The sequence below is a fragment of the Tachypleus tridentatus genome, chromosome 2 (assembly GCF_004210375.1).
Source record: "Tachypleus tridentatus isolate NWPU-2018 chromosome 2, ASM421037v1, whole genome shotgun sequence".
Taxonomy (NCBI): Eukaryota; Metazoa; Arthropoda; class Merostomata; order Xiphosura; family Limulidae; genus Tachypleus; species Tachypleus tridentatus.
Genome location: NC_134826.1, coordinates 15682493 through 15754581, shown reverse-complemented (window position 1 = coordinate 15754581; position 72089 = coordinate 15682493). Strand labels below are relative to the sequence as shown.

General features: G+C 34.7%; 1 protein-coding gene across 4 annotated transcripts; it reads left to right on the top strand.

The window, feature by feature from the left end:
- The first annotated feature begins 21076 nt into the window (after positions 1 to 21076).
- Positions 21077 to 56712, top strand: LOC143238534 (uncharacterized). Of its 4 annotated transcripts, none has more exons than XM_076478861.1 (5): positions 21077 to 23492; positions 27047 to 27147; positions 36172 to 37174; positions 53610 to 53695; positions 54798 to 56712. In XM_076478861.1, exons 3-5 carry the CDS (start codon positions 36573 to 36575, stop codon positions 55037 to 55039), a joined length of 930 nt encoding a protein of 309 aa, XP_076334976.1. In that variant the 5' UTR covers positions 21077 to 23492; positions 27047 to 27147; positions 36172 to 36572; the 3' UTR covers positions 55040 to 56712. The 4 variants fall into 4 exon arrangements, with proteins under 4 accessions (XP_076334976.1, XP_076334954.1, XP_076334943.1 ...); XM_076478828.1 differs by lacking the exon at positions 21077 to 23492 and adding an exon at positions 25613 to 25909 and having other exon boundaries at positions 54798 to 56054; XM_076478839.1 differs by lacking the exon at positions 27047 to 27147 and having other exon boundaries at positions 21078 to 23492; positions 54798 to 56054.
- The last annotated feature ends 15377 nt before the right edge of the window (positions 56713 to 72089 follow it).

Here is a 72089-nt window from a genome sequence, read left to right as displayed (position 1 = left end):
ATTGAAGAGTTTGTTTTGTTTTGTGACAGACATGAAGTGTACCACTACTTACCTCCTGATTGAAGAGTTTGTTTTGTTTTGTGACAGGACATGAAGTGTACCACTACTTACCTCCTGATTGAAGAGTTTGTTTTGTTTTGTGACCAGGACATGAAGTGTACCACTACTTATCTCCTGATTGAAGAGTTTGTTTTGTTTTGTGACAGGACATGAAGTGTACCACTACTTATCTCCTGATTGAAGAGTTTGTTTTGTTTTGTGACAGACATGAAGTGTACCACTACTTATCTCCTGATTGAAGAGTTTGTTTTGTTTTGTGACAGGACATGAAGTGTACCACTACTTATCTCCTGATTGAAGAGTTTGTTTTGTTTTGTGACAGGACATGAAGTGTACCACTACTTATCTCCTGATTGAAGAGTTTGTTTTGTTTTGTGACAGGACATGAAGTGTACCACTACTTATCTCCTGATTGAAGAGTTTGTTTTGTTTTGTGACCAGACATGAAGTGTACCACTACTTACCTCCTGATTGAAGAGTTTGTTTTGTTTTGTGACAGGACATGAAGTGTACCACTACTTATCTCCTGATTGAAGAGTTTGTTTTGTTTTGTGACCAGACATGAAGTGTACCACTACTTATCTCCTGATTGAAGAGTTTGTTTTGTGACAGGACATGAAGTGTACCACTACTTATCCCTTGATTGAAGAGTTTGTTTTGTTTTGTGACAGGACATGAAGTGTACCACTACTTATCTCCTGATTGAAGAGTTTGTTTTGTTTTGTGACAGGACATGAAGTGTACCACTACTTACCTCCTGATTGAAGAGTTTGTTTTGTTTTGTGACGAGACATCAAGTGTACCACTACTTATCTCCTGATTGAAGAGTTTGTTTTGTTTTGTGACAGACATGAAGTGTACCACTACTTATCTCCTGATTGAAGAGTTTGTTTTGTTTTGTGACAGACATGAAGTGTACCACTACTTATCTCCTGATTGAAGAGTTTGTTTTGTGACAGGACATGAAGTGTACCACTACTTATCTCCTGATTGAAGAGTTTGTTTTGTTTTGTGACAGGACATGAAGTGTACCACTACTTACCTCCTGATTGAAGAGTTTGTTTTGTTTTGTGACCAGACATGAAGTGTACCACTACTTACCTCCTGATTGAAGAGTTTGTTTTGTTTTGTGACAGACATGAAGTGTACCACTACTTACCTCCTGATTGAAGAGTTTGTTTTGTTTTGTGACAGACATGAAGTGTACCACTACTTATCTCCTGATTGAAGAGTTTGTTTTGTTTTGTGACCAGACATGAAGTGTACCACTACTTATCTCCTGATTGAAGAGTTTGTTTTGTTTTGTGACAGGACATGAAGTGTACCACTACTTACCTCCTGATTGAAGAGTTTGTTTTGTTTTGTGACAGGACATGAAGTGTACCACTACTTATCTCCTGATTGAAGAGTTTGTTTTGTTTTGTGACAGGACATGAAGTGTACCACTACTTATCTCCTGATTGAAGAGTTTGTTTTGTTTTGTGACAGGACATGAAGTGTACCACTACTTATCTCCTGATTGAAGAGTTTGTTTTGTTTTGTGACAGGACATGAAGTGTACCACTACTTATCCCTGATTGAAGAGTTTGTTTTGTTTTGTGACAGGACATGAAGTGTACCACTACTTATCTCCTGATTGAAGAGTTTGTTTTGTTTTGTGACAGGACATGAAGTGTACCACTACTTATCTCCTGATTGAAGAGTTTGTTTTGTTTTGTGACCAGACATGAAGTGTACCACTACTTACCTCCTGATTGAAGAGTTTGTTTTGTTTTGTGACAGACATGAAGTGTACCACTACTTATCTCCTGATTGAAGAGTTTGTTTTGTTTTGTGACAGGACATGAAGTGTACCACTACTTATCTCCTGATTGAAGAGTTTGTTTTGTTTTGTGACCAGACATGAAGTGTACCACTACTTACCTCCTGATTGAAGAGTTTGTTTTGTTTTGTGACAGACATGAAGTGTACCACTACTTATCTCCTGATTGAAGAGTTTGTTTTGTTTTGTGACCAGACATGAAGTGTACCACTACTTACCTCCTGATTGAAGAGTTTGTTTTGTTTTGTGACAGGACATGAAGTGTACCACTACTTATCTCCTGATTGAAGAGTTTGTTTTGTTTTGTGACAGGACATGAAGTGTACCACTACTTATCTCCTGATTGAAGAGTTTGTTTTGTTTTGTGACCAGACATGAAGTGTACCACTACTTATCTCCTGATTGAAGAGTTTGTTTTGTTTTGTGACAGGACATGAAGTGTACCACTACTTATCTCCTGATTGAAGAGTTTGTTTTGTTTTGTGACAGACATGAAGTGTACCACTACTTATCTCCTGATTGAAGAGTTTGTTTTGTTTTGTGACAGGACATGAAGTGTACCACTACTTATCTCCTGATTGAAGAGTTTGTTTTGTTTTGTGACCAGACATGAAGTGTACCACTACTTATCTCCTGATTGAAGAGTTTGTTTTGTTTTGTGACAGGACATGAAGTGTACCACTACTTATCTCCTGATTGAAGAGTTTGTTTTGTTTTGTGACAGGACATGAAGTGTACCACTACTTATCTCCTGATTGAAGAGTTTGTTTTGTTTTGTGACAGACATGAAGTGTACCACTACTTATCTCCTGATTGAAGAGTTTGTTTTGTTTTGTGACAGGACATGAAGTGTACCACTACTTATCTCCTGATTGAAGAGTTTGTTTTGTTTTGTGACAGACATGAAGTGTACCACTACTTACCTCCTGATTGAAGAGTTTGTTTTGTTTTGTGACAGGACATGAAGTGTACCACTACTTATCTCCTGATTGAAGAGTTTGTTTTGTTTTGTGACAGGACATGAAGTGTACCACTACTTATCTCCTGATTGAAGAGTTTGTTTTGTTTTGTGACAGGACATGAAGTGTACCACTACTTACCTCCTGATTGAAGAGTTTGTTTTGTTTTGTGACAGGACATGAAGTGTACCACTACTTACCTCCTGATTGAAGAGTTTGTTTTGTTTTGTGACAGACATGAAGTGTACCACTACTTACCTCCTGATTGAAGAGTTTGTTTTGTTTTGTGACAGACATGAAGTGTACCACTACTTACCTCCTGATTGAAGAGTTTGTTTTGTTTTGTGACAGGACATGAAGTGTACCACTACTTATCTCCTGATTGAAGAGTTTGTTTTGTTTTGTGACAGGACATGAAGTGTACCACTACTTATCTCCTGATTGAAGAGTTTGTTTTGTTTTGTGACAGGACATGAAGTGTACCACTACTTATCTCCTGATTGAAGAGTTTGTTTTGTTTTGTGACAGGACATGAAGTGTACCACTACTTATCTCCTGATTGAAGAGTTTGTTTTGTTTTGTGACAGGACATGAAGTGTACCACTACTTACCTCCTGATTGAAGAGTTTGTTTTGTTTTGTGACAGGACATGAAGTGTACCACTACTTATCTCCTGATTGAAGAGTTTGTTTTGTTTTGTGACAGGACATGAAGTGTACCACTACTTACCTCCTGATTGAAGAGTTTGTTTTGTTTTGTGACAGGACATGAAGTGTACCACTACTTATCTCCTGATTGAAGAGTTTGTTTTGTTTTGTGACAGGACATGAAGTGTACCACTACTTATCTCCTGATTGAAGAGTTTGTTTTGTTTTGTGACAGGACATGAAGTGTACCACTACTTATCTCCTGATTGAAGAGTTTGTTTTGTTTTGTGACCAGACATGAAGTGTACCACTACTTATCTCCTGATTGAAGAGTTTGTTTTGTTTTGTGACAGACATGAAGTGTACCACTACTTATCTCCTGATTGAAGAGTTTGTTTTGTTTTGTGACAGGACATGAAGTGTACCACTACTTATCTCCTGATTGAAGAGTTTGTTTTGTTTTGTGACAGACATGAAGTGTACCACTACTTATCTCCTGATTGAAGAGTTTGTTTTGTTTTGTGACAGGACATGAAGTGTACCACTACTTATCTCCTGATTGAAGAGTTTGTTTTGTTTTGTGACCAGACATGAAGTGTACCACTACTTATCTCCTGATTGAAGAGTTTGTTTTGTTTTGTGACAGACATGAAGTGTACCACTACTTATCTCCTGATTGAAGAGTTTGTTTTGTTTTGTGACAGGACATGAAGTGTACCACTACTTACCTCCTGATTGAAGAGTTTGTTTTGTTTTGTGACAGGACATGAAGTGTACCACTACTTATCTCCTGATTGAAGAGTTTGTTTTGTTTTGTGACAGACATGAAGTGTACCACTACTTATCTCCTGATTGAAGAGTTTGTTTTGTTTTGTGACAGACATGAAGTGTACCACTACTTATCTCCTGATTGAAGAGTTTGTTTTGTTTTGTGACAGGACATGAAGTGTACCACTACTTATCTCCTGATTGAAGAGTTTGTTTTGTTTTGTGACAGACATGAAGTGTACCACTACTTATCTCCTGATTGAAGAGTTTGTTTTGTTTTGTGACAGACATGAAGTGTACCACTACTTATCTCCTGATTGAAGAGTTTGTTTTGTTTTGTGACAGGACATGAAGTGTACCACTACTTATCTCCTGATTGAAGAGTTTGTTTTGTTTTGTGACCAGACATGAAGTGTACCACTACTTATCTCCTGATTGAAGAGTTTGTTTTGTTTTGTGACAGACATGAAGTGTACCACTACTTATCTCCTGATTGAAGAGTTTGTTTTGTTTTGTGACAGGACATGAAGTGTACCACTACTTATCTCCTGATTGAAGAGTTTGTTTTGTTTTGTGACAGGACATGAAGTGTACCACTACTTATCTCCTGATTGAAGAGTTTGTTTTGTTTTGTGACAGGACATGAAGTGTACCACTACTTACCTCCTGATTGAAGAGTTTGTTTTGTTTTGTGACAGACATGAAGTGTACCACTACTTATCTCCTGATTGAAGAGTTTGTTTTGTTTTGTGACAGGACATGAAGTGTACCACTACTTATCTCCTGATTGAAGAGTTTGTTTTGTTTTGTGACCAGACATGAAGTGTACCACTACTTATCTCCTGATTGAAGAGTTTGTTTTGTTTTGTGACAGGACATGAAGTGTACCACTACTTATCTCCTGATTGAAGAGTTTGTTTTGTTTTGTGACAGGACATGAAGTGTACCACTACTTATCTCCTGATTGAAGAGTTTGTTTTGTTTTGTGACCAGACATGAAGTGTACCACTACTTATCTCCTGATTGAAGAGTTTGTTTTGTTTTGTGACAGGACATGAAGTGTACCACTACTTATCTCCTGATTGAAGAGTTTGTTTTGTTTTGTGACAGACATGAAGTGTACCACTACTTATCTCCTGATTGAAGAGTTTGTTTTGTTTTGTGACCAGACATGAAGTGTACCACTACTTATCTCCTGATTGAAGAGTTTGTTTTGTTTTGTGACAGGACATGAAGTGTACCACTACTTATCTCCTGATTGAAGAGTTTGTTTTGTTTTGTGACCAGACATGAAGTGTACCACTACTTATCTCCTGATTGAAGAGTTTGTTTTGTTTTGTGACAGGACATGAAGTGTACCACTACTTACCTCCTGATTGAAGAGTTTGTTTTGTTTTGTGACAGGACATGAAGTGTACCACTACTTACCTCCTGATTGAAGAGTTTGTTTTGTTTTGTGACAGGACATGAAGTGTACCACTACTTACCTCCTGATTGAAGAGTTTGTTTTGTTTTGTGACAGGACATGAAGTGTACCACTACTTATCTCCTGATTGAAGAGTTTGTTTTGTTTTGTGACAGGACATGAAGTGTACCACTACTTATCTCCTGATTGAAGAGTTTGTTTTGTTTTGTGACCAGACATGAAGTGTACCACTACTTACCTCCTGATTGAAGAGTTTGTTTTGTTTTGTGACAGGACATGAAGTGTACCACTACTTATCTCCTGATTGAAGAGTTTGTTTTGTTTTGTGACCAGACATGAAGTGTACCACTACTTATCTCCTGATTGAAGAGTTTGTTTTGTTTTGTGACAGGACATGAAGTGTACCACTACTTATCTCCTGATTGAAGAGTTTGTTTTGTTTTGTGACAGGACATGAAGTGTACCACTACTTATCTCCTGATTGAAGAGTTTGTTTTGTTTTGTGACAGGACATGAAGTGTACCACTACTTATCTCCTGATTGAAGAGTTTGTTTTGTTTTGTGACAGACATGAAGTGTACCACTACTTATCTCCTGATTGAAGAGTTTGTTTTGTTTTGTGACAGGACATGAAGTGTACCACTACTTATCTCCTGATTGAAGAGTTTGTTTTGTTTTGTGACAGGACATGAAGTGTACCACTACTTATCTCCTGATTGAAGAGTTTGTTTTGTTTTGTGACAGACATGAAGTGTACCACTACTTACCTCCTGATTGAAGAGTTTGTTTTGTTTTGTGACAGGACATGAAGTGTACCACTACTTATCTCCTGATTGAAGAGTTTGTTTTGTTTTGTGACAGGACATGAAGTGTACCACTACTTACCTCCTGATTGAAGAGTTTGTTTTGTTTTGTGACAGACATGAAGTGTACCACTACTTATCTCCTGATTGAAGAGTTTGTTTTGTTTTGTGACAGACATGAAGTGTACCACTACTTATCTCCTGATTGAAGAGTTTGTTTTGTTTTGTGACAGACATGAAGTGTACCACTACTTATCTCCTGATTGAAGAGTTTGTTTTGTTTTGTGACCAGACATGAAGTGTACCACTACTTATCTCCTGATTGAAGAGTTTGTTTTGTTTTGTGACAGGACATGAAGTGTACCACTACTTATCTCCTGATTGAAGAGTTTGTTTTGTTTTGTGACCAGACATGAAGTGTACCACTACTTATCTCCTGATTGAAGAGTTTGTTTTGTTTTGTGACAGGACATGAAGTGTACCACTACTTACCTCCTGATTGAAGAGTTTGTTTTGTTTTGTGACAGGACATGAAGTGTACCACTACTTATCTCCTGATTGAAGAGTTTGTTTTGTTTTGTGACAGGACATGAAGTGTACCACTACTTATCTCCTGATTGAAGAGTTTGTTTTGTTTTGTGACAAGACATGAAGTGTACCACTACTTACCTCCTGATTGAAGAGTTTGTTTTGTTTTGTGACCAGACATGAAGTGTACCACTACTTACCTCCTGATTGAAGAGTTTGTTTTGTTTTGTGACAGGACATGAAGTGTACCACTACTTACCTCCTGATTGAAGAGTTTGTTTTGTTTTGTGACAGACATGAAGTGTACCACTACTTACCTCCTGATTGAAGAGTTTGTTTTGTTTTGTGACAGGACATGAAGTGTACCACTACTTATCTCCTGATTGAAGAGTTTGTTTTGTTTTGTGACAGGACATGAAGTGTACCACTACTTATCTCCTGATTGAAGAGTTTGTTTTGTTTTGTGACAGGACATGAAGTGTACCACTACTTATCTCCTGATTGAAGAGTTTGTTTTGTTTTGTGACAGGACATGAAGTGTACCACTACTTATCTCCTGATTGAAGAGTTTGTTTTGTTTTGTGACCAGACATGAAGTGTACCACTACTTATCTCCTGATTGAAGAGTTTGTTTTGTTTTGTGACAGGACATGAAGTGTACCACTACTTATCTCCTGATTGAAGAGTTTGTTTTGTTTTGTGACCAGACATGAAGTGTACCACTACTTACCTCCTGATTGAAGAGTTTGTTTTGTTTTGTGACAGGACATGAAGTGTACCACTACTTACCTCCTGATTGAAGAGTTTGTTTTGTTTTGTGACAGACATGAAGTGTACCACTACTTATCTCCTGATTGAAGAGTTTGTTTTGTTTTGTGACCAGACATGAAGTGTACCACTACTTATCTCCTGATTGAAGAGTTTGTTTTGTTTTGTGACAGGACATGAAGTGTACCACTACTTATCTCCTGATTGAAGAGTTTGTTTTGTTTTGTGACCAGACATGAAGTGTACCACTACTTACCTCCTGATTGAAGAGTTTGTTTTGTTTTGTGACAGGACATGAAGTGTACCACTACTTATCTCCTGATTGAAGAGTTTGTTTTGTGACAGGACATGAAGTGTACCACTACTTATCTCCTGATTGAAGAGTTTGTTTTGTTTTGTGACCAGACATGAAGTGTACCACTACTTATCTCCTGATTGAAGAGTTTGTTTTGTTTTGTGACCAGACATGAAGTGTACCACTACTTATCTCCTGATTGAAGAGTTTGTTTTGTTTTGTGACCAGACATGAAGTGTACCACTACTTACCTCCTGATTGAAGAGTTTGTTTTGTTTTGTGACAGGACATGAAGTGTACCACTACTTACCTCCTGATTGAAGAGTTTGTTTTGTTTTGTGACAGGACATGAAGTGTACCACTACTTATCTCCTGATTGAAGAGTTTGTTTTGTTTTGTGACAGACATGAAGTGTACCACTACTTATCTCCTGATTGAAGAGTTTGTTTTGTTTTGTGACAGACATGAAGTGTACCACTACTTATCTCCTGATTGAAGAGTTTGTTTTGTTTTGTGACCAGACATGAAGTGTACCACTACTTATCTCCTGATTGAAGAGTTTGTTTTGTTTTGTGACAGGACATGAAGTGTACCACTACTTATCTCCTGATTGAAGAGTTTGTTTTGTTTTGTGACAGGACATGAAGTGTACCACTACTTACCTCCTGATTGAAGAGTTTGTTTTGTTTTGTGACAGGACATGAAGTGTACCACTACTTATCTCCTGATTGAAGAGTTTGTTTTGTTTTGTGACAGACATGAAGTGTACCACTACTTATCTCCTGATTGAAGAGTTTGTTTTGTTTTGTGACAGACATGAAGTGTACCACTACTTATCTCCTGATTGAAGAGTTTGTTTTGTTTTGTGACAGACATGAAGTGTACCACTACTTATCTCCTGATTGAAGAGTTTGTTTTGTTTTGTGACCAGACATGAAGTGTACCACTACTTATCTCCTGATTGAAGAGTTTGTTTTGTTTTGTGACAGGACATGAAGTGTACCACTACTTATCTCCTGATTGAAGAGTTTGTTTTGTTTTGTGACCAGACATGAAGTGTACCACTACTTACCTCCTGATTGAAGAGTTTGTTTTGTTTTGTGACAGGACATGAAGTGTACCACTACTTACCTCCTGATTGAAGAGTTTGTTTTGTTTTGTGACAGGACATGAAGTGTACCACTACTTATCTCCTGATTGAAGAGTTTGTTTTGTTTTGTGACAGGACATGAAGTGTACCACTACTTATCTCCTGATTGAAGAGTTTGTTTTGTTTTGTGACAGGACATGAAGTGTACCACTACTTACCTCCTGATTGAAGAGTTTGTTTTGTTTTGTGACCAGACATGAAGTGTACCACTACTTACCTCCTGATTGAAGAGTTTGTTTTGTTTTGTGACAGACATGAAGTGTACCACTACTTATCTCCTGATTGAAGAGTTTGTTTTGTTTTGTGACAGACATGAAGTGTACCACTACTTATCTCCTGATTGAAGAGTTTGTTTTGTTTTGTGACCAGACATGAAGTGTACCACTACTTATCTCCTGATTGAAGAGTTTGTTTTGTTTTGTGACAGGACATGAAGTGTACCACTACTTATCTCCTGATTGAAGAGTTTGTTTTGTTTTGTGACAAGACATGAAGTGTACCACTACTTATCTCCTGATTGAAGAGTTTGTTTTGTTTTGTGACAGGACATGAAGTGTACCACTACTTACCTCCTGATTGAAGAGTTTGTTTTGTTTTGTGACAGGACATGAAGTGTACCACTACTTATCTCCTGATTGAAGAGTTTGTTTTGTTTTGTGACCAGACATGAAGTGTACCACTACTTACCTCCTGATTGAAGAGTTTGTTTTGTTTTGTGACCAGACATGAAGTGTACCACTACTTATCTCCTGATTGAAGAGTTTGTTTTGTTTTGTGACCAGACATGAAGTGTACCACTACTTATCTCCTGATTGAAGAGTTTGTTTTGTTTTGTGACCAGACATGAAGTGTACCACTACTTATCTCCTGATTGAAGAGTTTGTTTTGTTTTGTGACAGGACATGAAGTGTACCACTACTTATCTCCTGATTGAAGAGTTTGTTTTGTTTTGTGACAGACATGAAGTGTACCACTACTTATCTCCTGATTGAAGAGTTTGTTTTGTTTTGTGACCAGACATGAAGTGTACCACTACTTATCTCCTGATTGAAGAGTTTGTTTTGTTTTGTGACAGGACATGAAGTGTACCACTACTTACCTCCTGATTGAAGAGTTTGTTTTGTTTTGTGACAGGACATGAAGTGTACCACTACTTACATCCTGATTGAAGAGTTTGTTTTGTTTTGTGACAGGACATGAAGTGTACCACTACTTATCTCCTGATTGAAGAGTTTGTTTTGTTTTGTGACCAGACATGAAGTGTACCACTACTTACCTCCTGATTGAAGAGTTTGTTTTGTTTTGTGACCAGACATGAAGTGTACCACTACTTATCTCCTGATTGAAGAGTTTGTTTTGTTTTGTGACAGGACATGAAGTGTACCACTACTTACCTCCTGATTGAAGAGTTTGTTTTGTTTTGTGACAGACATGAAGTGTACCACTACTTACCTCCTGATTGAAGAGTTTGTTTTGTTTTGTGACAGGACATGAAGTGTACCACTACTTATCTCCTGATTGAAGAGTTTGTTTTGTTTTGTGACAGGACATGAAGTGTACCACTACTTATCTCCTGATTGAAGAGTTTGTTTTGTTTTGTGACAGGACATGAAGTGTACCACTACTTATCTCCTGATTGAAGAGTTTGTTTTGTTTTGTGAACAGACATGAAATGTACCACTACTTATCTCCTGATTGAAGAGTTTCTTTTGTTTTGTGACCAGACATGAAGTGTACCACTACTTACATCCTGATTGAAGAGTTTGTTTTGTTTTGTGACAGGACATGAAGTGTACCACTACTTATCTCCTGATTGAAGAGTTTGTTTTGTTTTGTGACCAGACATGAAGTGTACCACTACTTACCTCCTGATTGAAGAGTTTGTTTTGTTTTGTGACCAGACATGAAGTGTACCACTACTTACCTCCTGATTGAAGAGTTTGTTTTGTTTTGTGACCAGACATGAAGTGTACCACTACTTATCTCCTGATTGAAGAGTTTGTTTTGTTTTGTGACCAGACATGAAGTGTACCACTACTTATCTCCTGATTGAAGAGTTTGTTTTTTTTGTGACAGGACATGAAGTGTACCACTACTTATCTCCTGATTGAAGAGTTTGTTTTGTTTTGTGACCAGACATGAAGTGTACCACTACTTACCTCCTGATTGAAGAGTTTGTTTTGTTTTGTGACCAGACATGAAGTGTACCACTACTTATCTCCTGATTGAAGAGTTTGTTTTGTTTTGTGACAGGACATGAAGTGTACCACTACTTATCTCCTGATTGAAGAGTTTGTTTTGTTTTGTGACAGACATGAAGTGTACCACTACTTATCTCCTGATTGAAGAGTTTGTTTTGTTTTGTGACCAGACATGAAGTGTACCACTACTTATCTCCTGATTGAAGAGTTTGTTTTGTTTTGTGACCAGACATGAAGTGTACCACTACTTATCTCCTGATTGAAGAGTTTGTTTTGTTTTGTGACCAGACATGAAGTGTACCACTACTTATCTCCTGATTGAAGAGTTTGTTTTGTTTTGTGAACAGACATGAAGTGTACCACTACTTATCTCCTGATTGAAGAGTTTGTTTTGTTTTGTGACCAGACATGAAGTGTACCACTACTTACCTCCTGATTGAAGAGTTTGTTTTGTTTTGTGACAGGACATGAAGTGTACCACTACTTATCTCCTGATTGAAGAGTTTGTTTTGTTTTGTGACAGGACATGAAGTGTACCACTACTTATCTCCTGATTGAAGAGTTTGTTTTGTTTTGTGACAGGACATGAAGTGTACCACTACTTATCTCCTGATTGAAGAGTTTGTTTTGTTTTGTGACCAGACATGAAGTGTACCACTACTTATCTCCTGATTGAAGAGTTTGTTTTGTTTTGTGACCAGACATGAAGTGTACCACTACTTACCTCCTGATTGAAGAGTTTGTTTTGTTTTGTGAACAGACATGAAGTGTACCACTACTTATCTCCTGATTGAAGAGTTTGTTTTGTTTTGTGACCAGACATGAAGTGTACCACTACTTATCTCCTGATTGAAGAGTTTGTTTTGTTTTGTGACCAGACATGAAGTGTACCACTACTTATCTCCTGATTGAAGAGTTTGTTTTGTTTTGTGACAGGACATGAAGTGTACCACTACTTATCTCCTGATTGAAGAGTTTGTTTTGTTTTGTGACAGGACATGAAGTGTACCACTACTTACCTCCTGATTGAAGAGTTTGTTTTGTTTTGTGACAGGACATGAAGTGTACCACTACTTATCTCCTGATTGAAGAGTTTGTTTTGTTTTGTGACAGGACATGAAGTGTACCACTACTTATCTCCTGATTGAAGAGTTTGTTTTGTTTTGTGACCAGACATGAAGTGTACCACTACTTACCTCCTGATTGAAGAGTTTGTTTTGTTTTGTGACAGGACATGAAGTGTACCACTACTTATCTCCTGATTGAAGAGTTTGTTTTGTTTTGTGACAGGACATGAAGTGTACCACTACTTATCTCCTGATTGAAGAGTTTGTTTTGTTTTGTGACCAGACATGAAGTGTACCACTACTTATCTCCTGATTGAAGAGTTTGTTTTGTTTTGTGACCAGACATGAAGTGTACCACTACTTACCTCCTGATTGAAGAGTTTGTTTTGTTTTGTGACCAGACATGAAGTGTACCACTACTTATCTCCTGATTGAAGAGTTTGTTTTGTTTTGTGACAGGACATGAAGTGTACCACTACTTATCTCCTGATTGAAGAGTTTGTTTTGTTTTGTGACCAGACATGAAGTGTACCACTACTTATCTCCTGATTGAAGAGTTTGTTTTGTTTTGTGACAGGACATGAAGTGTACCACTACTTATCTCCTGATTGAAGAGTTTGTTTTGTTTTGTGACAGACATGAAGTGTACCACTACTTATCTCCTGATTGAAGAGTTTGTTTTGTTTTGTGACCAGACATGAAGTGTACCACTACTTATCTCCTGATTGAAGAGTTTGTTTTGTTTTGTGACCAGACATGAAGTGTACCACTACTTATCTCCTGATTGAAGAGTTTGTTTTGTTTTGTGACCAGACATGAAGTGTACCACTACTTATCTCCTGATTGAAGAGTTTGTTTTGTTTTGTGAACAGACATGAAGTGTACCACTACTTATCTCCTGATTGAAGAGTTTGTTTTGTTTTGTGACCAGACATGAAGTGTACCACTACTTACCTCCTGATTGAAGAGTTTGTTTTGTTTTGTGACAGGACATGAAGTGTACCACTACTTATCTCCTGATTGAAGAGTTTGTTTTGTTTTGTGACAGGACATGAAGTGTACCACTACTTATCTCCTGATTGAAGAGTTTGTTTTGTTTTGTGACAGGACATGAAGTGTACCACTACTTACCTCCTGATTGAAGAGTTTGTTTTGTTTTGTGACCAGACATGAAGTGTACCACTACTTATCTCCTGATTGAAGAGTTTGTTTTGTTTTGTGACCAGACATGAAGTGTACCACTACTTATCTCCTGATTGAAGAGTTTGTTTTGTGACAGGACATGAAGTGTACCACTACTTATCTCCTGATTGAAGAGTTTGTTTTGTTTTGTGACAGACATGAAGTGTACCACTACTTATCTCCTGATTGAAGAGTTTGTTTTGTTTTGTGACCAGACATGAAGTGTACCACTACTTATCTCCTGATTGAAGAGTTTGTTTTGTTTTGTGACAGGACATGAAGTGTACCACTACTTATCTCCTGATTGAAGAGTTTGTTTTGTTTTGTGACAGACATGAAGTGTACCACTACTTATCTCCTGATTGAAGAGTTTGTTTTGTTTTGTGACAGGACATGAAGTGTACCACTACTTATCTCCTGATTGAAGAGTTTGTTTTGTTTTGTGACAGGACATGAAGTGTACCACTACTTACCTCCTGATTGAAGAGTTTGTTTTGTTTTGTGACAGGACATGAAGTGTACCACTACTTACCTCCTGATTGAAGAGTTTGTTTTGTTTTGTGACAGGACATGAAGTGTACCACTACTTATCTCCTGATTGAAGAGTTTGTTTTGTTTTGTGACAGGACATGAAGTGTACCACTACTTATCTCCTGATTGAAGAGTTTGTTTTGTTTTGTGACAGGACATGAAGTGTACCACTACTTACCTCCTGATTGAAGAGTTTGTTTTGTTTTGTGACCAGACATGAAGTGTACCACTACTTATCTCCTGATTGAAGAGTTTGTTTTGTTTTGTGACAGGACATGAAGTGTACCACTACTTATCTCCTGATTGAAGAGTTTGTTTTGTTTTGTGACAGGACATGAAGTGTACCACTACTTATCTCCTGATTGAAGAGTTTGTTTTGTTTTGTGGTATGACAGGACATGAAGTGTACCACTACTTATCTCCTGATTGAAGAGTTTCTTTTGTTTTGTGACCAGACATGAAGTGTACCACTACTTACATCCTGATTGAAGAGTTTGTTTTGTTTTGTGACAGACATGAAGTGTACCACTACTTATCTCCTGATTGAAGAGTTTGTTTTGTTTTGTGACCAGACATGAAGTGTACCACTACTTACCTCCTGATTGAAGAGTTTGTTTTGTTTTGTGACCAGACATGAAGTGTACCACTACTTATCTCCTGATTGAAGAGTTTGTTTTGTTTTGTGACAGGACATGAAGTGTACCACTACTTACCTCCTGATTGAAGAGTTTGTTTTGTTTTGTGACCAGACATGAAGTGTACCACTACTTATCTCCTGATTGAAGAGTTTGTTTTGTTTTGTGACAGACATGAAGTGTACCACTACTTATCTCCTGATTGAAGAGTTTGTTTTGTTTTGTGACAGGACATGAAGTGTACCACTACTTATCTCCTGATTGAAGAGTTTGTTTTGTTTTGTGACCAGACATGAAGTGTACCACTACTTACCTCCTGATTGAAGAGTTTGTTTTGTTTTGTGACCAGACATGAAGTGTACCACTACTTATCTCCTGATTGAAGAGTTTGTTTTGTGACAGGACATGAAGTGTACCACTACTTATCTCCTGATTGAAGAGTTTGTTTTGTTTTGTGACCAGACATGAAGTGTACCACTACTTATCTCCTGATTGAAGAGTTTGTTTTGTTTTGTGACAGGACATGAAGTGTACCACTACTTATCTCCTGATTGAAGAGTTTGTTTTGTTTTGTGACAGGACATGAAGTGTACCACTACTTATCTCCTGATTGAAGAGTTTGTTTTGTTTTGTGACAGGACATGAAGTGTACCACTACTTATCTCCTGATTGAAGAGTTTGTTTTGTTTTGACCAGACATGAAGTGTACCACTACTTATCTCCTGATTGAAGAGTTTGTTTTGTTTTGTGACAGGACATGAAGTGTACCACTACTTACCTCCTGATTGAAGAGTTTGTTTTGTTTTGTGACAGGACATGAAGTGTACCACTACTTATCTCCTGATTGAAGAGTTTGTTTTGTTTTGTGACAGGACATGAAGTGTACCACTACTTATCTCCTGATTGAAGAGTTTGTTTTGTTTTGTGACAGGACATGAAGTGTACCACTACTTACCTCCTGATTGAAGAGTTTGTTTTGTTTTGTGACAGACATGAAGTGTACCACTACTTATCTCCTGATTGAAGAGTTTGTTTTGTTTTGTGACAGGACATGAAGTGTACCACTACTTATCTCCTGATTGAAGAGTTTGTTTTGTTTTGTGACAGGACATGAAGTGTACCACTACTTATCTCCTGATTGAAGAGTTTGTTTTGTTTTGTGGTATGACAGGACATGAAGTGTACCACTACTTATCTCCTGATTGAAGAGTTTGTTTTGTTTTGTGACCAGACATGAAGTGTACCACTACTTACATCCTGATTGAAGAGTTTGTTTTGTTTTGTGACAGGACATGAAGTGTACCACTACTTATCTCCTGATTGAAGAGTTTCTTTTGTTTTGTGACCAGACATGAAGTGTACCACTACTTACCTCCTGATTGAAGAGTTTCTTTTGTTTTGTGACCAGACATGAAGTGTACCACTACTTACCTCCTGATTGAAGAGTTTGTTTTTTTTTGTGACAGGACATGAAGTGTACCACTACTTACCTCCTGATTGAAGAGTTTGTTTTGTTTTGTGACCAGACATGAAGTGTACCACTACTTATCTCCTGATTGAAGAGTTTGTTTTGTTTTGTGACCAGACATGAAGTGTACCACTACTTATCTCCTGATTGAAGAGTTTGTTTTGTTTTGTGACAGGACATGAAGTGTACCACTACTTATCTCCTGATTGAAGAGTTTGTTTTGTTTTGTGACCAGACATGAAGTGTACCACTACTTACCTCCTGATTGAAGAGTTTGTTTTGTTTTGTGACAGGACATGAAGTGTACCACTACTTATCTCCTGATTGAAGAGTTTGTTTTGTTTTGTGACCAGACATGAAGTGTACCACTACTTATTTCCTGATTGAAGAGTTTGTTTTGTTTTGTGACCAGACATGAAGTGTACCACTACTGATCTTTTGATTGAAGAGTTAGTTTTGTTTTGTGACCAGACATGAAGTGTACCACTACTTATCTCCTGATTGAAGAGTTTGTTTTGTTTTGTGACCAGACATGAAGTGTACCACTACTTATCTCCTGATTGAAGAGTTTGTTTTGTGGTGTGACAGGAGATGAAGTGAACCACTATGTATCTCCTGATTGAAGGGTATTTGTTTTGTTTTGTGGTGTGACAGGACATGAAGTTTACCACTAGTTATCTCCTGATTGAAGGGAATTTGTTTTGTTCTGTGGTGTTACAGGACATGAAGTAAACCACTAGTTATCTCTTGATTGAAGTGTTTTTGTTTTGCTCTTAGTGTAACACAACATGAAGTAAACCACTACCTATTTCTTGATTGAAGTGTTTTTGTTTTGGTCTTAGTGTTACAGGACATGAAGTATACCACTACTTATCTGTTGATTGAAGTGTTTTTTTTTTAGTTTAGTGTTACAGGACATGAAGTGTACCACTACTTATCTCTTGATTGAAGTGTTTTTTGTTTTGGTCTTAGGGTTACAGACATGAAGTATACCACTAATTATCTCTTGATTGAAGTGCTTTTGTTTTGGTCTTAGTGTAACAGAACATGAAGTAAACCACTACTTATCTCTTGATTGTGTTTTTTGTTTTGGTCTTAGTGTAACAGAACATGAAGTAAACCACTACTTATCTCTTTGAAGTGTTTTTGTTTTGGTCTTAGTGTTACAGGACATGAAGTGTACCACTACTTATCTCTTGATTGAAGTGTTTTTGTTTTGCTCTTAGTGTAACACAACATGAAGTAAACCACTACCTATTTCTTGATTGAAGTGTTTTTGTTTTGGTCTTAGTGTTACAGGACATGAAGTATACCACTACTTATCTGTTGATTGAAGTGTTTTTGTTTTAGTCTTAGTGTTACAGGACATGAAGTGTACCACTACTTATCTCTTGATTGAAGTGTTTTTGTTTTGGTCTTAGGGTTACAGGACATGAAGTATACCACTAATTATCTCTTGATTGAAGTGCTTTTGTTTTGGTCTTAGTGTAACAGAACATGAAGTAAACCACTACTTATCTCTTGAAGTGTTTTTGTTTTGGTCTTAGTGTAACAGAACATGAAGTAAACCACTACTTATCTCTTGAAGTGTTTTTGTTTTGGTCTTAGTGTTACAGGACATGAAGTGTACCACTAATTATCTCTTGATTGAAGTGTTTTTGTTTTGGTCTTAGTGCTACAGGACATGAAGTGTACCACTACGTATCTCTTGATTGAAGTGTTTTTGTTTTGGTCTTAGTGTTACAGGACATGAAGTATACCACTACTTATCTCTTGATTGAAGTGTTTTTGTTTTGGTCTTAGTGTTACATGACATGAAGTATACCACTAATTATCTCTTGATTGAAGTGTTTTTGTTTTGGTCTTAGTGTTACAGGACATGAAATATACCACTACTTATCTCCTGATTACACATTTAAATGTTCAGTTTTGAATTATTTGTTTTTTACAAATAGGTACATAGAAAGTTTTATTTTTGTAGTTGGTGTTTTGAAGTTTCTGAGTTTCTACCATTACATAGGGAGAGAATCAACTTTTCATGTACTAAGATAATCTTTCATTAATCACGAATATGCATAACTTATGTAGAGGTGTACAGGTACTCCAGCCAGTGTATGTTCAATAAATTTAAATACTCAGTACTGTTAGTTACCCTTGTGCTTAAAGGAAATATTGACCCAATTGTTGATAAAGAAATAGTGAATTAGTAGTGAGGAAAATCTAACAAAACATTTATGTTTATATTTTGTTCAAAGTGATCAAACTACATGGAATGAATTTTATCTATATATTTTAACTACTTGTTTTGATATCAAGTAATAAAGTATTGTTTGTAGATTTTATGGTTAAATTCTCATAATAATTTGGTTAAGACAGCACAGTGTAAGTAAATTGTAACTAAGTTTATTAACAGTTATACACTGTCCCTTGTTTTTAATGTTGTAATATTAACATCTAAAAATGAATCAACTGCGAAGTAGTTCTATGAAGGTGTTTATTTGGACATTTGTAAACAGGTTATTTGGTTCAGACCTATAGTTTCTCTTTCAACCTTTTTTAAAGTTTATTAGGAACCTACTTTTTACTTAAATAACTCAACCTTCTATGGAAATAATTGAAGATATTGATTTGAAAACCATGGTATATCATCTGGTTTATAAGTGGGAATGGTCTGCAATACAATGGATGCCTTGTTCTGGTCCCACATTAGTGAGTTTCTAACAACGACACAGATCCACAAAGTATGTTTTTTTTTTGTAATCACAGACCAAGAACACATTCCAGTATGATTTTGTTTATGTGTGCTTTCTGATTTGGAGTAGCCATTAAATAGAGTCTACTTATCTCTGTGTTTACTCACACCGGTGTAAATAAATATACCCGGAAGGTGTTTGTGTTATTTTATAAATTGCAGACATTAGTGTCAGTGACCTTCTATTGGCTTTCATGAGATCTCATATTTAACATTAAATTTTTATTTTATAAACTTAGCTTCCATGTGTCTGAAATTGTGTATTTTCAAAAATAGTTCACTGTTTCACAATGGAATATCTTATATTATTTTTATCTACAGTCAGTAATGTTTAGAACTGAATTTTTAAAAAATCAGATTTCATTTCTGAAGAATCACCTCACTTTGATTCATTGTTACTAACATGTGTTGAGTACAGTAAACAGACTAAGTGACTGTTGTTGTAATTCACTTTGATTCATTGTTTCTATGACATGTTGAATACAGTAAACAGATTGAGAAACTGTTGTAATTTACTTTGATTCACTGTTTCTTAAACATGTTGAGTACAGTGAACAGGTTGAGTAACTATTGTTGTAGTTCACTTTGATTCTTTGTTTCTAACCCATGTTGAGTACAATAAATATGCTAATTGTTGTGATTCACCTTGATTTATTGTTTCTAAAGCATGTTGATGAGTACAATAAACAGGTTTAGTAACTGTTGTTGTAGTTCTCTTTGATTCATTGTTTCTATGGTATGTTGTTGAGTACAGTAAACAGGATTAGTAACTTGTTATGATTCACTTTGATTCATTGTTTCTATCACATGTTGAATACAATAAACATGTTAAGTAACTCTTGTTGTTCTTCACTACTTTGATTTATTGTTTCTCTGACCTGTTGTGTACAGTAAACATGTTAAGTAACTCTTGTTGTTCTTCATTACTTTGATTTATTGTTTCTATGACATGTTGTGTACAGTAAACATGTTAAGTAACTCTTGTTGTACTTCACTACTTTCATTTATTGTTTCTCTGACCTGTTGTGTACAGTAAACATGTTAAGTATCTCTTGTTGTTCTTCACTACTTTGATTTATTGTTTCTCTGACCTGTTGTGTACAGTAAACATTTTAAGTATCTCTTGTTGTTCTTCACTTTGATTTATTGTTTCTATGACATGTTGTGTACAGTAAACATGTTAAGTATCTCTTGTTGTTCTTCACTACTTTGATTTATTGTTTCTATGACCTGTTGTGTACAGTAAACATGTTAAGTATCTCTTGTTGTTCTTCACTACTTTGATTTATTGTTTCTCTGACCTGTTGTGTACAGTAAACATGTTAAGTATCTCTTGTTGTTCTTCACTTTGATTTATTGTTTCTGACATGTTGTGTACAGTAAACATGTTAAGTAACTCTTGCTGTTCTTCATTACTTTGATTTATTATTTCTATGACATGTTGTGTACAGTAAACATGTTAAGTAACTCTTGCTGTTCTTCACTTTGATTTATTGTTCCTATGACATGTTGTGTACAGTAAACATGTTAAGTATCTCTTGTTGTTTTTCACTACTTTGATTTATTGTTTCGATGACCTGTTGTGTACAGTAAACATGTTAAGTGACTCTTGTTGTTCTTCACTTTGATTTATTGTTTCTGACATGTTGTGTACAGTAAACATGTTAAGTAACTCTTGCTGTTCTTCACTTTGATTTATTGTTTCTATGACATGTTGTGTACAGTAAACATGTTAAGTATCTCTTGTTGTTCTTCATTACTTTGATTTATTATTTCTATGACATGTTGTGTACAGTAAACATGTTAAGTATCTCTTGTTGTTCTTCATTACTTTGATTTATTGTTTCTGACATGTTGTGTACAGTAAACATGTTAAGTAACTCTTGCTGTTCTTCATTTTGATTTATTGTTTCTATGACATGTTGTGTACAGTAAACATGTTAAGTATCTCTTGTTGTTCTTCATTACTTTGATTTATTATTTCTATGACATGTTGTGTACAGTAAACATGTTAAGTATCTCTTGTTGTTCTTCACTACTTTGATTTATTGTTTCGATGACCTGTTGTGTACAGTAAACATGTTAAGTGACTCTTGTTGTTCTTCACTTTGATTTATTGTTTCTCTGACCTGTTATGTACAGTAAACATGTTAAGTATCTCTTGCTGTTCTTCACTTTGATTTATTGTTTCTATGACATGTTGTGTACAGTAAACATGTTAAGTATCTCTTGTTGTTCTTCACTACTTTGATTTATTGTTTCTCTGACCTGTTATGTACAGTAAACATGTTAAGTATCTCTTGTTGTTCATCACTTCGATTTATTGTTTCGATGACATTTGAGTACAGTAAACATGTTAAGTATCTCTTGTTCTTCACTACTTTGATTTATTGTTTCGATGACCTGTTATGTACAGTAAACATGTTAAGTATCTCTTGTTGTTCATCACTTCGATTTATTGTTTCGATGACATTTGAGTACAGTAAACATGTTAAGTATCTCTTGTTGTTCATCACTTCGATTTATTGTTTCGATGACATTTGAGTACAGTAAACATGTTAAGTATCTCTTGTTGTTCATCACTTCGATTTATTGTTTCGATGACATTTGAGTACAGTAAACATGTTAAGTATCTCTTGTTGTTCATCACTTCGATTTATTGTTTCGATGACATTTGAGTACAGTAAACAGGTTGAGTAATTGTTGTTGTAGTTCACTAATACCGGTACAAAATTTTGAAAGTTGTTATAGTTTTTTTTAAATTGTTATATATACAGAAGTTTTATTTGTACATTTTATTATATGTGTAATTTTGTTGACAGGTATAGTTATTGTATTATTAAAGTAGCATGTTTGTAATATGTTACTCAGTTATCCTTATGGTGAATGAGAAACTGATACAAATGTGTTTGTATGAAGAAGGTTTCCTTTTATAGGATGAAAAGTGTGTACAAGTAATCCTGACTATTAGCTGGATGGAAACTGTGTACAAGTATTCCTGAATATTAGCTGGATGGAAAGTGTATACAAGTATTCCTGAATATTAGCTGGATGAAAAGTGTGTACAAGTATTCCTGAATATTAGCTGGATGGAAAGTGTGTACAAGTATTCCTGACTATTAGCTGGATGGAAAGTGTATACAAGTATTCCTGAATATTAGCTGGATGAAAAGTGTGTACAAGTATTCCTGAATATTAGCTGGATGGAAAGTGTATACAAGTATTCCTGACTATTAGCTGGATGGAAAGTGTATACAAGTATTCCTGACTATTAGCTGGATGGAAAGTGTATACAAGTATTCCTGACTATTAGCTGGATGGAAAGTGTATACAAGTATTCCTGACTATTAGCTGGATGGAAAGTGTATACAAGTATTCCTGACTATTAGCTGGATGAAAAGTGTATACAAGTATTCCTGACTATTAGCTGGATGGAAAGTGTATACAAGTATTCCTAACTATTAGCTGGATGGAAAGTGTAAACAAGTATTCCTGACTATTAGCTGGATGGAAAGTGTGTACAAGTATTCCTGACTATTAGCTGGATGGAAAGTGTAAACAAGTATTCCTGACTATTAGCTGGATGGAAAGTGTGTACAAGTATTCCTGAATATTAGCTGGATGGAAAGTGTATACAAGTATTCCTGACTATTAGCTGGATGGAAAGTGTGTACAAGTATTCCTGAATATTAGCTGGATGGAAAGTGTGTACAAGTATTCCTGACTATTAGCTGGATGGAAAGTGTGTACAAGTATTCCTGAATATTAGCTGGATGGAAAGTGTATACAAGTATTCCTGACTATTAGCTGGATGGAAAGTATGTACAAGTATTCCTGACTATTAGCTGGATGGAAAGTGTATACAAGTATTCCTGACTATTAGCTGGATGGAAAGTGTATACAAGTATTCCTGAATATTAGCTGGATGGAAAGTATGTATAAGTATTCCTGACTATTAGCTGGATGGAAAGTGTATACAAGTATTCTTGACTATTAGCTGGATGGAAAGTGTATACAAGTATTCCTGAATATTAGCTGGATGGAAAGTGTGTACAAGTATTCCTGAATATTAGCTGGATGGAAAGTGTGTACAAGTATTCCTGAATATTAGCTGGATGGAAAGTGTATACAAGTATTCCTGACTATTAGCTGGATGAAAAGTGTGTACAAGTATTCCTGACTATTAGCTGGATGGAAAGTGTATACAAGTATTCCTGACTATTAGCTGGATGAAAAGTGTGTACAAGTATTCCTGACTATTAGCTGGATGGAAAGTGTATACAAGTATTCCTGACTATTAGCTGAATGGAAAGTGTATACAAGTATTCCTGACTATTAGCTTAGTCTGCTGGATATTCCAGACACGTCCGCTGCAAATGATGAAGTAATACGAAAAAATTTATCATGGCAAAGTCCCTACTGTTCAACCGGTAAGTTTTGTTGTGTGAAAGTCTGTTACAAATGTGTTGTGTAAAAATGGTCGTCATAGAGTGAACCTGCAAATAAACTATCAATAATTTTTATCATGCACAATTTTTAAATTTGTTTTTTTATAAGAAAGAAAAGGCTGAGACATGTTTCATTATATGTATTTAACACACAATCCTTGATGGATATGTTGTCGCTGCCACTGTCCTTTTATTATACTTTCAACTTTTCAGATGTCTTTCTATATCAACACTCATGACCCGACATGGCAGGTGACTTACAATTTGAAGGTTTTTTGTCTTTCTATACATGGCTTGCCCGTTCAACCATAGAGAATGTGACGGTCATTCTCACTATCCATTGATAACAGAGTAACGCAAGAATTGGCAGTAGGTGATGTTTAGCTGCTTTCTTTATAGTCTCTTACTGCTAAATTAGGGAGAGTACGTAACTTTACATAAAATTCAACACAAACCAAATCCACACTCCACCTTGCTGAGGGATAGAAACGTTTCGACATGAAATTTGTGTTTCCACTTTAGGTCAGTGAGTGTGGATCGAATTTTGTTGATCAGTTATGATGGTCCAAGAGTTGGTGGTGAGTACAGTTCCACTTTCTCAGATCAGAATTAGGTTTGCCTGTTGTAGATAGCCCAAACGAAATGAATAAACGTCTGTGTGGAATTGTCCAGGTTCAAGATTAACCACTGCCGTTTTGTTATGTTCACCTGAGAAATATTGGTTATTACGTTGAATTACTAAAATAAACCACATAAGCCATTTGCTGTCAGTTTAAAAATCAATTATATTGTTCTAAAACCTTTGTTAATATAATATTATCTGTCACAGTGTTTGGGCCTAGCATGACCTGTAGCACTGTTCAAATCCCATCACTAGAGCTGCTCACCCTTGCAGTTGTGATGGTGTTATATTGTAAAGGGGAAGCTCACATTTCCCTGGTAAAAACAAAAGTATCCCTAGAGTTTTCAGTGTTTTCTGTCTGTCAGAATACATGCTTACATTACAAACGATCTGAACTTAACCTTACCAATCCAATAAACCCCAAAGGAGGAAGGAGTGGGTGTTAATAATCCGTGTGTTGGCCTTTAAAAATATCTATTATTTATATCTTACCTTCATTTAAACCATCTGTTTTCACAATTTTTGAGGTTCTGTTTGGCTAGAAAATAACCTTTACAATAAATTCATTCAGAACAGACTTTGTTTGCTATAAGTTTTCTGTCTAGCAATAAATTAAACTAGAGAGCGATTCAGACGTCTTTTAAACGCAAGTTTTTTTGCTTCTGAATTTCGCGCAAAACTACACGAGGGCTATCAGCGCAAGCCGTCCTTAATTTAGCAGTAGACGACTAGAAGGAAGCTAGCTAGTTATCACCACCCACCGCCAACTCTTGGACTTCGCTTTTACCTACGAATAGTGGGATTGATCGTCATGTTACAATGCTTCCAAGGCTAAAAGTGCGAGCATGTTTGGTGTGACAGGGATTCGATCCCAAAACTCTCGAACTGCGAGTCAAGCGCCCTTAACCACGTGACGCGCGTTACTCGTGATTGGTATGTAGCTACATTAAATTTCTGTAAATTATAATGATGTACATGAGGTCCCGAAAAACATCCGTAACCAAAGTTGGTCCAATGCTTTATATTAATATCTGTGTAATTTGGAATTTATTTGATTTTTGTTTCTGAGTGAATTATATTGAAAAATATTAACACTTTTTTTTTGCGAGATGTTAGAAAATGTTGAAAATAACATTTTGGTTCGGTTGACTTTACAATATAGAATCAAAACCATTTTGAAATTTGTGTGACGTTGAAAGTGTACATTGAAACTAACAGTTTTTTACCTTGGCGTGATAGGATGCGTTTTGTTTAGGGGTGACTTCTTTATTAACTTGTAATTCTTTATTCAGTTGCACAACACGTAAAATTGGATCGAAGGTTTTATTTATCTCGATGGGTGCGAAGAACATTTTGTGACTCTACAAATTTCCCCAAGTTTTGAATTATGTAATGGGCGTTTCCATGGAGAATTTTCTCAATTTACTTCTTGGAATATTTTTTTAACCTGAATTAGCAGTAAGATAGGGTAGGAGTTGAAATCCCAAAGAGTGGTTAATCAACTCGGTACCGGAGACCGTTGAAAGAGCAACACACAGACGTGCCTCACCTATCAAACACACGAGGTACGAGCGTCACGTTCTCTTAAGTGTCACTCATTTATACTACTGAGCATGCTCCACGAGGCGTCGCCACAGTGGTGCAGCCGCTGTCAGTCCTGTTCGAAACGTGTGCACGTGCTTCGAACAAAACGTACGAGTTTCTAACGAATATCAGTCAAAGGCGGGAAGGACAGGTTGATTCGACCGTTAAGAGTTCAGAAGAGAGAAAATTTTCGGTAAGGATTTCGATGTCACTTGGTAGTTGTTATTTTCTCGTCAAATTACAAGCAACTCGAAGATAGTGCTTTAGCCAACCTTAACAAACAATCGATCGTACAGCGCTCAGTATCAAATATTTGTTGCGTGTCTTCATGTATAGTATAGTCTATTTATTCAAGTGCCTACCAGATCAATTTATGTAGTGTGTTTAAATTGAAGTAATAGCGTAAGGGTACGTGGATGTTTATGTGTTTCTATCTTGTCCTTTCTAGCTTTTGAATAAATAATAAATTAATATTTCGTGTACATGTATTTTTCAAATATATAAATATCCCTGTGCTTTTGAAGCTGTTTATGTATTATGTACATCTGTTTGCTACTGTTTCATGTTATCCATAATTTCTATTTATTCACAATAAAATTAATATAATAGCTACTAAAGTAGTTTGAACGATGCATAAATTCAGTCCCTAAGCTGTTTGGTTGACAAAAGAAATACACCCAATAAAACACAACGAACAGTGTAATAGATAGAAAAATACATTAAATAAAATAGCGGCCATATAATCGATATTCATATATACTCCGAACAACACAGAGAACTGTATGAATAAATATTAAAATGTACAGAAGTTTTAGTAAAACTAAAACATTGTTTGGAAATGCTACTGGTGTTGAAAGTGAAGGCGATCCCCCAGTGGCTCAGCGGTATGTCTGCGGTCTTACAACGCCAAAATCCGGGTTTCGATACCCGTGGTGGGCAGAGCTCAGATAGCCCATTGTGTAGCTTCTGCTTAATTAAAAAAAAAAAACAACAAGCGAGTAAAGGCGGCTTTGAGAACTATTTCAATACGTCACACACATTGTAGCTAATAGAATAAACCAGACGGTCTATAGATAATAGAATAAATCCTTCAGGCAACAGTTGGTCATCGGTTTTGGTAATGTAACCATTCTAGCAACATTCTATACGTATCTACGTGAAAGAGTTACCATGGCTAGTGTTGAACAGATTATGACGTCATGGTGAATGTCTTTGCTGTATTTCTTGTATACATGTAGAAAGGTAAATAAGAAACTGTATACATAAATATGTTGTATGCAACCCAAAGCTAAGTCGTGTTCTAAACGTGTTTTTTTTTTTTTTTTTTCAGTTCAGGAGGACACGACAGTAATCACCGCTAGAGGGAGCGCATGCTTGATACTTACAGATGGTAGCACAGCTCCGTCAAATGACTATCCCGGTGGAACAGTGGTAAGTCTAAGGACTTATAACGCTAAGATTCGAGATTAGATTCCTCTCAATGAAGACGGCACATAGCCTACAGTGGCTTTTCTCTGAAATAATTTAAGCGACATTTGTTATTAACTATCCCATTATTTCTTTCACAATTTGTATGTATTCCAAATTACAGTATTCCCACTTCATGGTTATTTTATCTTTTTCGTAACTCACCGAGTACCCGTTCCCAGATGACGTAATAAGACTTAAGACCTTAAACATGAAAAGAACAGATAGCGCTTTGCTTGACAGAAATACAAAACCGCTATGTTTCACGATGTCCAACTTGTATCCCTTCAACGGTTTTCACTCCTTTATTAATGGTTTGTAGGTCAAACGTGTTTACTTAATTTATTCAATTATACTTACATAACTTTCAAATTATTTTCTGAGCATCAACACTGGTTTTACAAAGTATTTTCACATGTGAAACTTTTTCTCTTATGAAAATATTTTCCGTGTGTCGACTGTACCCGAACCCCTAATTTTAGCGTTGTGAATCCGTAGACTTACCGCTGTACTAGCGGGGGATCCCCCTCAAAGTATCACGTTAAAATTAAATTTTCACGTTTCTGGTAAACATAGCACTAAGACATCTGTGTGAATTTTTTTCTTGTCTTTTACCGACTATGACACTGTGGACGAGAGTCTCTTTAGGACTAAGGTAAAAAGTTAAGGTGTTTTCAAATTAACAATATTTATCTTTCGTTTTTATTTTCTAATTAATTTTAAACAACGTTCTATTCTTCAGTCTGTATCAAAACAAATTCATTAATATATCTTCAGAGCCGTTGGTAATCAAACAGTGTGTAAAACATGCTACACCTTCGACTTATATTTAAAGGGGTGGAAGAAATCTCAGAGGAGATCTGATTGAGGTGTTTAATATTGTAAAGGAATTCATAATGTTAATACATCAACGTTTTTCATACTTAACAGCGAGAACTGTAGAACACAGATTTACACAATACAAAAGCCACCTTCAGCTAAGACAATTTTGCTTTTGTTTGTAGGTGGACGCAGTAAATTTGATCGATACATCATTCATTAGGGCTAGCTTTAAGTTCTTGTTTTAGTTTCGCTTAGAGAATGGGTCAGCCGAGAAGGTCACATCTTGTCCCTAATCATTATGCTTTGTTAAAACCTATCTTTGTTTCACATGACTGACTCTGATAAGATTGTAAACTGAGGTGCGAACTGTCCTGTTTCGTGGTGTGGATAATAATTATATATCATTCATGGATTTAGTAAGGAACTAAACCTATTGTGGACATGCCCTAGTTTCAGTGAATGACTTTTTAGGGCTAGCAGATGGAAACAGTAACTGGTCTATTTGTACCACCTCGCATAACACTACCTTCGCTATCAGAGCAGAACATCTCTAAGGTCAAATGTTGTAACCCTACTTGAATTTAAAATATCGGGTAAATACGTAACTTGAAACTTTATCCTATTGATATAGTTACGTACAAGGATTATCTCTTCAATCAACTATGTACGTTATACTCTAGGATACAAGATACACTACAATTAACGTATTATTTAGCAATAAGCAGCACCGTTTCTCCTACTAAGATGAAAACAAAATAAGTATTTCAATGTAAATAGCCCATCGTTCTTAGTAACAATACAATAAAAAGTCACCATATTGTTTGTGAAAGAAATCCAGGAAACCATCAGGTTATGCCTAAGATATTATTTATGATTGAGTTATAAACAACTAACAAACATAAATTTGGTGTTATGACTTCGAGTACTGGACTTCATAAACTACTTAGGTTGTCCCATAGTGCTGAATTACACAAAACACACACGTCGTCACTTCGTGTCGAACTATACAAAACACACGCGTCACTTCCTACCGAACTGCACAAAACACGTCACTTACTACTGAACTGCACGAAACACACACGTTGCCAGTTCCTGCCGAACTGCATAAAACACGTGTTCACTTATTACTGAAGTACACAAAACACACTTTGTGTGACTTAGTACTGAATTACATTAAGCTTTTGTGTGGTTACTGTATGGTGAACTATATAAGCACTTGTGTTGTGTGTTAATGCTTACTTATGTGAAATGTTTGTTTTATGCTGTAATTCTGAACTAATTAAAGTATGTGTTAAGTCTGGACTGTATGAACTGTTGTGTCGTTGTGTAAGGTATGTGTTGTAAATTAACACTATATAGTCTGTTTTTCTTGTTGCTAGTTTTTTTCTCAGAAGGTACAAACATTTCGGTTTAGTAAATAAGCATAGGTCAGGATCAGACAAAAGTAATTAACCTTTGTATTCCAACAGTTCGTGTTTGAATACACCAACAATAGTTATTTTGTTTGTCATAACATGCTATACATTCTGGTATCAAAACTGAAATCTAAGTATTCCTAATTCAAACAGTTTGTTATGTGTTAACCTGAATTATAACAAAATCTAGATTCATATGACTCGGAGCTTGGATTCTGTCACATTTTAGGACAGCTAATATAAAAAAGGTAGAACAAATAGTTGTTACAATCTAAACAAGAGGTAATCCTCGTAAGTTGATTTAGAGTAGATTAATCTGATGCTTCAGATGTGGTCAAATATAACAATCGAAGTAGTTTATATCTTGAATCCAAAAGTCTCAAATCGATCAAGAGATATGGGAGCTATGAACTCAAAGTTTGTGCAATAAAAAACAACAACAAAGCCTTTCTATAATCTGTTATGCCACAGTTAAAAATATAGGCCTCAGTTTCTTAAGCAGTTAAATATTCAGATATATTTGTTGTATTCTTATGTAGTTAACTTACAGTTTAAAAATTCATTAAAATGAATTAACTTAAAAATAAGTATAGATTAATTCTAATTTGTTAGAACGATAATCGTGTATTGCTGATTATGTTTTGAGCACACAGCACATACATAGTTTATTAGAAGTATTTTATATCATTCTGTAGTGTACCACTTCTACAGTAATAGGTAGGAAACCTCATGGAGTGAGGTTATTTAATGATTCAGAACCAAAGGATACAACATTTGAAGAATTTGTTTGTTCCTGAATTTTGTACAAGGCTACACGAGGGCTATCTGCGCTGGCCATCTCTAATTTAACAGTGTAAGACGAAAGGGAAGACAGCTAGTTATCACCACCCACTGCCAACTCATGGGCTAGTCTTTTACCAATGAATAGTGGGATTGACTATTACATTATAATGCCTTCACGTTTGAAAAGGAAAGCATGTTTGGTGTGACAAAGATTCAAACCCACGATCCTAAGATTACGAAAACATTTATTTTATGGGTATATATTTTAATATAAGTGTAAATAACCATACAAGCTGTCTTGAGATACATTTTTACTTCATGTGGGTTTCTCATCATTACAAATTACCTCAGATTATGAGTCGAGCTCCCTTAACCAACTGGCTATGCTGGGCCTACTTTTAAGAAGGGATCATTAAGTATTCATCAACGAATGAGAAATTTCATGCAGGAAACATTAGCTTGCAATGTCATAACATTGGATTCACAACAATTCTAAGTCAAAAATGATCATGCCACTAGAATCGCGACAATTCCAAGACAGATTTTCACGACATTGGATTCACAACAATCCCAAGACAAAAATGGTCATGATTTTGGAATCACTGAAATTCCAAAATTAAGATTGTCACGACACCGGAATCACAACAATTCCAAGACAAAAATGGTCACGACACTGGAATCACAGAAATTTTATTTAACCATTCACGTTTCAAGTCTCCATTTATCACTAATGGACTTTTGTGCCTTGGATATGCTTAAATGTTTGTAAGGCAAAGTTCATGAACGTTGGAATGTCTTTTTTTTTTTTTAATTTCTCAATGTGTTTGTTCTAAAATTGGTACCCGCGCATGTTTCGCAAAAGTTTGTTACAACATGAACTGTCCAGAAGTAGCGAGTCATTATGATCTGCAATGGAGGATGTAATTCCAAGGAATCATAGGATCTGGAACATCATTATTATAATGTAGTTAACCCTCAGTAATATATTATCTACAGATGTAATTCCAAAAATTCATGGGATCTTTAGACGTTATTTTTATAACATGTAGTTAACTCTCAATAATATGCTATCTCTAAACGTAGATCCAAGTCATCACGGAATATGGAACAACATTTTTGTAACATGTGGTTAATCCTTAGTAATATATTATCTCCAGATGTAGTAAAATGGAATCACAGGATCTGGAACAACGATGTTAATAACGTGTGGTTAATCCTCAGTAACACACCATCTCCAGATGTAATTCAAAGGCATTAACAGGATCTGGAACACCACGTACGGTTTCTAGGACATAAGGGAACTAGGTTTTCCATAGCTGTGGTTCCTGCTATAACACATGCACTAGAATCGTGAGATAAACTGTTGGGAAGCTTTTGATTCTAAGCCAGTCATTTTTCCCAACTTGGGTGATGTTTTTCACCGACAGGTATGTTAAAGGTTTTGAAAACACCGACTTACAGGTAACGGTTTGATAATTTAGAGTAAATTTATCGAGTTACTTACTAGTTGATTTGAAAAATGTATTTGACTAAATTGTCTCAATGGTAAAAAACTTGTAATTTCCTTATATAAACACAAATACACACTGTTCCGTATGTTGTAGTCCAACAATGTAAACCTGATTACTGCTATTTTACACGCCTTTGGTTTCGTCGTGGGAAGTTTTTTAATACAGAACCATATCTTATTGTTAAAACAAGATCACGTGACGTCGTTTCCAGTCACAGTAAAGAAATAACGATAAAGTATTTAGGCCTAACTTTCCTATTTATTAAACATTATTGAAGTACAGAAATATCAGATTGTCGATCTCGTCACCTATTGTCGTTTGGTGAGCAAGTTGGTTGTTCACCAGTTACTGGTGGCCAAAAGTGAATTAATTGAAGCCGATAACGAAATGGTGTGTCTGTACAAACACGAGTTCGTTTCTTTTTGTCAAGACAGTGCGGGTTGAAATGTAACGAATCTGTGTTACGATATGTTCGGATCACACTGTTAGCAGTGCTAGTTGAAATGTGTATTTTAACAAGTTAAACGTTCTCATTTCAAACTATGTTTTGTTGTTTTCTAATGTGTCGAAGAAAGCGATTAGGAAAGTGAATATATCAGATTTAAAATATCAAATAGTGGATCATAAGACGAAAGACCGGAATAGCTTTAACGAATATTATATTTTGGAAAAGGTGTCTTAGTTGTCTTATTGAATGACACCAGATGTTTCTTAGTTCTTATTGAATGACACCAGAGGTTTCTTAGTTGTCTTATTGAATGACACCAGAGGGTTCTTAGTTCTTATTGAATGACTCCAGAGGTTTCTTAGTTGTCTTATTGAATGACACCAGAGGGTTCTTAGTTCTTATTGAATGACTCCAGAGGTTTCTTAGTTGTCTTATTGAATGACACCAGAGGGTTCTTAGTTCTTATTGAATGACACCAGATGTTTCTTAGTTCTTATTGAATGACACCAGAGGTTTCTTAGTTGTCTTATTGAATGACACCAGAGGGTTCTTAGTTCTTATTGAATGACTCCAGAGGTTTCTTAGTTGTCTTATTGAATGACACCAGAGGTTTCTTAGTTGTCTTATTGAATGACACCAGAGGTTTCTTAGTTGTCTTATTGAATGACTGAGGTTTCTTAGTTCTTATTGAATGACTCAGAGGTTTCTTAGTTGTCTTATTGAATGACTCTAGAGGTTTCTTAGTTGTCTTATTGAATGACACCAGAGGTTTCTTAGTTGTCTTATTGAATGACACCAGAGGTTTCTTAGTTGTCTTATTGAATGACTCCAGAGGTTTCTTAGTTCTTATTGAATGACTCCAGAGGTTTCTTAGTTGTCTTATTGAATGACTCCAGAGGTTTCTTAGTTGTCTTATTGAATGACACCAGAGGTTTCTTAGTTCTTATTGAATGACTCCAGAGGTTTCTTAGTTGTCTTATTGAATGACTCCAGAGGTTTCTTAGTTGTCTTATTAAATGACACCAGAGGTTTCTTAGTTGTCTTATTAAATGACACCAGAGGTTTCTTAGTTGTCTTATTGAATGACTCCAGAGGTTTCTCAGTTCTTATTGAATGACTCCAGAGGTTTTTTAGTTCTTATTGAATGACACCAGAGGTTTCTAAGTTGTCTCATTGAATGACACCAGAGACCTTTATTTAATTTACGGTAACATTATATGAAGAAAAGGTTGTCAGCTTATTCAGTGAAACTAGAAAGCTTTGCTTTTTAAATGGGAATACAGTATATGAAAGAAAAGGTTTCGTTGTTGTAAGTTATCAAATGAAACCGATAGCCTTCGTTGTAGGAATGTCAGTTTTTCCAGCTGGTGATGTTGATTCTTTCGTAAGTCGTCATACTGGTTGGTATCTCCAAATCTGAAGTTTCTTACAACTAACAAACATTTAAAATAATAGAAAATTAGATTCAATTTCCTTTTACTTAAAAACTAACATTAAAATGTTGTATAAATAATTTAGATTCACCTGCAATGTTTTCAATGATGGTGTGACCACATTTAATGTCACGCAAACCGAAACAACCTTGGTTGAACTTCAAAAATCCTTTGTATATATATTTTTATTCTATGTTAAATATTAAACAGTTGTGAAACGGTCATTAAAATATTGATAATAATATAACCATAATAGGAAAAAAATTAATAATATTAAACACTAATAGATCTCTCGTTATAATAAATACATACAAATATTTAATTGCTTTATAACTTTATGGAAACTAATGAAATAAACCCGAAGTAAGATGAGAGGACAAGTTCATGGTACCAATAAACAGATTACTGCTGTCTGTATTAAATAAGTGAATCTCGTAGGATTAAGTGAAAACTCTTTAATTTTACTTTCGAAAATTTCTGAAAACTGTTGACATTTGTGTTTGTCTTACCTAGTTTGGTTACGTTCTAATGAAAACATTAACGTCTAACAATTTTAAGGGCGCTCGACTCGTAATCTGAACCCGGGCCGCGGGTTCGAATCCAAGTCACACCAAACATGCTCGCCCTTTTAGTTCTGGGGGTATTATAATGTCACCGTCAATCCCACTATTCGTTGGTAAAAGAGTAGCCCAAGAGTTGGCGGTGGGTGGTGATGACTAGCTGCCTTCCCTCTAATATTGCACTGCTAAATTGGGGATGGGTAGCGCAGATAGCGCTCTGTAGCTTTGCGCGAAATTCAAAAGCAAACAATTTTATAACTACAACCATCTGTCGGGAAACTTAATAACTGTAGCCATGTGTTGATTAAATTAGTAATTACAGCCATCTATTGTATAAATTATCTTTTCAAGCATTCCAGTGGCTTTACGATAACATATCGGGTTTCTATACCCGTGTGTAGGTTTTTACTTAACTAAAAACAAATATTTTCAAATTACGATATTTTTAACGGTTTTTTTAGAAATCATCGTGTTTTAATCTAGTGACTATTTGTAATAAACACCAACAACTATCACCTTCTCCGGAATGGGTTTTGTTGCAATTCACATTAACCAGACATGTTATTAATTACTTTGGACATAGTTTTCGTGTTACGTCACCATATTCCAAAAACTGCATGTACCCGAAAGCAGTGTACACTATCCAATTTACGAGGGCTGTTCAAAAAATACGTGGACTGTTTGAATTGTGCGGCTCCAGTTGGTTCCAGGGGAATCCGCTTGGTGTCGCTAGGTTCGCAAAGATCAGCTGATTACGACGCCATTTCCCGATTGCAGATATCTTCATCTGTGTATTAGCTACGTGGTTTTAAGTCAAGTGCGATTTTTTCGTTTGGCGGATTTCAGAATGAATGACCTGAAGGAGCAACGATTTGCTGTGAAATTTTGTGTTAAACTTGGAAAATCTGCGACTGAAACTTTTGCTATGCTTAACACGGCTTACGGTGATGTTGCTATAAAGCGTACGGCATGTTTCAAGTGGCATGAACGTTTTAAGGATGGTCGACAGTCCATTGAAGATGATGAGCGTCCTGGACGTCCTTCCACGTCAACTGACGACCCACACGTCGACAAAATCAACACCTTGGTGCGGGCAAATCGACGTCTGACTGTCAAGGAGCTTGCTGAAGAGTGTGGGATATCAGTTGGATCTTGTTACGAGATTTTGATCGAAAAATTGAAGATGCACCGCGTTGCTGCGAAATTCAGCCCTCAGAACTCGTGAGTTTTTGGCCAAACACTCGATCACTGTTCTTCCCACCCCTACTCACCTGACCTTGCTCCTTGCAATTTTTCTTGTTCCCCAAACTCAAAAGACCCTTGAAAGGAAGAAGATTTGAGACGATTCCAGAGATTAAGGCAAATGCGACGAAGGAGCTGGAGGACATTACAAAAGAAGCGTACCAGGACTGTTTCAACAAGTGGAAACACCGTTGGGATAAGTGTGTGCGTTTGGGAGGAGAGTACTTTGAAGGGGTTCCAGACCTGTAACTTCTAAATAAAGTACATTTTGTTTTATGACGTCAGTCCGCGTATTTTTTGAACAGCCCTCGCATATATATCAAAACCTGAATTACAACATTTGAAATGAAAGTAAAAAGACGAGTGCGCTCTTCAAAAGCAAACGTTTTCTCTGAAGTAACTGGCATGTGCAATTATTGATAAATTGCCGCCAAGGAAAACGAGATATTTTGTTTCTGGTGGTTTTCTGTTTTGGTTTTTGAAGGACACAACAACTGGTGTCAGAAGAACTTACTACAACGTGGACCAGAATTTCTTTTCCCAGTTTGTAAGATAACAAAATGCGAACGATCTGGTATTGTCAACACTGTTGACTCAATCGTTGTTGACAATTACATGAACCCCTGTTGCTGCTAACTTTTTTTTGGTACGTTTATGTTTTATACTGTTACTGTCATCAGACGACACTAGTTATAAAACGTTCTTACTCCATTTGATTTTACTACGACAGTGTATCTTGTTTTAAATGTAATGCTTACACTTACCTTTTTACAGCTTTCTCCACAGCAGAACTCTTCAGACGTACTTCTTGACCTTTGGATAGAAGCTGATATTTGACACAGGATGTCTTACAGCCATTCCCTTAATTTTTAACAGTCGACCTGTGAATATGCTTCTTTCAGCAAAATGTGATTGACTGTAACTTGTGTGAATGTGAAAAAGTTATATTCGGCCAATTCTCAGCGAACACTAGTGACGTGCCAAAAGCACGAAGAAAAGGAAGGAAACATACAGTTGACGTCAGAGTTAGTTATACCCATGATTCAACTTACAGCATGTTCACCTTATTCAGGCGGGTCCAGCTATTCAATAGAACATCCTAATTACACTTCTCGGTAAATAGCGTGTTGATATTGTAATCAGGCAATTCAAAGAATTGTTTGGTCTCGTGCGTCATGTCAGCATCGATCAGCATGGACCCTTCCGTCTCACCAAGTCCTCCTATCCACAAAATGAACGGAGGGATAAACTCGCGTCCTACCTTAGGCGCACTGAGCACTTCCAAACACAGTTTAGCTACTGGATCTCCCACAGATGGCGCTGGACTAACGAACCTTACGATCACCAGTGGTCCTAGAAAACCACTCTTGGACTTCTCGCGTGGAACTCTTGGTCATCCTAGTTTAAACCTGTCTCGTCGTACTACGACTTCAGCCAAGACTGACCTAGACGACGAAGATTCGTGCGACCACAGCATATATCACACCTTAGCGTCTCTGGCTTTCTTATGTATCCTGTCTCTTATGTTAGCGTTCCTAGCTCTCTTCTTTTTACAGAAAATCGGTTCGTTGACTTTAACCATTGGAAATGGAAAGTCCTTCAGTAGTGAATCCCCCAAAAAAATCGTTGTGGGTGGAGAGGAGTTCGTCGCCGTCTACCAAGTGTCAGTCGCCCTAAGCACCCTCACCCTGTCCCTGAACCTGTGCTGTCTGTTCACGTGCTCTATACAGTTCCTGTTTGCTATCAAACTGATGAAATCTCCACAGGGAGAGGAAAGGTGAGTTCCTGGGTCTGTCCTTCATCTATAAAATACCATTCGCTGTTTAACTCATTTCCAAAAATGTACTGTTTTTATTTTTAGTGTTGGTTTTCCAGTCTAGGGTATTTTCTTTCTAGAGAAACCAACAATTATGAGGATTGGTTATTTTTAGGGTTATGTGACCCATAAATTTTTCTAACTATCCATTAGGGAGCACCTGAACTCTGTATTAGAGTAAAATGTCACACTGTGTTGTTAATGGTTCTCAGTAATTAAATATTGGGGGCAAATGTCACAACAAAGATGTTTTGGACATAAAATACTGGGTTCAAATATTAGATTTAGCCTTCATGATGTAGGGTAAAGCTACATACCAAAAACTGTTGTTCTAAGTATTTACAGCTCATCCCTCGCTGGGAATGCGGTAAGTCTATGGATTTACAAAACTAACATCAGAAGTTTGATTTCCTTCGGTGAATACAGCAGATAGCCCAATAAAGCTTTTCTGTAAGAATACACACAGACAGAATTTATTAACGTCCCATTACTGGCAAGTTGTTTAGACTGCTCAGTACGTAGTCTGAGGGTCACGGGTTCGAATCTTCATCACACCAGATATTCTCAACCTTTCAGCCATGGGGGCATTATAATGTAATGGTCAATCCCACTATTTCTTGGTAAAAGAGTATCCCAGCTGCCGTCCCTTTAGTCTTACCTGCTAAGTTATGGACGACTGGTGCAGATAGCCCTTGTGTAGCTTTGTGCAAAATTAAAAACAAACCTTAACAGCTATTTAAAATATACACTGTCTGTACCACGACTAAAACATTCACTTTAAACGTTCTTTCATCCAAACTAATTACTGTATCTAATGAAACAGTAACAACAAATAGAAAACAGCATTGTAAGGATGTAGCAGTAATCTGATGAAATTTGTGAAATCCAGATGTGGAATCATTGTAATTTTCTCAGCATCTAAACACAAGTTGTGACATCATATGCATTTTAATAGTCATGTATCTTCCAGATATCACGTCAGTGAAGTAGTCGTAGCTCTGGTCTTTATATACATAGTCACTTAACTAACAGTGAAGTAGTACTAACTCTGGTCTTTATATACGTAGTCACTTAACTAACAGTGAAGTAGTACTAACTCTGGTCTTTATATACGTAGTCACTTAACTAGCAGTGAAGTAGTACTAACTCTGGTCTTTATATACGTAGTCACTTAACTAGCAGTGAAGTAGTACTAACTCTGGTCTTTATATACGTAGTCACTTAACTAGCAGTGAAGTAGTACTAACTCTGGTCTTTATATACGTAGTCACTTAACTAGCAGTGAAGTAGTACTAACTCTGGTCTTTATATACGTAGTCACTTAACTAGCAGTGAAGTAGTACTAACTCTGGTCTTTATATACGTAGTCACTTAACTAACAGTGAAGTAGTACTAACTCTGGTCTTTATATACGTAGTCACTTAACTAACAGTGAAGTAGTACTAACTCTGGTCTTTATATACGTAGTCACTTAACTAACAGTGAAGTAGTACCAACTCTGGTCTTTATATATGTAGTCACTTAACTAACAGTGAAGTAGTACCAACTCTGGTCTTTATATACGTAGTCACTTAACTAACAGTGAAGTAGTACTAACTCTGGTCTTTATATACGTAGTCACTTAACTAACAGTGAAGTAGTACCAACTCTGGTCTTTATATACGTAGTCACTTAACTAACAGTGAAGTAGTACCAACTCTGGTCTTTATATACGTAGTCACTTAACTAGCAGTGAAGTAGTACTAACTCTGGTCTTTATATACGTAGTCACTTAACTAGCAGTGAAGTAGTACTAACTCTGGTCTTTATATACGTAGTCACTTAACTAGCAGTGAAGTAGTACTAACTCTGGTCTTTATATACGTAGTCACTTAACTAGCAGTGAAGTAGTACTAACTCTGGTCTTTATATACGTAGTCACTTAACTAACAGTGAGGTAGTACTAACTCTGGTCTTTATATACGTAGTCACTTAACTAACAGTGAAGTAGTACTAACTCTGGTCTTTATATACGTAGTCACTTAACTAACAGTGAAGTAGTACTAACTCTGGTCTTTATATACGTAGTCACTTAACTAACAGTGAAGTAGTACTAACTCTGGTCTTTATATACGTAGTCACTTAACTAACAGTGAAGTAGTACTAACTCTGGTCTTTATATACGTAGTCACTTAACTAGCAGTGAAGTAGTACCAACTCTGGTCTTTATGTAAGTAGTCACTTAACTAGTGACTATACTTCATATACGTAGTCACTTAACTAGCAGTGAAGTAGTACTAACTCTGGTCTTTATATACGTAGTCACTTAACTAACAGTGAAGTAGTACTAACTCTGGTCTTTATATACGTAGTCACTTAACTAGCAGTGAAGTAGTACTAACTCTGGTCTTTATATACGTAGTCACTTAACTAACAGTGAAGTAGTACCAACTCTGGTCTTTATATATGTAGTCACTTAACTAACAGTGAAGTAGTACCAACTCTGGTCTTTATATACGTAGTCACTTAACTTGCAGTGAAGTAGTACTAACTCTGGTCTTTATATACATAGTCACTTAACTAACAGTGAAGTAGTACCAACTCTGGTCTTTATATACGTAGTCACTTAACTAACAGTGGAGTAGTACTAACTCTGGTCTTCATATGCGTAGTCACTTAACTAGCAGTGAAGTAGTACCAACTCTGGTCTTTATATACGTAGTCACTTAACTAGCAGTGAAGTAGTACTAACTCTGGTCTTTATATACGTAGTCACTTAACTAGCAGTGAAGTAGTACTAACTCTGGTCTTTATATACGTAGTCACTTAACTAGCAGTGAAGTAGTACTAACTCTGGTCTTTATATACGTAGTCACTTAACTAGCAGTGAAGTAGTACTAACTCTGGTCTTTATATACGTAGTCACTTAACTAGCAGTGAAGTAGTACTAACTCTGGTCTTTATATACGTAGTCACTTAACTAGCAGTGAAGTAGTACTAACTCTGGTCTTTATATACGTAGTCACTTAACTAACAGTGAAGTAGTACTAACTCTGGTCTTTATATACGTAGTCACTTAACTAACAGTGAAGTAGTACTAACTCTGGTCTTTATATACGTAGTCACTTAACTAACAGTGAAGTAGTACCAACTCTGGTCTTTATATATGTAGTCACTTAACTAACAGTGAAGTAGTACCAACTCTGGTCTTTATATACGTAGTCACTTAACTTGCAGTGAAGTAGTACTAACTCTGGTCTTTATATACGTAGTCACTTAACTAACAGTGAAGTAGTACCAACTCTGGTCTTTATATACGTAGTCACTTAACTAACAGTGAAGTAGTACCAACTCTGGTCTTTATATACGTAGTCACTTAACTAGCAGTGAAGTAGTACTAACTCTGGTCTTTATATACGTAGTCACTTAACTAGCAGTGATGTAGTACTAACTCTGGTCTTTATATACGTAGTCACTTAACTAGCAGTGAAGTAGTACTAACTCTGGTCTTTATATACGTAGTCACTTAACTAACAGTGAAGTAGTACTAACTCTGGTCTTTATATACGTAGTCACTTAACTAGCAGTGAAGTAGTACTAACTCTGGTCTTTATATACGTAGTCACTTAACTAACAGTGAAGTAGTACTAACTCTGGTCTTTATATACGTAGTCACTTAACTAACAGTGAAGTAGTACTAACTCTGGTCTTTATATACGTAGTCACTTAACTAACAGTGAAGTAGTACTAACTCTGGTCTTTATATACGTAGTCACTTAACTAACAGTGAAGTAGTACTAACTCTGGTCTTTATATACGTAGTCACTTAACTAGCAGTGAAGTAGTACCAACTCTGGTCTTTATGTAAGTAGTCACTTAACTAGCAGTGAAGTAGTACCAACTCTGGTCTTTATGTAAGTAGTCACTTAACTAGCAGTGAAGTAGTACCAACTCTGGTCTTCATATACGTAGTCACTTAACTAACAGTGAAGTAGTACTAACTCTGGTCTTTATATACGTAGTCACTTAACTAGCAGTGAAGTAGTACTAACTCTGGTCTTTATATACGTAGTCACTTAACTAACAGTGAAGTAGTACCAACTCTGGTCTTTATATACGTAGTCACTTAACTAGCAGTGAAGTAGTACTAACTCTGGTCTTTATATACGTAGTCACTTAACTAACAGTGAAGTAGTACCAACTCTGGTCTTTATATATGTAGTCACTTAACTAACAGTGAAGTAGTACCAACTCTGGTCTTTATATACGTAGTCACTTAACTTGCAGTGAAGTAGTACTAACTCTGGTCTTTATATACATAGTCACTTAACTAACAGTGAAGTAGTACCAACTCTGGTCTTTATATACGTAGTCACTTAACTAACAGTGAAGTAGTACTAACTCTGGTCTTTATATACGTAGTCACTTAACTAACAGTGAAGTAGTACCAACTCTGGTCTTTATATACGTAGTCACTTAACTAACAGTGAAGTAGTACTAACTCTGGTCTTTATATACGTAGTCACTTAACTAACAGTGAAGTAGTACCAACTCTGGTCTTTATATACGTAGTCACTTAACTAGCAGTGAAGTAGTACTAACTCTGGTCTTTATATACGTAGTCACTTAACTAGCGTAGTGAAGTAGTACCAACTCTGGTCTTTATATACGTAGTCACTTAACTAACAGTGAAGTAGTACTAACTCTGGTCTTTATATACGTAGTCACTTAACTAACAGTGAAGTAGTACTAACTCTGGTCTTTATATACGTAGTCACTTAACTAACAGTGAAGTAGTACTAACTCTGGTCTTTATATACGTAGTCACTTAACTAACAGTGAAGTAGTACTAACTCTGGTCTTTATATACGTAGTCACTTAACTAACAGTGAAGTAGTACTAACTCTGGTCTTTATATACGTAGTCACTTAACTAACAGTGAAGTAGTACCAACTCTGGTCTTTATATACGTAGTCACTTAACTAACAGTGAAGTAGTACTAACTCTGGTCTTTATATACGTAGTCACTTAACTAACAGTGAAGTAGTACTAACTCTGGTCTTTATATACGTAGTCACTTAACTAACAGTGAAGTAGTACCAACTCTGGTCTTTATATATGTAGTCACTTAACTAACAGTGAAGTAGTACCAACTCTGGTCTTTATATACGTAGTCACTTAACTAACAGTGAAGTAGTACTAACTCTGGTCTTTATATACGTAGTCACTTAACTAACAGTGAAGTAGTACCAACTCTGGTCTTTATATACGTAGTCACTTAACTAACAGTGAAGTAGTACTAACTCTGGTCTTTATATACGTAGTCACTTAACTAACAGTGAAGTAGTACTAACTCTGGTCTTTATATACGTAGTCACTTAACTAACAGTGAAGTAGTACTAACTCTGGTCTTTATATACGTAGTCACTTAACTAGCAGTGAAGTAGTACTAACTCTGGTCTTTATATACGTAGTCACTTAACTAACAGTGAAGTAGTACTAACTCTGGTCTTTATATACGTAGTCACTTAACTAGCAGTGAAGTAGTACTAACTCTGGTCTTTATATACGTAGTCACTTAACTAACAGTGAAGTAGTACTAACTCTGGTCTTTATATACGTAGTCACTTAACTAACAGTGAAGTAGTACTAACTCTGGTCTTTATATACGTAGTCACTTAACTAACAGTGAAGTAGTACTAACTCTGGTCTTTATATACGTAGTCACTTAACTAACAGTGAAGTAGTACTAACTCTGGTCTTTATATACGTAGTCACTTAACTAGCAGTGAAGTAGTACTAACTCTGGTCTTTATATACGTAGTCACTTAACTAACAGTGAAGTAGTACTAACTCTGGTCTTTATATACGTAGTCACTTAACTAGCAGTGAAGTAGTACCAACTCTGGTCTTTATATACGTAGTCACTTAACTAACGGTGAAGTAGTACCAACTCTGGTCTTTATATACATAGTCACTTAACTAACAGTGAAGTAGTACCAACTCTGGTCTTTATATACATAGTCACTTAACTAACAGTGAAGTAGTACTAACTCTGGTCTTTATATACGTAGTCACTTAACTAACAGTGAAGTAGTACTAACTCTGGTCTTTATATACGTAGTCACTTAACTAACAGTGAAGTAGTACTAACTCTGGTCTTTATATACGTAGTCACTTAACTAACAGTGAAGTAGTACTAACTCTGGTCTTTATATACGTAGTCACTTAACTATCAGTGAAGTAGTACTAACTCTGGTCTTTATATACGTAGTCACTTAACTAACAGTGAGGTAGTACTAACTCTGGTCTTTATATACGTAGTCACTTAACTAACAGTGAAGTAGTACTAACTCTGGTCTTTATATACGTAGTCACTTAACTAACAGTGAAGTAGTACTAACTCTGGTCTTTATATACGTAGTCACTTAACTAACAGTGAAGTAGTACTAACTCTGGTCTTTATATACGTAGTCACTTAACTAGCAGTGAAGTAGTACCAACTCTGGTCTTTATGTACGTAGTCACTTAACTAGCAGTGAAGTAGTACCAACTCTGGTCTTTATGTAAGTAGTCACTTAACTAACAGTGAAGTAGTACCAACTCTGGTCTTTATATACTTCATATACGTAGTCACTTAACTAGCAGTGAAGTAGTACTAACTCTGGTCTTTATATACGTAGTCACTTAACTAACAGTGAAGTAGTACCAACTCTGGTCTTTATATACGTAGTCACTTAACTAGCAGTGAAGTAGTACTAACTCTGGTCTTTATATACGTAGTCACTTAACTAACAGTGAAGTAGTACCAACTCTGGTCTTTATATATGTAGTCACTTAACTAACAGTGAAGTAGTACCAACTCTGGTCTTTATATACGTAGTCACTTAACTTGCAGTGAAGTAGTACTAACTCTGGTCTTTATATACATAGTCACTTAACTAACAGTGAAGTAGTACCAACTCTGGTCTTTATATACGTAGTCACTTAACTAACAGTGGAGTAGTACTAACTCTGGTCTTCATATACGTAGTCACTTAACTCGCAGTGAAGTAGTACCAACTCTGGTCTTTATATACGTAGTCATTTAACTAACAGTGAAGTAGTACTAACTCTGGTCTTTATATACGTAGTCACTTAACTAACAGTGAAGTAGTACCAACTCTGGTCTTTATATACGTAGTCACTTAACTAGCAGTGAAGTAGTACTAACTCTGGTCTTCATATACGTAGTCACTTAACTAGCAGTGAAGTAGTACCAACTCTGGTCTTTATATACGTAGTCACTTAACTAACAGTGAAGTAGTACTAACTCTGGTCTTTATATACGTAGTCACTTAACTAACAGTGAAGTAGTACTAACTCTGGTCTTTATATACGTAGTCACTTAACTAACAGTGAAGTAGTACTAACTCTGGTCTTTATATACGTAGTCACTTAACTAACAGTGAAGTAGTACTAACTCTGGTCTTTATATACGTAGTCACTTAACTAACAGTGAAGAACTACTAACTCTGGTCTTTATATACGTAGTCACTTAACTAGCAGTGAAGTAGTACCAACTCTGGTCTTTATGTAAGTAGTCACTTAACTAACAGTGAAGTAGTACCAACTCTGGTCTTTATATACGTAGTCACTTAACTAACAGTGAAGTAGTACCAACTCTGGTCTTTATATACGTAGTCACTTAACTAACAGTGAAGTAGTACTAACTCTGGTCTTTATATACGTAGTCACTTAACTAACAGTGAAGTAGTACTAACTCTGGTCTTTATATACGTAGTCACTTAACTAGCAGTGAAGTAGTACTAACTCTGGTCTTTATATACGTAGTCACTTAACTAACAGTGAAGTAGTACCAACTCTGGTCTTTATATATGTAGTCACTTAACTAACAGTGAAGTAGTACCAACTCTGGTCTTTATATACGTAGTCACTTAACTAGCAGTGAAGTAGTACCAACTCTGGTCTTTATGTAAGTAGTCACTTAACTAACAGTGAAGTAGTACCAACTCTGGTCTTTATATACGTAGTCACTTAACTAACAGTGAAGTAGTACCAACTCTGGTCTTTATATACGTAGTCACTTAACTAACAGTGAAGTAGTACTAACTCTGGTCTTTATATACGTAGTCACTTAACTAACAGTGAAGTAGTACTAACTCTGGTCTTTATATACGTAGTCACTTAACTAGCAGTGAAGTAGTACTAACTCTGGTCTTTATATACGTAGTCACTTAACTAGCAGTGAAGTAGTACTAACTCTGGTCTTTATATACGTAGTCACTTAACTAACAGTGAAGTAGTACTAACTCTGGTCTTTATATACGTAGTCACTTAACTAACAGTGAAGTAGTACTAACTCTGGTCTTTATATACGTAGTCACTTAACTAACAGTGAAGTAGTACTAACTCTGGTCTTTATATACGTAGTCACTTAACTAACAGTGAAGTAGTACTAACTCTGGTCTTTATATACGTAGTCACTTAACTAACAGTGAAGTAGTACTAACTCTGGTCTTTATATACGTAGTCACTTAACTAGCAGTGAAGTAGTACTAACTCTGGTCTTTATATACGTAGTCACTTAACTAACAGTGAAGTAGTACTAACTCTGGTCTTTATATACGTAGTCACTTAACTAACAGTGAAGTAGTACTAACTCTGGTCTTTATATACGTAGTCACTTAACTAACAGTGAAGTAGTACCAACTCTGGTCTTTATATACATAGTCACTTAACTAACAGTGAAGTAGTACCAACTCTGGTCTTTATATACATAGTCACTTAACTAACGGTGAAGTAGTACTAACTCTGGTCTTTATATACGTAGTCACTTAACTAACAGTGAAGTAGTACTAACTCTGGTCTTTATATACGTAGTCACTTAACTAACAGTGAAGTAGTACTAACTCTGGTCTTTATATACGTAGTCACTTAACTAGCAGTGAAGTAGTACTAACTCTGGTCTTTATATATGTAGTCACTTAACTAACAGTGAAGTAGTACTAACTCTGGTCTTTTTATACGTAGTCACTTAACTAGCAGTGAAGTAGTACCAACTCTGGTCTTTCTATACGTAGTCACTTAACTAGCAGTGAAGTAGTTCTAACTCTGGTCTTTATATACGTAGTCACTTAACTAGCAGTGAAGTAGTACTAACTCTGGTCTTTATATACGTAGTCACTTAACTAGCAGTGAAGTAGTACTAACTCTGGTCTTTATATACATAGTCACTTAACTAGCAGTGAAGTAGTACTATCTCTGGTCTTTCTATACGTAGTCACTTAACTAGCAGTGAAGTAGCTCTAACTCTGGTCTTTATATACGTAGTCACTTAACTAGCAGTGAAGTAGTTCTAACTCTGGTCTTTATATACAGTCACTTCTCGAGCAGTGATCGCTTGTCTTTCTAAACAGCCATCTATTCACCTTTATGCCAAACCATATATTTCAAGTGGTTATACACTATACATGTGATGTTCCAGATGCACATGAACGTTAAAACATGTTTTAAATAAAATAAATACACTATACTAAAACTGATGCTAGGAGTAACCTGAGAGAATGTGTTGGTAGAATACATACACTATACTAAAACTGATACTAGGACTAACCTGAAAGAATGTGTTGGTAGAATAAATACACTATACTAAAACTGATGCTAGTAGTAACCTGAAAGAATGTGTTGGTAGAATACATACACTATAATAAAACTGATACTAGGACTAACCTGAAAGAATGTGTTGGTAGAATAAATACACTATAATGAAACTGATGCTAGGACTAACTTGAAAGAATGTGTTGGTAGAATACATACACTGGACTAAAACTGATGCTAGGACTAACCTGAAAGAATGTGTTGGTAGAATACATACACTATAATAAAACTGATGCTGGAACTAACCTGAAAGAATGTGTTGGTAGAATACATACACTGGACTAAAACTGATGCTGGAACTAACCTGGAAGAATGTGTTGGTAAAATAATTACACTATACTAAAACTGATACTAGGACTAACCTGAAAGAATGTGTTGGTAGAATAAATACACTATAATGAAACTGATGCTAGGACTAACTTGAAAGAATGTGTTGGTAGAATACATACACTGGACTAAAACTGATGCTGGAACTAACCTGGAAGAATGTGTTGGTAGAATAAATACACTATACTAAAACTGATGCTGGAACTAACCTGGAAGAATGTGTTGGTAGAATAAATACACTATACTAAAACTGATGCTTGGACTAACCTGGAAGAATGTGTTGGTAGAATAAATACACTATACTAAAACTGATGCTGGAACTAACCTGAAAGAATGTGTTGGTAGAATAAATACACTATACTAAAACTGATGCTTGGACTAACCTGGAAGAATGTGTTGGTAGAATAAATACACTATACTAAAACTGATGCTTGGACTAACCAGAAAAGTTGTTTTTAGCGTAAACCAAGTCACTTTGGTTTTGTACTATTGTTGGTCAGATCTTTATGCTAATTACTGAATCAGTAACACAAACGATGCTCTGAAGATAGAGTTGAAAACAAAAGTAGCAACGTCCTCTTCCTGATAACACGGATATTAATAAATTACAACTTCTAAACGACTAATTTAAGAATAAATTACATCTTCGTTTTTCAGGTATCTAATTGCTGTCTTTTAGCTTTAACAAATATGTGAAAAATGTACCTCATCACCAGATTTTAGCTTTTGAAATGTGGAACAACCCTTCCTCGGGGAGAAATGTGGTAGAAACCACAAGTCAGATTAAATGTAAGATAACATGGGCTCCTTGAAGAAGCGATTCTAGTAACAAGACAGAAATGTTCTAATGATAAAATATCGCTGCTACTCAGACTGCTGTGCTGAAGAAATAGTCCTTGTGTGTGCGACATTTGCTGAAGTATTTCCGCGCACATAACGTACAAGTGTTTACACAGTAACACTTGCTAAAAAATACGGAAGATGAACACTACGCATACAGTGACTTTCCAGAACAATACTATCGAAGAATTTTACCCTGTGTACAAACATTATCCGTAATTTACAGAGAAAAGCTACTAAAATCTATGTTAAACTCGATATATAAAGAACTAAATGACAAAAATATTAATCTAAACTATCATTTTGCCTGCTGCATTCAACCAGACATTTATGGACTCGTACAACGCAACATCAATCAACTCTGGTGAGAACGTTAAGGAAAAGAAGGTCCGTCACAACAAGACACTAGATGTTGTCACTAGGTGACAACAACAAAAAGATGCCAACACGACGAACCAGCAACAAACCTCGTAATTAACAGATGCGAACCCGCGACCCTCAGATTACGAGTCGCACGCCTTAATCCATCTGGCCGTGCTGGACCTCATCAAAATTGTAAAACCAGACAAATGCAATGCTATAGTTATAATGAACACATATGAATACATTCTTGATGACGAGAAACCCACTTGAAATAAAAATGTATCTCAGATACGGTTATTAACACTTTTATTGATAAGGAGAGAACAACGTTTCGACTTTTCTAGGTCATGTTTCTTAACCTGAAGATGACCTAGGAAGGTCGAAACGTTGTTCTCTCCTTATCAATAAAAGTGTTAATACCCATACCAGCCCAGCCGTTCTGAGATTCGACCGTAGTGAGTGTGCAGGTCTTTATCACGCGTGCCTCAATAAAACTCAGTTGTAATGACAATTGACAGTTAAGCCACGCCCCTCGCTTATCTATTAGCTTAGGGGTAAATATGAGGATTTGTACCGCTTAAAATCGGGTTTCAATACTCTTGGTGAACATAGTACGGATAACTATTTGTGTAGTTTTGTGCTTAATATAAACAAACAAAAACTAGGACTTGCTTGGGCCATATTGTTTACGTAAAGACATACATACATCACGGAGGTATTTAGTAAAATTATAAATAATTCTGTCGTTTGCATTAACCACAAAATATTTTATTATTTGCTGTTTCTGAACGATGTTTTACCATCATTTTAGTACAAAAGTATGATGTAAACACATCGGTATCACAACTGTTTGTTTCCCCTGGTGTACAAACATCCAATCCCCAAAAGTGAATATTTCGATGATAAAATTATTGTCAATAATATCTTAGATACAGGTAAAGACTATTAGACATACACCAGAAGAACAGAGGGTAGATTGTAACACAGAGGCTCAAAACCACAATGATCTCATAAACACAGGTGAACATACAGTAGAACATACATTTGGATTTAAAAGTGTGTAAAAGTGAACTTCATATCTCTCGTGTTCCACAAGTAACTGTTTAAGAAGCCAAAGTGAACTTCATATCTCTCGTGTTCCACAAGTAACTGTTTAAAAAGCCAAAGTGAACTTCATATCTCTCGTGTTCCACAAGTAATTGTTTAAGAAGCCAAAGTGAACTTCATATCTCTCGTGTTCCACAAGTAACTGTTTAAGAAGCCAAAGTGAACTTCATATCTCTCGTGTTCCACAAGTAACTGTTTAAGAAGCCGAAGTGAACTTCATATCTCTCGTGTTCCACAAGTAACTGTTTAAGAAGCCAAAGTGAACTTCATATCTCTCGTGTTCCACAAGTAACTGTTTAAGAAGCCAAAGTGAACTTCATATCTCTCGTGTTCCACAAGTAACTGTTTGCCTTTCGTTCAATTCTAAAACAATTCAACGGAGCTGGATAGTTTTATTGACAGAAATAACTCGGACTCTGATTTGTTAAAGAGAAGGAATCGAGCCATCCGACATTATTATTATCATGATTCAATAGATAACAGTAGAAGTGTGTAATTTATGTGGTTGTTATATGCTTTTGTTCTCTACGTAAACACGTTCACCTTTATTAACAGCCTGACGTTAGATTGAATGAATACATGATTTCTTCTGAAGTTACTTATATGTGAAAGAATGGTACACTTTTTCAGAGTACCTTGTATTAGTTCTACAGCTTTTACTATTTAAATGTTTACGTTCTGGCGTGTCTGAAATACTTTCTAAAATTAGCTGTACGTACACCTCCACATCTTGTTGGACTGAGTAACACACTTTGGTTTTTCTTTAGTTAAAGTGTTCAACTGTGTACCTGGTTCTAATGTAAAGAACTAAACGTAGCTAAATCTCATTTTTTTTATTCTCCGTCTGAAGAAAGTTTTTATATTATGGAATGTTAGTGGAGGTAAAGGGAGCAGAATTTAACTCAAATATTAATATAACATTCTTCATACGTCAGAAACTGTGAAATATTAATATAACATCCTTCATACGTCAGAAACTGTGAAATATATATAACATTCTTCATACGTCAAAAACTCTGAAACATATCATTCCATATCTTAGTACGTCATCATTTCACCAGTGTATTTCGTTGAACAAAACTGTTTTATGTGTACAAAAGAACATCACAAATATTTATCACTCCAAGACAAATATTAGTTTCATCAGTATTCTACAAATAACATCATTTGGTAGAGTTTTACCCTACACCTAAACTGATTGCTACCTAATAGTTTCTATTTATACCTAAACTGATTATTATATAATAGTTTTTATTTACATCTAATCTGATTATTACCTAATAGTTTCTATTTACACCTAAACTGATTATTACCTAATAGTTTCTATTTATACCTAAACTGAGTATTATATATAAGTTTTTATTTACATCTAATCTGATTATTACCTAATAGTTCCTATTTACACCTGAACTGATTATTATGTAATGGCTTTTATTTACACCTAATCTGTTTATTAACTGATAGTTTCTGTTTACACCTAAACCGTTTATTACCTCATAATTTCTATTTACACCTAAACTAATTATTAACTGATAGTTTCTATCTACTCCAAAACCAAATATTAGCTTATAAGGTTACATCACATAATATGTAAAGAACGTTATTCAAACTATAATAGAGATACATTGTGGAATTTTAAAATGTTTCAACCTTTCGTTAGGTGGAGCGAAGTTACGTTTTTATTTAAACTTTCAAACAGTTTGTTGTTTTGTTATTGGTCAACCTTTGCTGTACGCATCGCAGGGATCGACTCCATATTGTCGTTAACCCTACAATTTTTAAACGGGGTGTTTGTTAATTGTTATTTTTTCATTCTGTTGCTACAGAAGCCTAGAGGTGTGCAAACATAAAAAAATATTCAGTATCATGTACATATAAGAGAAAAAGTTTGTTGTTATCATCAGGTCACTTGTCAAAAGCCGATGAATGTAATAAAATTTCTTTTTGTGTGTAAATCTACGCTTGTTGATGTAGTCTTTAAGTAAACACTAAAATAACGGTCGTAAAGTGGGATTGCTTATTCTTCTCTACCAGAGATAAACTTCTGATGGACGTCTGATAATATTCTAACAAAGATAAACTTCTGGTGGACGTCTGATAATATTCTAACAAAGATAAAGTTCTGATGGACGTCTGATAATATGCTAACAAAGATAAACTTCTGATAATATTCTAACAAAGATAAACTTCTGATGGACGTCTGATAATATGTTGACAAAGATAAACTTCTGATAATATTCTAACAAAGATAAACTTCTGATGGACGCCTGATAATACTTATTGTGTTGTTTAAAAGTCTTCCTATAAAGAAAATGTTTCACCGAACAAATTGTAAATGGAGAATCGTTATGTTGTAGCTGATTTATCGTCGTTGTTAGTAGCGACTATAAACTGGTATCCATGGGATGACTGCTGTTTTGTTTGTATTATTAATTAATCTTTAAATATAGTTATAGATTTACGTTATTCTTTAAAGAAAACAATAAAGTAAACAACGTTTCCTCGTTGAACATTTCAAACTGTTACGTAAACATTCGCAGTCGTAATAAATTTTTCGTGTATTAAACGATTGTTGTAAATTTACATTTTAATAAATGAGTTCTGTTCTAACGCTTAAAATCCTGCTGGTTTAAATTCTCTTTTAAATGTTTCATATTCAAAAAAGCGAGGTTTCGAACATTCTCAGAACTTTACGAGTACCGCACACAAACAACATGGAGGACGGTAGAGGAACCATTTTCATATTTTTACTTGTAGTAACTTTTTTCATTTTACGTTAAATTTACTTTGTTAATTCTGTTTGTTCTAATGTTTAAAGTGCGTTTGAATATTATTTATTTTATTTTACAACGAGTGTTGTATGTGGATTCAGAACTAAACTAACTTTCCTTAGCTAGCAGAATCTAGTGATGTGTTATTGAATTATGACCAAACATTGAAACACCAAGGCTAACCAACTAACCAGCGAGTGTTTTCTAATCATTATAGCTTTAACTTTCCTGTTTATTAATTGTTCAAGTTGTGTACTAACAAAATTAATAATTTTATAGTATATTGTATAGGGATACAAGTAGGTAAATTTTACCCAGAAGTTATTAATAGCAATATGTAAAAAAACTAAAGGGTTAAAGAATCTTAATGCTATAGATATCACATATCAAAGTTTGAAACATTATACGAGAAATGAACATCGTATACAAGGGCTACGAATATCGCACAAAACAGCGTTACAATAACTACTGAAGCCAAATTCACCACATCATAAAATATTACAGAATTCTCTGGTCATACATACATCTAAGAAAAGTTAAGTTTCTTTATCATCGGAACACATACTTCAAATATAATTTCCTTAACTTAACAGACTTTCCCTATGAATGACAGGCATGTTTACGAAACATGCATATTATGTGTATGTCCCTTTTAAAACTTATAATCACTTTGTTATGATTTATTGTGCATATTTCCTTAAAGTTGTTTTAAAAAAAGTTAGAATACCTTACAACGCCATCTTCTGGTCGATTTATAAGTTATATAAAATAAATGAGATATTCCTGTGGGCATTTTGTGTCAGACAGCCAATCATTTTTCTCGGTATTAATGTTAAATATAAATATATTTAATAATATTTGTTAACACTTTCAGTGGTGAGATATTCATAACATTTGTTGTAAGTAATTAAGGTGGAAAATGTGCGACATGGTAACGTTGCAGGTGTACATGAAATGAACTTCGTTTGAAACCTCCTCTAATAAAGTTGTCATTACAATAACTTTATTTATGCCATACATACAATGTTGCTCAGTTCGTTGTTACCATTTTTATCCATGAGGCCTTGCTCGCTTTGTTCCACATAATCTGGTAATGTTTTACAACATATTAGCTTTAACGATCTACACATTACATAGTATGGCCATGTTTTACAACACATCGGTGTTTTAACTGTCTACACATTACATGGTAGGGCCATGTTTTACAACACATCGGTGTTTTAACGATCTACACATTATATGGTAGGGCTATGCTTTATAACATATTAGTGTTTTAACTGTCTACACATTATATGTTAGAGTAATGTTTTACAACAAATTAGTGTTTTAACTAATATGTTGTCTTTCAGGACGAACAAATTCTTGAAGAAAAGTTCCTTTACAAGAATAATTGCTGTTGGTGGTTTTTTTTTGTCCATACCATTATTCTTCACTGGTAAGTTAATAATACATACCCTTGTTCTTCACTGGTAAGTTAATAATACATACCCTTGTTCTTCATTGGTAAGTTAATAATACATATCCTTGTTCTTCACTGGTAAGTTAATAATACATACCCTTGTTTTTCACTGATAAGTTAACATTCCATACCCTTGTTCTTCACTGGTAAGTTAACAGTCCATACCCTTGCTCTTCACTGGTAAGTTAATAATACATACCCTTATTCTTCACTGGTAAGTTAATAATACATACCCTTGTTTTTCACTGATAAGTTAACAGTCCATACCCTTGTTCTTCACTGGTAAGTTAACAGTCCATACCCTTATTCTTCACTGGTAAGTTAATAATACATACCCTTGTTTTTCACTGATAAGTTAACAGTCCATACCCTTGCTCTTCACTGGTAAGTTAATAATACATACCCTTATTCTTCACTCGTAAGTTAACAGTCCATACCCTTGTTCTTCACTGGTAAGTTAACAGTCCATACCCTTGTTCTTCACTGGTAAGTTAACAGTCCATACCCTTATTCTTCACTGGTAAGTTAACAGTCCATACCCTTGCTCTTCACTGGTAAGTTAACAGTCCATACCCTGGTTCTTTACTGGTAAGTTAACAGTCCATACCCTTGCTCTTCACTGGTAAGTTAATAATACATACCCTTGTTCTTCACTCGTAAGTTAACAGTCCATACCCTTGTTCTTCACTGGTAAGTTAACAGTCCATACCCTTATTCTTCACTCGTAAGTTAACTGTCCATACCCTTGCTCTTTACTGGTAAGTTAACAGTCCATACCCTTGCTCTTCACTGGTAAGTTAATAATACATACCCTTGTTCTTCACTCGTAAGTTAACAGTCCATACCCTTGTTCTTCACTGATAACTTAACAGTCCATACCTTTACTGTTTACTCTTAGGTAATCTATGTTTTAGCATCTGAAGATGATCTGGGAAATAATAACATGTAAATACATTATGACACCAACCCTAATTTTTTATCATCGTGTTTATAATTTTTGTACTTCTCTATTAGTGCATCATTTTATCTGTTAACATATTTAAAGTTTTTTCTATTTTTACATATTTATTTATTGTAGGTGTCATCTTGTTCACCTTTATCCATTTTCATGAGGTTCCAGCCATTGTAACAAGCATAGTAATAGGCCTTGGAATCGTTTTCTGTGGAGCAATCTCAGTACAAAACGTTTACCTGTGGCAGTGGGAAAAGACTCAAGCCAGTAGAGAGAGGGTAGAAAGTAGGCTTAGTCAACTCCGAGAATCAGGCCTAATAGGGCCTGATGTCACAGCCCATAGCATGGAACTTTCAACCCTTGTGTGACGTTAATTGTTTTATGTGATGATCTAAAATCTTTCCTCTTGGCAAAGTCTTGTTGTTCATTGGTCATAACTTTACAATGGTTGTCCACTCTCACCCCATTTGAGCTGGTCTTAGTGACGGTTTTGAAGCACAGATTTACCTTCATTTAACGGCCAGTTTTTTTATGAATCATTTATTATAGAAGCAATGAGTCTATGTTATTCGTAAGAACATAACTTATCAGGTTCCTGTTGCAGTCCTTTAGGCCTTGGAAAAAGGTTTAGGACTTAAATCTTAACGTTACTATATTCAATAGTTACCAATACGTATTGGTGATTCTACTGTGTTTCCTTACTGTTTCAATATTTATAAAATTAATCTTAATTTGTTTTCTTTCTTGCTTGAATAGTTTTGACAAATTTAGAAAACGTTAAATTATCATAGTTTTTAGTGCTGTTTAACAAATTTTCGCCACCTATGTGATACTCAAACCATATTTCAATTCAGTGAAATTAAAAGTGAATACAGCTGAAGCTTTTTGTTAAAAACAACTAAAGGGCACTAAATACTCTTAAAGATCCTATATATTACCTAGAATCTTCTTGTGATGTATGTTACATTGAATTTGAAAAATATTCATTAGTGGCTTCTGAGAGATGGTGGTATAGAATCTTCTTGTGATGTATGTTACATTGAATTTGAAAAATATTCATTTGTGGCTTCTAAGAGATGGTGGTATTTTTGGTAATCTTTTTTATTGTTGTTTTTTTTTTTTTATTTACAGTATACATTTGTTGTGACTTTAAATCTGGCCAAACAGAACAAATGACATTTATCTGAAACAGAAAATCCCAATGATATTTTGCAGTTTTTGTTCTGAATATTACATTTATTTGTTTTTTGTTGTATTTTTTTTACAAAAGAGAAAATAAGGAAAGATTGTGAAGAAAATGTAATATATATGAAGCAAGTTCGTTGTTCTGTCAAAATACTTTTCAACTGTGAGAAGCCCTCTGGTAGGAAAAAGTGGAAAGACGATTTTATTGGAATCGCTATATTTTTTGTTGGTTTTTTATTTGTAGAATTGAAGCTGTTGGGAACATATTACATTGGTAATGGGGTAATGTGTAAAATTATTTTTAAATAGCAGTAAATTAAATATTTTTGTGGATTTTACTTACTGATTTGTGTGTAATCTGTTGAAAAATGTTGAAGTGTTTTATGAGGACTGAGACTGTGATCTGTTGAAAGTACTGGTTAATTTAAGTGTTTTATTAGGTCTGAAACTATGATCTGTTTTGTTATGACTGAGGTTACAATCTGTTAAAGATACTGTTTAATTTGTTTTTATTAGGTCTGAGACTATGATCTCTTTAAGATATTGTTTAAATCAATGTTTATTTAGGGCTGAGATTATATTGTTTTGAAAGGTAGGATGCTAATAATTAACATATGTTAAAGTAGCAAATCTGGTGATGAACAATATTTAGGTAATTTGTATTTCTTGAATGGCTATTGTGATTATGTATATAAAACATTTAGCCCTATGTTGTGTACAGTTTGTGTAAATATTGTTTTAGCTTCCTGTGTATAATATTGTATTGTCCACCAGATGGCGCTATGTAGGAATACATCTATGTTTCACAGAAATGCAGCACGAAGTTTCCAAATAAATTGTTAGTTTTTGTTTTTCTTTCGTGTCTTGTTACTTATTATGAACCATTTGGTAATGACTGGTTACATCATTAGCAAGTAAAAGGTGGATTGTGAAGTTTCTTTCTAGCTATAATATTGAAGACGTAATTTCAGTCTACGAGTTATCTAATAGTATTACTTTATCTGTGAATCATGTAGAAGATGATAAAACACTTGTACATATCCAACTTTGGCTGCATTCTTTCTCGTATTAGCTTTTCAAAATGATATAATGTATTTAAAGCTTCTAAGCTATTTTGGTTCAGACATGATGCATTTTTGTTCCCCTGTGTTTGTACGAAAGTATGAAACCCAGTAGTTCTACCAGACAGTAGATAAAGAACTAAATAGTTTAACTAGAAATTAGGTAAAAATACAAAACTTTATAATCCAGCAAAAAGTAAGAAACTCATAGAACCAACTAGAGAGTATGACTGTGAAATATGAAATGATGGACAAGTGCATGGAGGGGTGGCACTGTTGGTTGATCAGCATGTGCCCACCCTGTCTTTGCTACTTGATCTATGTTTCCTTGGGTCATACCATTACTGTTTGTTCTCTCTACCTGTCATCTGGAGAGACATATGATCAATCAGACCTTGATGCTCTCGTTGAACAGTTGCTGTCTCCCTTTTTAATCCTGGGGGACTTAAATGAACATCATCCCCTCTGAGGAAGTGCTGATATTGATGGGAGGGGTCGCTCCGTAGAGGATATGCTCTCCAATTACGATCTTTCTCTTTACAATATTGGTTCTTCTACTTATTTCCATGCATCTAGTCAGTCCTTTACTGCTATTGATCTCTTAGTTTGTTCCCCTTCACTCTTTTCATGGAGGGTTGACAATAATCCACTAGGCAGTGATCATTTTCCTACAATTTTGAGAGACTGGCTGTGGTCAATGCCACCTGACCTGCATGGAAGCTGGATCAAGCAAACTGGCCCTCTTTCACTGCTCTCACAGAACTTGATCCTGCCATCAATAGACGACTGTGTGGCAGCAGTAACTGACTGTATTATACAAGCAGCTGTTCAATGTATTCCTAAAACCTTGACACATTTTTTACGATATCCTCGTCCGTGGTGGAATCCTGCTTGCCACGTGGCATGGAAGACTCAAACACGGGCCTGGAATACTTTACGAAGGTATCCCACATTCTCGCACCACATCGCTTTCCAACAGGCCCATGCACATGCTTGATGGGTAAGACGTGAAAGCCAGAAAGGCTCTTGGATTAAGTTCACAACCATCATATCTTCCACCACCAGTTCCAAAGTCATATGGGACAAGATTCGAAAGGTCAGTGGGCAACATAATTCTGTCCCCTTCTCGATCTTGCTTTCTCATGGCTAAGAAGTAGCTGATACCTGGAGCCTTGCCGATACTCTAGGTGAAAGCTTTTGCCAGGTATGTAGCACTTCTGCTTCTTCCTCCATCTTTTTAGCCATCAAGACTTGGGCAGAGCGATCACCTCATTCCTTTTGAGCTGATTGTCTCTATGACTATAATCGTCCCTTTCCACTGGTGGAACTCAAACTGACCCTTCATCAGTCTGGCAGTACATCGGTTGGACCTGATGATGTACACTATGAGATATATCGTGCTCTTATTAGATTGAAACTGGACTAGGAATCACTAGTCTATGGCTCTACCAGAATCTTGGCCCATTCATCATCAAGGACTTCAGCTCTGCACTGGGGCTTTTCGCACTTCCTCAGGTCAGAGTTTATATGTAGAGGCTCATGCACCTCCACTGTTTGCAACTGTCTTTACTGTATGCTTTGAAACTTCGTTCCTTATCAAAGCATCCCACCTGGGGTTGTGTTTTCCTTCCTCAGTGGGACATACTTTTTCAGAACAGACAATCTCCTTTTGGCCTTCTTATCCAAGTGCACTTGGATGAATTGCATCTGTTCTTGGATAACACTGCTGTATTCACTGGTCAGCACATACCATTATGGCTTATTAAAGTCTCTTTAAATCACACTTTTATTACACTGGTATTCTTGCGAAATACGCAGTATGTTCCATCATGATTAAACCACTTCTTTAGTAGACTGGTGTTCTTGTGAAATACACATTATGTTCCACCATGACTAAATCACTTCTTTATTACATTGGTGTTTTCATAAAATGCACGGTAAGATCCACAATGATTAAATCACTTATTTATTAGTCTGATGTTCTGTTAACATACACAGTATGTTCCACAGTGATTAATTAACTTCTTTACTACACTGGTGGTCTATTTAAATAAAAAGTATGTTCAGCCATGATTAAATCACTTCTTTACTACACTGTTGTTCTGGTGAAATACATAGTAGGTTCCAACATGATTAAATCACTTCTTTATTAGACTGATGTTCTCTTGAAATACACATTATGTTCCATCTTGATTAAATCACTTATTTATTAGACTGGTGTTCTTGAGAAATATACGTTATGTTTCACCATGATTAAATCACTTCTTTATTACATTGGTGTTTTCATAAAACGCATGGTAAGATCCACAATGATTAAATCACTTATTTATTTGTCTGATGTTCTGTTAAAATACACAGTATGTTCCACCATGATTAAATCACTTCTTTACTACACTGTTGTTCTGGTGAAAATACACAGTATGTTTCACCATGATTAAATATCATCTTTATTAGACTGGTTTCATGTTCAAAAACACAGTATGTTCAACCATAATTAAAACACTTTTTAATACAGTGGTGCCCTCGTAAAATACACAGTGTGTTCCACCATGATTAAATAATTTCTTTATTTCACTGCTGTTCTCGTGAAATACACACTATATTTCACATCATTAAACCACTTTTTACTGAAATCGCACTCTGTTGAAATTCACAGTGTGTCCATCCATGTCTAAATGACTACTTTTTTAGACTGGTATTTTTGTGAAATACAAAGTATTTTCCATTATGACTAAATCATTTCTTTATTAAAATGATGCTATGTTGAAATACGAAGTATGTTCCACTATGATTGAAAATCACTTCCTTATTAGACTGATGTCCTGTTCAATTACACAGTATGTTCCACCATGATAATTCTTAATTATATTTGTGTTCTCATTAAATTCACAGTACCTTCAATTATGATTAAATCACTTCTTTATTAGACTAATGTTCTGTTGAAATACACAGTAGTTTTTCCATCGTTAAAATCCCTTCTTTATAAGATTTTCGTTCTTTTGAAATACACAGTAGTTTCCTTCATAATTAAAATCACTTCTTTATTATATTGAAGTTCTGTTGAAATACACAGTATGTTCCACCATGCTTAAATCACTTCTTCATTAGAGTAATATTCTGCTTGAAATAAACACTAGGTTGCAAAACGATGAAATCATTTCTTTATTACATTGGTGTTCTCATGAAACACACACTATGTTCCACAAAGTTTAAATCACTTATTATATCACTGATGTTCTTTTGAAATACACAGCAGGTTCCATCATGATTAAATCACTTCTTTACTACACTGGTGTGCTGTTGAAATAAACAGTATGTCCACCATAATCAAATCACTTCTTTATTTTATTTGTGTTCTCGTGAAATACACAGTATGTTCAATAATGTTTAAATCACTTCTTTATTAGATTGGTATTTTCGTGAAATACACAGTATATTCTACCATGAATAAATTACTTATTTATTAAACTGGTGTTCTTCTTAAATACACAGTATGTTCCACCATGACTAAAATTGCTTCTTTATTAGACTGATGTTTTGTTGAAATACTGAGTATGTCCACCATGGTTAAACCACTTGTTTGTTAGAATTGTGTTCTCATGAAATACACACTATGTTCTATTATGACTAAATCACTTCTTTATTACATTGGTGTTTTCTTAAAACACATAGCATGCTCCACCATGATTAAATCTCGTATTTATTAGACAAATGTTCTGTTGAAATACACAGTATGTTCCATTATTATTAAATCACCTCTTTAATACACTTATGTTCTGTTGAAATACACAGTATGTTCCATTATTATTAAATCACCTCTTTAATAAACTTATGTTCTGTTGAAATACACATTATGTTCCATTATGATTACATCACTTCTTTATACATACAAATGTTTGTTTATTTGTCAGTATAGTAACTTATCGTGTTTCTCCTTCAATTATTTAGTTGTTTGGGCTCTCAATACTGAACTTAAGTCTGATTTTTATGTACATCTTAAAGATAGAGAGATTTTTCAAATATATGTTTGGTTTATTATCTCACATCAGTTTAATATTCTATCTGTACTTTGCGCAAACTGCAGGATCTACATTGTTATTGTTCTCAGGAACATAGGTGTCCACCTCTAAATGTTAGGTATCTTCGTAAGTACAAGCCACTTCTATAAGTTAGGTATCTTAGTAAGTACAGACCACCTCTACCAGTTAGGTATCTTAGTAAGTACATACCACCTCTACCAGTTAGGTATCTTAGTAAGAACAAACCACCTCTACAAGTTAGGTATCTTAGTAAGAACAGACCACCTCTACAAGTTAGGTATCTTAGTAAGTACAGACCACCTCTACAAGTTAGGTATCGTAGTAAGTACAGACCACCTCTACAAATTGAATATCATAGTAAGTACAGACCACCTCTACAAGTTGAATATCTTAGTAAGTACAGACCGCCTCTACCAGTTAGGTATCTTAGTAAGAACAGACCACCTCTACAAGTTAGGTACCTTAGTAAGTACAGACCACCTCTACAAGTTAGGTATCTTAGTAAGAACAGACCACCTCTACAAGTTAGGTATCTTAGTAAGTACAGACCACCTCTACAAGTTAGGTATCTTAGTAAGTACAGACCACCTCTACCAGTTAGGTATCTTAGTAAGAACAGACCACCTCTACAAGTTAGGTATCTTAATAAATATATTTCTCACAATTTTCGTTCTCTGTTACTCACAGTTCCCAGACTGTCCAATAGTCTGACCTGTAGCTTTGTCTCGTAATGAATGTTTTTGTAACAAGAATTCGTTAAAAATAATCCTAGTGGTACATGTGCGAACTAATATCGCTAGAAACCGGGTTTCGTTACCTGAGGTAGACAGAACACAAATAGCTTATTATGTAACTTTGTGCTTAATTACAAACAAACAACAATTTACGAAAATACTGAAAGAAATCAATAAAAAATTGAACATAAAATGTTATAAATTATAGATTTTCAGTGTGAGTGAAAGATACTTCAAACACCATACAATGTTAACCCTAAAACTATATATAGACTGATCTTATTTCACCGACATTTGTATGGCCAGGGTTGGGACTTCCTGAAACAGATACACATGGTAACTGGTGAGAGAATTCCTGGAAAAAACTAACGTCAACTTTCTACCAAAAAATTAAGAAAAGAAAATTCATTAAAAATCATTCATACAAAGTTGGCAAGATTAGAGTTTGTTTGTTTGTTTTGAATTTCGCACAAAACTACTCGAGGGCTATCTGTGCTAGCCGTCCCTAATTTAGCAGTGCAATACTTGAGGGAAGGCAGCTAGTCATCACCACCCACCGCCAATTCTTGGGCTACTCTTTTACCAACGAATAGTGGGATTGGTCGTCACATTATAACGCCCCCACGGCTGAAAGCGCGAGCATGTGTGGTGCGACGGGGATTCGAACCCGTGACCCTAAGATTACAAGTCGAACGCCTTAACCCACCTGGCCATGTCGGGCCAAAATATTAGGATTTCATTGAAAACAGTAAAAGTTGGATAGCTTGTATGAATAAAGATTAGAAACAAATTAAGAAGATAATATGAACATTAATGTTTATAAGACAAGGAATAATAAATCAACTGTTACAGAGGTAGTAACGGTAAAACTACTACAGATATTCCAAACAACCAAGACATAAGAGGTATGATTGATTGTGTGTACTATATAAGCGGGAGAATGTACAGATATGTCCTTCCCTCTATACACAGTAAAAATTTAATTAGGATAGATAGTGCACTAATTGTTCTGGATTACAGATGTTTGATTATGAGATGGTGTCTTGAAGTTATGTGGTTTGTTTTGTTTTGAATTTCGCGCAGAGCTTCTCGAGGGCGTTCTGCGCCAGCCATCCATAATTTAGCAGTGTAAGACAAGAGGAAAGCAGCTAGTCATCACCATCCACAGCAAACTCTTGGACTACTCTTTTACTAACGAATAGTTGGATTAACCATCACATTATAACGTCTCCACGGCTGAAAAGGCAAGCATGTTCGGTGTGACGGGGATTCGAACCCGAGACCCTCAGATTACGAGTCGCGTACCTGAACCACCTGTGCGGCGGAATGTCCTCGACAGGAAATGGGAGGCCTCTTGCGTTTACTTGTCTCTGTTTTTAACTTACAGGACTAGAGTATGTAAGCCGAGTTATGTTTACTGTCGCGACTGTAAGTTCATAATCTACTATGTTTTAGAAGACGGTGATGGCCGAGTGTACTGAAATATTGAATACCAGCAGTTCTTTTCTTTAAACTTATAATGACTGTAAATTTGTATGTTTTTGGTTTAACAGTAAACACCGGTACTGGTGTGTAATGTAGCCCTGCTTCACTAACAGTACTCAATGTAAATATGGGAAGATTAGAGCTGTAAGTAGTAAACAATAAATCGTTACGGAAACACAATGCCCGTGTATCTTGGAACTGTGTTCTAAATCAAATGATTGTTTAGTTTGGCATTTAGTAATTGACTTTTAAACACTGGCCTGACTAAATAACACACAAATATATTTGTAGCACCAGTTATGCATACTTCTGAAATTCCTGCATAAACGTACGATTGTTGTGTAAGTAAAAAGTGTTTTAAGACGTCTCCATTCAAGTTACGAACAATATGAACTTTTTCACACTGCTATATTTGTGAATCACTCTCAAGTTATTTCAACATAAATTAAACTAAGTATTTTGATTTATTTTCTAGTCATAGTCACACAATCATGCTCAGAGTTTTTTCAACATTTTCCCTGGAGACAAATAAAAATGTAACATAAATAAAAATGTAACATTTGTCTGAAGAAAAGTACTTACTGTTTCTTTCAAATAACATTATTTATATATTTATTTATTCATTCTAAATTAATAACAAACATTATTTATATATTTATTTATTCATTCTAAATTAATAACAAACATTATTTATATATTTATTTATTCATTCTAAGTTAATAACAAACATTATTTATATATTTATTTATTCATTCTAAATTAATAACAAACATTATTTATATATTTATTTATTCATTCTAAGTTAATAACAAACATTATTTATATATTTATTTATTCATTCTAAGTTAATAACAAACATTATTTATATATTTATTTATTCATTCTAAGTTAATAACAAACATTATTTATATATTTATTTATTCATTCTAAGTTAATAACAAACATTATTTATATATTTATTTATTCATTCTAAATTAATAACAAACATTATTTATATATTTATTTATTCATTCTAAGTTAATAACAAACATTATTTATATATTTATTTATTCATTCTAAGTTAATAACAAACATTATTTATATATTTATTTATTCATTCTAAGTTAATAACAAACATTATTTATATATTTATTTATTCATTCTAAGTTAATAACAAACATTATTTATATATTTATTTATTCATTCTAAATTAATAACAAACATTATTTATATATTTATTTATTCATTCTAAGTTAATAACAAACATTATTTATATATTTATTTATTCATTCTAAGTTAATAACAAACATTATTTATATATTTATTTATTCATTCTAAGTTAATAACAAACATTATTTATATATTTATTTATTCATTCTAAGTTAATAACAAACATTATTTATATATTTATTTATTCATTCTAAGTTAATAACAAACATTATTTATATATTTATTTATTCATTCTAAGTTAATAACAAACATTATTTATATATTTATTTATTCATTCTAAGTTAATAACAAACATTATTTATATATTTATTTATTCATTCTAAGTTAATAACAAACATTATTTATATATTTATTTATTCATTCTAAGTTAATAACAAACATTATTTATATATTTATTTATTCATTCTAAGTTAATAACAAACATTATTTATATATTTATTTATTCATTCTAAGTTAATAACAAACATTATTTATATATTTATTTATTCATTCTAAGTTAATAACAAACATTATTTATATATTTATTTATTCATTCTAAGTTAATAACAAACATTATTTATATATTTATTTATTCATTCTAAGTTAATAACAAACATTATTTATATATTTATTTATTCATTCTAAGTTAATAACAAACATTATTTATATATTTATTTATTCATTCTAAGTTAATAACAAACATTATTTATATATTTATTTATTCATTCTAAGTTAATAACAAACATTATTTATATATTTATTTATTCATTCTAAGTTAATAACAAACATTATTTATATATTTATTTATTCATTCTAAGTTAATAACAAACATTATTTATATATTTATTTATTCATTCTAAATTAATAACAAACATTATTTATATATTTATTTATTCATTCTAAGTTAATAACAAACATTATTTATATATTTATTTATTCATTCTAAGTTAATAACAAACATTATTTATATATTTATTTATTCATTCTAAATTAATAACAAACATTATTTATATATTTATTTATTCATTCTAAGTTAATAACAAACATTATTTATATATTTATTTATTCATTCTAAGTTAATAACAAACATTATTTATATATTTATTTATTCATTCTAAGTTAATAACAAACATTATTTATATATTTATTTATTCATTCTAAATTAATAACAAACATTATTTATATATTTATTTATTCATTCTAAATTAATAACAAACATTATTTATATATTTATTTATTCATTCTAAGTTAATAACAAACATTATTTATATATTTATTTATTCATTCTAAGTTAATAACAAACATTATTTATATATTTATTTATTCATTCTAAGTTAATAACAAACATTATTTATATATTTATTTATTCATTCTAAGTTAATAACAAACATTATTTATATATTTATTTATTCATTCTAAGTTAATAACAAACATTATTTATATATTTATTTATTCATTCTAAGTTAATAACAGTTTATGCTTTTAATAAGTACTGACAACGCAACATTCTCTCCGTGTTTCACCACTGATCATGAGCGATTGTAATACTAAACATAGGACCTCCTCCAGTACAGCAGTAAGTCTAGGGATTTACAACGCTAAAATGAGGGGTTTGATTCCCCTTGGTGAGCTCAGCAGATAGCCCGATGTGGCTTTGCTGTAAGAAAACACACACTAAATATATTTATGAAAGGACATAGGGGATTACACAAATAATATATTTATGGAAGAACATAAGGATTTACACGAATAATATATTTGTAGAAGGACATAGGGGATTACATGAATAATATATTTATGAAAGGACATAAAGGATTATACAATTAATATATTTATGGAGAACATAGGGGATTACACAAATAATATATTTATAGAAGGACATAGGGGATTACACGAATAATATATTTATGAAAGAACATAAAGGATTATTCAATTAATATATTTATGGAGAACATAGGGGATTACACAAATAATATATTTATAGAAGGACATAGGGATTACACGAATAATATATTTAAGAAAGAACATAAAGGATTATACAATTAATATATTTATGGAGAACATAGGGGATTACACAAATAATATATTTATAGAAGGACATAGGGGATTACACGAATAATATATTTATAGAAGGACATAGGGGATTACACGAATAATATATTTATGAAAGAACATAAAGGATTATACAATTAATATATTTATGGAGAACATAGGGGATTACACAAATAATATATTTATGGAGAACATAGGGGATTACACAAATAATATATTTATGGAGAACATGGGGATTACACAAATAATATATTTATGGAAGAACATAAGGATTTACACGAATAATATATTTATAGAAGGACATAGGGGATTACACGAATTGTATATTTCTGATTGTCATACATAGAATTAATTTAAGTAGTTGTAAATTAGAAGAACAGCTCAGAGCTAGATGTTGCAACTGGGCATTATTGAACCAAATGAACAGTATTGTATTGGTTTTAACAAGTTAACATATCAGTAACTGTATGAACCCCAGAGTGGTAGGCTTTACATATAGGTACAAAGTAAATTAGAACAGCATAAAGTGGTAGGCGTGACAACCAGAGACATTAAAGATCAAAATATTACAATATTAGAACTTAGATCAGATGTGACCCAGTAGCAGGAGTGTTATGTTAGGTAATGTTAATCCTACTATTCAATAAATAGTAGCTTCAGGCGGCAGGTGCTTCTTATTGATTGTCCTTCTTCTAGTCCAGTGATTCTCAACCTGTGTGCCGCGAGAGATTGGCAGGTGTGCCGCGGTGTTTTTGAAACACTTTCAGCTGAAATTAAAGCCAGAAAGAAAGAGAGGCTTCTTACAGCCAAAGATGAAATGCGAGCTTGTTTGTCTACGTTAGAGCTTCGCTTCAATTTGATTTGCTCTTGGAAGCAGGCACAAGCGTCACATTGAAAAGATATGTAAAATTAAAAAGTTTTGATTTTTCTGCTTTACCACAAAATCGTTAAAAATCCTTAGAACGACACTCACGGTCAATGTGCAGATGACATTATTATCGCTTGTTTTGGCCGTGATTTTCGTTCTAAGGATTTTTAAGCTAACTCTTCTGTGTTACGTGTATCTAAATGTGATGCACAATGACATTATTATCGCTTGTTTTGGCCGTGATTTTCGTTCTAAGGATTTTTAAGCTAACTCTTCTGTGTTACGTGTATCTAAACGTGATGCACAATGACATTATTATCGCCTGTTTTGACCGTGATTTTCGTTCTAAGGATTTTTAAGTTAACTCTTCTGTGTTTCGTGTATCTAAACGTGATGCACAATGACATCATTATCTCTTGTTTTGGCCGTGATTTTCGTTCTAAGGATTGTTAAGCTAACTCTTCTGTGTTACGTGTATCTAAACGTGATGCACAATGACATCATTATCGCTTGTTTTGGCCGTGATTTTCGTTCTAAAGATTTTTAAGTTAACTCTTCTGTGTTACGTGTATCTAAACGTGATGCACAATGACATTATTATCGCCTGTTTTGACCGTGATTTTCGTTCTAATGCTTTTAACACTTGCCGTATAACGTGTACCTGAAAAAATCATTAAGGCTTTCCAGGTGTGCCGCGAAAATTTTCAGATTGTCGTAGTGAGCTGCAAGTCAGAAAAGGTTAGAACCATTGATCTAGTCAAACGTTCTAAGGTAGGATTGTGATCTATGTCCTTTGGATTCTATGTAGTTTTTTTTTCATATGTCTTCTTACCTTAAGTTATGTTTCAACACAACATAAATAATCTTTAGGGACAACAGAGAACTTGTTGGTTCATCTCGGCCATCCCATTCTGTAAGTCAAACTGAAACTCTTGTCCTATAGTTCTTGCTGTTAAATATGAAGAATGTTGATATTAAGTACATTATCAATTCCGTTACAATATTAAACAATTCAGTCAGATCCTCTCTAACAATTTTAAGAATCTTAATTTCTCCTCATATAACAATCCCTCCATCCCAGGTACCATTCTAGTAACCCTTTTCAGAACTCTTCCCAATAATTCAATGTCTTTCCTGAGGTAAGAAGCCCAAGACCAAACACAATACTCCAGCTTTGGTCTAACAAGTGATCTACACAATGAAATTATAACTTCTTTGGACTTGTATTTCTGTAGATACAACACAAAATCATATTTGCCCTACCCTAACAACAGCACACTGCTTGGAAGGCTTAGAGACCGGTCAACCATTAAACCAAGTACTTTGTTTTTTCATGACTCTCTTAAGATTATCCCCATCCAAATTATACTAATAACTCAAATTGTGATATCACATAGGTATTACCTTGTATTTATTGTAATTAAAACCCATCTACCATTTATTTACCCAACTCAATAAATGATCTAAACCCTTTTGTAAATCAGTAACATTCTCTTCACAGCCAACAACACCCAAGACCTTGATATCATCTGGAAATGTAATTTATTTACCATTATGTCGTTAATGTAAATGAACAAAGAGATGTAGTCCTAAGTCCTTGAGGGACACAACTTCCAACATGAATCTAGTTTGACTGAATTCTATTTATAACAACCTTCCACTTCCTTTCATCAAGCCATTCTTCGATCTGCTTAGTTAGATAAGTTTCTTTACAAGCCTTCTACGTAGCACCTTGTCAAATGATTTCTGTAAATCTAGACACAATAAATCTATACCATTACCCTCATCTACATATGCAGTAACCTTTTCAAATGACGTCAAAAGATTTGTAACACAAGATATTCCCTTAGTGAAACTGTGTTGGCTTTCCAATATACCTAATCCTTGCCTGTTTAGGGTATTTGTTACATCTACACAACAGAGATCTTATACCAATATCATTTTCCGTACGTTTAATTATACGGCTTTCCTAGTCTTGTATCAAATGGTTAGTAAACACACATTTATCCTTGACAAACTAAAAGTAATTCAGTGGTCTTATTTCTTTTGTAAATGTTATTTTACATGTTAACGAAACACTGTAGTGAAAATATATTATTTCATGTTCACTTTAAATTTATAGATTTGCTAACGGCATAATGAAGTACATATCACTTTTTCGTACTTATATAGAGTACAGTTGCTAAACATCTGTATTTTCCACATCACAGTACGAATATCCTTTACTTAATAGGCAAAGTAGAGTGCAAAGCGTGCTGGTAGATGACAGGACGTACGTATCTGCAGACGAAATCCATGTGAAGTCTTGAAGCTAAAATGTTTTTATATTTTATTGAGCCTCGGTCTGAATTTGTTTTCATTAGATCTAACGTGATGTTGAAACCGTCAGATCGTTTTGATTACTAGAATACTATCTGTTTTGTACTAGCTTTAACAAACTTTCATCTCAGTTACCTTTCTTCGTAGATGAAACACAAGTTTCGTTATCTTGCGAAATAAATGGTAGTTTTATGTCCTGCTGTTCCTATTTACTGATACAGAGATGTTTGGTTGATTCGCTTTAGCAGTTTATTTACAATATTAATGACATATTTAGTCCAAGCAATACTTTTGTGAAAACAAATACGTTTCAATTAAGGCTTAGTTTGACTGTGATTTGATTAAATGTGATAAGTATTATCTTCCCTTTTTGACGGTTCTTACTTATTTGGTGGTTGAGATTTTGAAAGATGGTGTAAGTATTTTACTTTTTAATAGATCTTTGGGATAAAGACATCCTCTAAACACGGCCCAGCATAGCCAAGCGTGTTAAGGCGTGCGACTCTTAATCTGAGGGTCGCGTGGTTCGCATCCCCGTCGCGCCAAACATGCTCGCCCTTTCAGCCGTGGGGCGTTATAATGTGACGGTCAATACCACTATCCGTTGGTAAAAGAGTAGCACAAGAGTTGGCGGTGGGTGGTGATGACTGGCTGCCTTCCCTCTAGTCTTACACTGCTAAATTAGGGACGGCTAGCACAGATAATCCTCGAGCAGCTTTGTGCAAAATTCAAAAACAAACAAACAATACTCTAAATATAGGTTTCCGTTTCTTTTTTCCTATTACTTAATGGATATTAATTATAAGATTACTACTGACTACAGAATTTACGTTGAAAGTGTTTTCAGTAATGAACGTTACATCTTCTATCATTATCTTTTTTATTCAAATTTACACTTATTGTAAAGTAAAAACGTGTTTCATTATTCTTGATTTCTGTTACTGAAAAGTTTTAAATTGTCCAGTAAGCTAACAAGTAAGGTTATGTAAACGGCCCGGCATGGGCAGGTGGGTTAAGGCACTCGTAATGTGAAGGTCCCGGGTTCGAATCCCCTTCGCACCAAACATGCTCGCCCTTTAAGCCGTGGGGGCGTTATAATGTGCGGTCAATCCCACTAGCCAACACAATTTCACAAACACTTTATTCCTACCTTCGCAAGACTGACTCACGCACAACACAAATAAATGGCATCCCAAAACCTCATAAACCAGATTGTCCATTACGATCAATAATGTCCATATATGAATCGTTTAATTACAATCTTGGTAAATACATAGCATGGGCATTCTCCAAATATGTAACATCAGCCAACTCATTCATCAAAGACTCTTTTAATTTCAAGTCTAATCTTAATCAACTTAATCATAAAGCCTTAATGGTCAGTGTCGATGTTATATCCCTCTTTACAGAAGTTCCAACCGCTGAAGCCTGCAAGATAGCCTTACAACCCGAGACCCTAACCCATCAATAGACATTCCCAGCAACCAATTAGCAACCCTCATAGAATTCACCACGATGAAGACAAACTTCATGTTCAACAAACACAACTATATACAAAAAAATGGCCTAAGCATGGGCAACCCAGTATCACCAGTTCCAGCCAAAATTTTTATGACACAGATTGAAACACAAGCAATTAACACAGCATTACATTCACCACTATACTTGTACAGATATGTAGATATGTGTGTTTTGTAGATGTGAATCCCGCAATCGTGATTCACATCTACAAAACACACACTTAATTTTTTCAACCACATTAACTCTATACATCCCATCATTAACTTCACATGTGGACAGGAAGAAAACAATCAAATATAATTTCTTAACCTCAAAATTTTCAAGAACCGACACACAATTCAAAATAAAAATCCACCGAAAAATCACCCATACTGGACTATACATTCCTTGGGACTCAGCACATGAAACAAAACAAAAACTCAACATACTAAGAAACCAAATAAACACAGCCATAAAACTATGCTCACCATTAACGATGAATTACATAAAATTAAACAATACTTCATCAACATCAGTAAGTTTCCTCCACAAACCGCAGAAAACATACACACACACCTAGACAGAAAGCAAAATCAGCCAACAAAAGTAAATATATCCACAGATTAAAACCACGAAACCATATACTGCTGTATACCATATATTCCCGACATCAGCAGAAAAATAACCAACATTTGGCAAAAACTAGTAACAGAATATGACATTCCAGTTAATACCAAATTTATTCAAATACCAAACACAAAACTGAGGTCTATACTATGTAAAAACTACACTGACAAACACCACACCAACATTATTTATAAAATACAATGTGATAATTGCCACGACTTCTGTTTTGGAGATACAAGTGGAGAAATGGAAACCAGATTCAAAGAACACAAAAAGTCACCTTCACACGTTTTCGAACACTGCAAATCAAATAAACACAACATAATTATAAAAAACATCCAAATACTAAATAAAGAAAC

Coding starts and splice junctions, on each gene's coding strand:
- LOC143238534 (XM_076478861.1), top strand. CDS start 36,573: ATGTCAGCATCGATCAGCATGGACCCTTCCGTCTCACCAAGTCCTCCT. Junction 37,175..53,609: donor TCTCCACAGGGAGAGGAAAG/GTGAGTTCCTGG, acceptor GTTGTCTTTCAG/GACGAACAAATTCTTGAAGA. Junction 53,696..54,797: donor CATACCATTATTCTTCACTG/GTAAGTTAATAA, acceptor TATTTATTGTAG/GTGTCATCTTGTTCACCTTT.